Genomic DNA, 72,089 nt, shown 5'->3' with positions numbered 1-72,089 from the left:
AGGATAATTAATCACTAGACTATGACATCAGTATTGATGTTATGTTCGTTAATTTTGGCATTTTGGAGTTGATAAAACAAGACTTGGTTTTCTTGATGGAGAAGAAGTGCTTTTCTTCTAAGCTTCTCATTCTCTTCAATTATGCATTGGTTTTGCATGTACAACTTCAAGTTCTTCATTGCCATCTTCCTTTTCAGCATTACAAACAAGACCCTTGTTTTGTTTCGTGAATTCGTCATACCCATAACTCTTTTCCTGTTACATTAAACAAAAGAATATCACTAACCACCTAACATGAACGTTGAATATGACCTCAAAGTATCAACATATGGAATAAAAATTATGCTCGATTTGCTTGAGTAAATAATGCATATAGAGTGAAGTAAGAACCTTTGTAGATGGTGGAAGTGAAAGCTTGATGATCTCTTGAGTTGTTCTTGGTGAGTTGTGAGATATGAAAGACGATGAATGTTTTCTTTGGGGGTGCCAAGACACATCTTCTATTCACCTCTTGATTCCAATACGTGTGTGAGAAGAGAGTGAAAGATTTGGATATTCCCGAGAAAATGAGAAAACATGTAGTGACATATATATAGGGTACATGGGCCATGGTTATTTATTTGTGTGTATGAACGAGGGGTAAATTAGGAATTCCAAAAAAGAACGCTAATTCTATATCACTCATCACACATTTACATGTTTGACCACCACTTCTCTTGGACCAACCTAAAACATAATGATGAAAAGAAGACTCATAATTACAAGGACCAAATGATAAAGAGGATTAACCTCCCTCCCATTCTCATCTTCACAAGTTGTAGTAAAAAGAGAGAAAATGCAACACTCAATCACATAATAGAGTGTTCTTATTTGTACTTTTAGCCTTTCCTGATCAAAGTTTTCAATCCAAAGACCAAAAGACATGTAGTGGGACCCAAATAAAGATACACCCTTTTTAATATGGTTGATTTTTCAATCCAAAACAACGTCATGGATTTATTTGGAATCTAGAACAGTAATGTTATGGTAACTTGTACATCACACACTAAAAGTTGTATATTGCTTTGAATTTGTGAATTTTAACTCTATGTAAATAAGGCTAAGCCAATATAGTACTTTCTCTTTTTATACCTTTATTCATGTTTTGAATCCTAAAACCTTCCCTTTTTGTTCTTTAGTTACCATGAACAATCATGATGAGGGTTTCATTTTAGTCTTGTGTACTCAATTAGATGGAATCATGATGGTAGCTAAAGACAGCTCATCTCATTGTTGAATTCAAACTTGGGATGCTTGTTTATTAGTTACTTGGTGACCAAATTGTAGAATATGCCTAACTTATAAAAAGGGTTATCTTTGTCTTTTCAAACAAAATAAAATGATTTACATGTAACATAAAGACAATGCAATAAACAATTGAAAATTACATACATTATATGGGGTAAAACGGTAATTTAATCTTGAAAAAAAAATGTAACATGATTAACATTTATGCCATTGTTGTTGAAACAAAAACAAAATTACAAGGATTTGTAGGCATGTGAGCCATAAATATAACAATAGTTAGAGCACCTGGTTGGGGATGTGGTTGAGGGAGTCAATGAGGTTAGGTTTCTACTTTTGTCTCCTTTGTACATGTAATCGAGTACCCATGGCCTATTCTCAATTTCTCATTCAATTGGAAAATGAAATCTTTTTTGGCTTCATCTCAAAGCTAAATTTATAGTAATGATTATGATGATGGTGGTGGTGTAAGTTAGCATTTTGTGTACCTTCCTATAATCCATTTCACACGGTTTTCGTAATCATCCCATTAAATAATAAAACAAAAATGACTGGTTTTTCCAAGTTATATATTTATGAATATTCTCAATCTTATTCAAAAGTGGATACCATTTTTGAGATTGGGGTCTTCATAGATGAAATTTACGTGTTATCCCCCTGAATACAAATAAATATTGGAAGTAACAAACTAACAAACTATACGAGTGTACAAAGGCTTAGTTGACTTTTTCAACTTGCATTAGAATCTTGATGTGCATTTGTATAATGGTATTTATCACGTAAATAATATCCAAGACAAATAAGACCTTTAGAGTCGTCGAGCAACAACATAGATGGAATTGCTATGCTACTCACCGTTAGGATCAATTAAAAAAATAGGAAAAAAGAGGGTCTCTTTAATTGTCTTTTCAAGTCGTATAAAAATCTTGATGAACACTTTCGTTTGAAAGTGATATAATTAACTAATTCGTATGAGTTAAATGTTTATACTGTAAACAATATTTATAAACAAAAGAAAAAAAAACTTCTCGTCAACCAACAATATAGAAGAAGTTATTATACTCCCCCATAATCTAATTCAAAAGACATCTCAAACCAATGGTTTAAAAACCGGATGGACCGGGAATGGAAGAAAAAAAAAAGTATTTAACTAGCATCACTTTATGCTTATTTTTGGACCGGTTGGTTTTTACAAAAATTAGGTTGAACTTCTTAAACTTAACTGTTAAAATTCGGTTGAAACGGTTAAATTGAATAAAAACACTTGAAAATGAGACATTTTACATAATAAGTATTAGTGGTCTTTTTTACATATTTTTTTTTGGAACGGCTTACATGCACACATACTACTCTACTCTTAAATTTACACATTTCGTCCACAACGGGACATGAACTCTCAACATTGGCTAATAGACCCCTATCCATCCACTCACAATACTGGTAAACCAAGACCATGTGGTCTTTTTCACATCTATTTTGGACTTCTTTTATTATTGTGGACATCTTTTATTTGATAACCGGTAGTTCAAGATCCATCATTTTCGGTTCCAAAAAAATGAATATGAAAACTCTTTGAATATGAGATAATCAAATAACATATCACTTGATTTATAATGCTCATATTGACCAACTTATATTTTAGAGTCTCAAAATGGCAAAGAATCATTTGGAATGGATCTTTGATAAGTATTTTTCTATAACTCAAGTGATGTGATTTTGTTACTAAAAATGGTAAGTGTCATTAATTTTTTTGATGCATTTGTATTCATTTAAAGTTATCTTTGTTTTGTTTAGGTATTACACTTTATGTTTATTTTTATGTATATATGTATGTGTGAAAAAAAAAATTTGAAAAGAAAAAAAAAACATAAAAATTCTAAAAACAGGATTGACCCGGTGGCCTAACCGTTACGATACCTATTCAACTAAAAAACTAGTGTTTAAAACATTGTCTAAAACCCAAAATCAACGAATATTACCAAATAAAACGGCTTTACAGTTTATATTGTAATGTCGATTGCCATCATGTACAAAACCAGTGTCATTTACCAGTATGCTAAAAACACTAATCTTAAGACCACTATGATAACTTATAAATTAATTTTTTTTTAACTAACACAAACCTTAAGACCACTATGATAACTTATAAATTAATTTTCATTAACTAGTTGAGATGACTCATTGCCACGATGCTTTTTCCATAAGTTTCAATATATGCGGTTATATGTTAGTTTTTAATTACATAATTAAATGTACTTTAATATTATTTTATATTTGTCATTTGTCTTGTCAATTAGTTTGTTAAACATAATTGGTTTTTTAGTTATAAACTAATTTTTCAGTCACAAACTAGTTTTTCTGCTGATCTGGTAAACACGAAATAAATGGGTGGAAGTTGTAGATGAAATTACTCTTCTATCCCTATGATGAAGGATAAGAAGAGACTAAAAGTCTACAAGGAAGAAATGCAATTGAGTTATCATGATGGTCTTTTGAACTATTATAATGGGCTGAGCTAAATTGATAAGGACGAGGACTTGGATCAGGACCACTTAGTAAACCTTCACTCATTTCATTTTTTACTAACACCATTCTAAAATTATCAACGAGATAGAGCATGGTAGATATTAAAAGTCAACAATTCAATGAAAGGTTCGCCCCACAAATTGAAAATCATTGTCATGCCTCAAAATAAAAGCAAGGTTATCTAATTTGATATATTAAACCAGTTAAATCTGTATAATATGATACGTATTTTCTTTGTCTTTTTTGTTATATGTAAGAGGTATGAGATAATATACAACAAACTAATTATAAGTGATGGATATATGTATTACAATGTCATTCTCTAACAGAATATGTTAACACAATAAAGTTATTAAGCATTTTCTAATTTGAGCCTTGTTTGGCCCTTTAGCTAATTAATCTAATTAGCTTTGTTGTTTATTTTGTTTTTTCCGTAATTGTACTCTCTTTTGGTTCAATATTGAAACTCTAATATTATTATGTTCATTAGTTTACATGGTATTAGAGTCGTATCCGGTCCGTTGTTTATGATTGTTGGAGGTAGGTTGTACGTAAATTTGTGACATTCTGCGAATTTAAATTTTTGTCTAATCTATTTCTGTTTTAATTTGTTTGGATAGTTCGAGGGCTTCCGTTATTGATGGTATTTGTTTGAACTTTTGGTTTTTCGTCGCAATTCGCGCCACGATTTGGGTACCGCCGCCGCGATTTGAGGATTGTTCGAGATTTTCTGTTTGTTTTGTGGATATCTAATCGCGATTCTTTATTCGCGCCGCGATTTAGGATTGGTTGATGGTTTTGTTTGTTTCGTCGATATCTCGTAGTGATTCTATATTCACGCCTCGCTTTTTTCTCAGAGTAGAAATTTTGATAATTTTGTTTAGAGTTCAGTGTACAGATTTTCGTCGTTATCTCACCGCGGTTTTATATTTGCGCTGCGATTTTGTGGACATAAATATTGTTCGAAGTTTATTTTGTTTGGTTATTGTTGGTATTTGTCGTTTCGAGTAAATCATCCGGACTTTTAGTTTGTTTGGTTATTGTTGGTATTTAAGAGTAGATCACCCGGACTTTTGAGTCTTGATTAGGGCTATAAGACAAAGCATTTATGTATCTCTTAATGATGTCTATTATGTTCTCACACTTGCTTTAGATCTAACCATAGTTAGTCAATCAGTTGTGTACATCTGGTTATTGGGTTTTCATTTCTAATTCTATTTGTTGTGTTCTTGATTCTCACTCCTAGAGAGTGATTATGACCGGTCGTAAGTTAGGAGAACTATATATCTTGGATCAACTCAAAATGTCTGATATCGCTTCTAGTAATGTTGATTTGTCTGATGTTGCTTCCAATAATGATAATGTGTCCTCTTTTCGTTTGAGTGGTCCGTCTTCTGATTTTTATCTTTAGCATTCATGTTTAGGACATGTATCAACTTTTTTTTTTTTATAGTTATTAGTTGTTACTGGTTTTTTATGTCAATTAAATAGTCATGATATTTATTATTGTTGTGGTTGCAAATTGACAAAATTTCGGCTCTACCGTTCAATAAAAGCATCACTCACTATGTTGCTCCATTTGATCTTGTTGCATTCTGATGTATGGGGTCCTTCACCAGTTTCCTATAAAGGAGGATCTGTTTGCTATGTTTCCTTTATCGACGATTACACTTCTTATATGTAGGTTTATCTTATGAAGCACATATATGATTTTTTTCATCATATATAGCGAATTAAGAGCCCTAGTCAAGACTCAAAAGTCCGTGGTTATAAATGCTTCTGTTTTGAATTGGGAGGTGAATATACCTATAATGATTTTAGTCAGTTGCTTGCATCTCATGGCACTGTGCACCAATCATCATGTACCAATACTCATCAACAAAATGATATTGTGGAAAGAAAACATCATCACATTATTGAAATTGTACGATCCTTGCTTTTATCCTCTCAGGTCCCTAGTATCTTTTGGGGAGAAATCGTTCCTACCGCTACATATGTCATTAATCGTATTCCTACTTCACACAATTCATGGACGTCTCCCTATGGAAAACTATATGGAAAACTTTTTGATTATTCTTCATTGCGAGTATTTAGGTGTATATGCTTTGTTTTACAACTTCACGTAAAGAAAACCAAGTTGTCTTCAAAATCTTCTCTATATGTGTCCTTGGGGTACGATATTGGTCAAATAGGACATTGATGTTATGATCCGATAAGTAAAGAATTGTGTGTTTCTCGACATGTCACCTTTCTAGAATGCATTCCTTTCTATAGCATTCTTGTTCAGTCACACAACATAGCTCAGTTGGAACTTCGGGTTATTGATCCATTTAGCATTGAAAGTGATGACATTTCTTCAGATGCTTCTGCTACTTTAGATAGCCCTACAACATGGTCCCACTCCTATTATTGCTCAAGAACCCCCACCCACTGTTACTCAAGAACCCCCACCGTGAAGACCTACTCGTACGCGAAAGTCCACCAAGCTTCAAGAATTTTTATATTCCTTACTTACCATCTCTGATTGTAAGATCCCAATTTTTCAAACCAAATTTGTAACACCGTAAATTTTCAAACAAAATTTTCATTTAAAATCACATAATTATTATAAAACATTTCATTTATTTAATTTACAACTTGCAACTCCATGATTTTTTGATTAAAATCTAGGATCCTCAAAACATAACTCTTTCACTGGTGTGTACAATCAAACCGGTGCCTTCCCGCGATCCTAGGAAAACCTGGAAACACATAACACATAACACGATAAGCACGAAGCTTAGTGAGTTCCCTAAAATACCACACACATCTCATTAGCCACTCGAGTCTATAACATAGTAAGACCCTCTGGTCAATGTGTCTCAGTGGGACCCTCCGGTCCCATAACTCGAGTGGACCCTCTAGTCCTAACTCAGTAATCACAGAATAATACACAACACAAATCACATAGACATAATGCAGGATATCTTAGTACTCAATATAAACACATAAGATATCTCAGTTACACAAAGATACCACTCATGGTAAGTATAGTGAGAAAACTCACCTCAGATGATGAACATCCCTTATAAACGTTGCTGCTACACACCGACCTCTAACTCTGACCGAAACCCACAATTAACCCAATTAGGAACTAAGTCCAAACTCTTACTCATTAGGTCTAAAGGTAGTCTACTAACCAACCCATCCATAACCTAAAACCCATTGGGCCCACTAAGGCCCAATAATAAATGGGCTCTCCCGAGGCCCAACTCTCAAATCTAAGTGGCAAGCCTAACTTAAGGGCCCAAAGCACATATATAATCCTCGGGTCCAAAACTCTATTACAACAAGCCCAAAATCCAGGCCCAACACTCAAGGCCCAAAAATGAGACTTATCCCAAAAATAAGACTTAGCCCAAAAGTCCACAGTGAGGTTACGTGGGGTGTACCTCCCTTGGTACGCTCAGCGTACTCACGAATCCAGATTGGCCATCAAGGACACTGGGGCAGTACGCGGGGCGTACTGGAATTACGCTCAACGTACTCCCCATATTCACTCTTTCTACTCATTTGGTCTTAATTAGTTAAGACCTTGAATCAAATCACAGATCTGGATTCCATAATAGCGCTTACTCCATAAAGGCAGTGACTTTAAGCCTTTGCATGGTTGATATGGTCACAAACACCCAAAACACTCACTCTCTTAACTCAAAATGCTCATAACTCATGCATGGCTTGATTCCAACGTCCAAGGCTTGATTTTATGACACAACACCACTAAATACAGTCAAATGGGGTTGGTCATAGTCTATGGAGTTCAATAACTCATAAAGTCTCCAACTTTGGGACAAAACCCTAAAATACTCTAATATGACGCTCAAAACAAAAGAGTGAGAAAGCTTGGAGCCCTCATGATGAAGCTCCCAACTCAGATATGCTCAGATCTAAGGCCTAGACTTTCACTCCTTCTTCTCCAAAGCACCTTATTTACTCCAAAAATACATAAAATCACTTAAGGCTTTCAAATGGACACACACAAGCTCAAGAACAGGATTAGGGTTTAAGAGGGTTTATTGACTGAGGATGGTGGACAGGAATGAGGCCATATCATTCTTTATATAGGGACACCCCTTAATTAGGGTTTCTCATTCTGAGCCTAGTACGCCTAGCGTACTAGGTGGCTTCGCTTAAAATCCACGCACATGAGTACGTTAAGCGTACACACACGTACGCCCAACATACTCAGCTACCACCTTTCTCAAATGAGGGACTTATCTTGCCAAAACTTCAAACTTCCATAGCTTCCTCGATATAACTCCGATTCCAATGAAACTCATACTCGCAGAAAGGTGTCGATATGCCCTACGCTTCTAGCAACTCTTCACAACCCTAAGACTTCCTCATGCCTTGGTTGTAGCCTACAAACCCTAAGCTCAAACAATCCGAAACATGATGTTACAATTCTCCCCCACTTGAATTAGATTTTGCCCTCGAAATCGCTCCTTATCAACACATAGATCGAACCGAATAACACAAGAAGCACCATCGAAATGACCTCATATCATACAACAATCTCTTCCAAAGACACCTGATCCCAACAGGAACTCCCGACCCCGAAGAAGGACAGACCCATCTACCGCTGCGGTACTCGATTTGACTCTCACGAATTTGAAAACTCTAGCGGTCTGTCTCCCTGCCAGACCACCCTCGCAAAATATCATGTTAATCGCTCATCGATTTATAGACTCTAAGAACACTCTACCAACTCTGATTTTCTAATCAATCCCGGCCAAACTCAAGAGGAACGGAAAGGTCATAACCCACTAAGGACCCACCTCCTGAACAACTATCAGAACTCATCGGAAACAATGAACCCCAAAAATCTGACCTCAAACACAAGAAAAGACCATGCTCGCTTGGAAGTATCCTCTGACATCTATAGACATAAGACCCAGCTTCCTCTCAACTTTCCCCTTCAACACTGAGCACCAGGTCAGCTCCCGACCTAATAGATGAACCTCCAAATGTTACTCATTGCATACCAAAAATGTCTCACCGACTTCCTTCTCACAATAACTATCTCGGCTCATCGTGACACACAAGTCATGAAGTTTGCTTTACCCCAAGCGAATACTACAACCCCATCTGAAATTGTCTCATCTCCGACCTCTGTCGTCTGCCACTTACTAGTTCCACGTGTCTCGCGAGTATTCCCACACCAACAAAACTAGCCCACTCCGGTCTAAGACATCAGATGAAGATCAATACCACTCAAAATGAAACCCATCTACAAATCGATAACCTCACCTCGCTTACTCAATACATGAATTGACCCAAACTCAACTCGAGAGTCTGATTTAACAACAGAATTGGAACCACTCATTTCCAATCTGGTACTCAACCCAAACCCGCGATTAGCCAATTTATGCACACACCATCTCTCCAATTCCTTCCAATTATGATAATCCCTCCTCAATCCGGGATACAACAATCCTCGACCGACACTGAGACCCCAGTCTCGCCCCTGGTCCAGCAACTAGGTTCCTGAAGACTCAAGCGGTAAGGTTACCCCAGCCTAAGAACTCCTTTGCATCATACTCTGACTAGTGAATACTACAGCTCCCCGCAGAACAGTATTCACTATTATCGACTACTGAGTGCTACGGTTCCCCTCGTAGGCTTATGACACCCTCTCACTAACTAGTGAGTACTACGGCTCCTCATAATATCACAACACTCTCCTGATAACCAGTGAATACTATGGCTCCCCGCAGTATCACAACACTCTCTTGCTGTCCTGACTAGCGAATACTACAGCTCCTCGTAATACTAAGATACCCTTTTCCACTGACTCATGAATGCTACGGCTCCTCGTAGTCTTACAACACTCTCTCGTTCACCGACTCACCATGGGCTCACTCCATGGTTTCTCCTGATAATCCTAAGCGATTACTCCCACCCAGATCCACTTGCTCTCTTATCACCCCATAATCTCATCATCAAGACATCACTACACTAAGTTCACCAACTCATGCTCCGCAGCTCAACCTAGATTGGTGCTTACACCCACCCAGCTTATGCACCACCACTCCATGATGTAAATTATCAAAGGAAAGGCACTTTTCTCAACACAGATACACCCTTAGACAGTCCCACTCTGGTGACACATAACTGATGGGTTCCACTTGAACAAAATCTCTCGGTACTCCACTCGCCATCTCACACTCGAGTCTCAACATGACCAAAAATTAGGACATCATACTCGGGTACCTCGGTACACCATCACAGCATCTCACGCTGTGGTGCTTCAATCATTGGTCTTCCACTTACGCAACTCGAAACCTCGAAATACTCCCATCTCCTAAATGGAAATACGGAGGAATTGTCAACGACTGAATACACGTTGACAAAAATCTGAAGCTCCATCCTCTACTGATCACCACCCATAGGAAACTACTAATACCGACTCTGAAATTGGTTGAAAAATCAACTACTGCAAATCTTAGCTATTGCACCTTGAACTCAGTGACCCAACCACCTCGAACTCAAAATTTGCAAACCCGAAAAATTTCCTAGTCCCAATATTTCTCTGACCAACGGCCAGCTACCGTGGATTCATGTTGGATAAGGTGTCTAAGTCCATAACTATATTTAATATGTACTTCACCCAGTTTGGTATGGTCCATTTGGGTTGCATGGCATCTCAATAATTGGATAGACAAAATGAGAAAAAGGACATTTACGATTTGTTAATATGTTATAAGTTATATTATATTAATGTAACGCCCCGATTCTCAGGTATTGATTTAAATGAAAGTTTATTTGGTTTTAAGATCCACTCGACGAGTTGGTTGCCCTACTCGTCGAGTAGCAGCGGGGTGGGATCGTGTATTTAGTGCCCTACTCGCCGAGTCCATGAAGAACTCGACGTGGTGGATTCCCCGCTTGTGAGCTTGATTAGGGATGCTCAAGTTGAGGGTATGAGACCAGAGAGCTGGAAGTTGGAGTGGATTAAGGTCGATAGTGCCAGGTTTGTTCAGGATAGCCACAGATTATTAACCCGACACGGTCGGGTTTGGGTTCCAATGTCCGGAGGGGTCTGGCAGACAGTGATGGAGGAGGCTTATAATTCTCCCTTTTCTATACACCTGGGGCCCACTAAGATGTACCGCGGTATGAGTTTGAGTTACTGGTGGCCCAGTATGAAGCAAGAAATCACTTGGTTTGTTGAGAGGTGCCTGACCTGTAAGATGGTCAAGGCTGAGCATCAGAGGCCGCATGGTAAGCTGCAGACTCTGGAGATTCCCATGTGGAAATAGGAGCAGATCGCGATGGACTTCATTACAAAGTTGTCGAGTACGGGGAAGGGGTTCGATGCTATATGGGTCATCGTGGATCAGTTGACCAAGAGCGTCCATTTCTTGGCCATACGGGAGAGTTCGTCGGCTAAGAAATTGGCCGGTAATGTACGTCAGCGAGATTGTCTCTCGCCATGGAGTTCTGGTCTCCATTGTTTCCGATCAGGATGTCAGGTTTACTTCCCGTTTTTGGCAGAAGTTCCATGAGGAACTAGGTATGCGGCTGCACTTTAGTATATCGTTCCATCCGCAGACCGATGGACAGAGTGAGCGAACCATTCAGACCCTCGAAGATATGTTGAGGGCGTGCATCATTGACTTCGGTGGGAGTTGGGATTCCTACCTATCGCTTGCAGAGTTCTCCTTCAACAATAGATATCATTCCAGTATTGGCGCCTCGCCTTTTTAGCTATTATATGGTCGGAGATATAGAACCCCAATTTGTTGGGGTGAGGTAGGACACATAGTGATGGGTCGGACGGAGATAGTCTTACAGACTACCGAAAAGATCCAACAGATCAGCCAGCGGCTGCCGACCGCTCAGAGTCGGCAAAAGAGTTATGCTGATAGATGTCAATCAGATTTGGAGTTTCAAGTTGGTGACATGGTACTTCTGAAGGTCTCGCCCTGGAAGGGTGTGACCACTTCAGGAAGAGGGGAAAATTGGGTCCCCGTTATATCGGTCCATTCAAGATCATTGCCAAGGTTGGCAAAGTGGCTTATAGGCTAGAGCTACCGGAGGAGCTCAGCCGAATTCACAGCATGTTCCATGTTTCGCAATTGCGAAAGTGCATTATGGACCAGGAGGTGGTAGTATCGCTGGATGATATTTAGGTCGATGAGCACCTGAATTACGTGAAGAGGCCTGTGGCCATCTTGGAGAAGAAAAAGAAGATTTTACAGAACAAAGAAATACCTTTGGTGAAAGTGCAGTGGGAACATCAAATGGGATCCGAGTGGACATGAGAGCCGGAGGTGGAGATGCGCGAGCATTACCCGACATTGCTTACTCCAGCAGACTTCGAGGACAAAGTCTAGTTCAAGTGGGGGAGAATTGTAACGCCCCGATTCTCAGGTATTGATTTAAATGAAAGTTTATTTGGTTTTAAGATCTACTCGACGAGTTGGTTGCCCTATTCGTCGAATAGTAGCTGGGTGGGATCATGTATTTAGTGGCCGACTTTCCGAGTCCATGAAGAACTCGACGAGCAGGAGCTGGCAGAAGAAACCCTAAATCCGGAGGTTTTGCACCCTATTTAAGGAAGCATAAGCCTCCTTTGGCCTCCTTATAGTCCTTTGATAGCTAAGAAAACCCTAATTCGTGTGGTGCTTCATCCTTGTGTGTCTTAAGCTTTAGAAAGGAGGTTTTGGAAAGGAAGAACTTGGAGGGCAAGAGACTAGGAGCAAGGAAGGCGTGGGAATCAGAAATCTACCTCAGTTAGCATCATTTGGAGGTACCAAGTCATCACATTTACTTCATTTTCCTTGTAGACCTCATTTGGGTGAGATTTAGGGTTTTTTGGTTTGATTGAGATGATAGTGTGGGATATGAGATAGATCTGAAGTTGTAACTTCAGATCTGGACCCTTCTTGGGTTCTAGAGTCATAAAGCTCCGAGCTTGGTCATGTATTAAGCCTCCTTGAGAATGAAACCCCCATTATGAGCTTAGATTTGATATTAAGAGCCTTTTAGCCATGCATGCACATAAACTTTGCAACTTTATGTGAAATGCATGCCTTAGAAGCTTGGATCTGTAATTTGGAGCCATTGCATGGCTTAAAAGAGTCAGTATGGCTTAAGGACTGAAGGAACTCGGTGAGTCGCAAGGTCGGCTCGGCGAGTCATATGAATATAGGCCTAGACCCGACGAGTTGGATGAACAACTCGGCGAGTCCGATGAAGATTGCCATAGAACTCGACGAGTTGTATGAACAACTCGGCGAGTCGTTGAAGTTTCCCCAATTTATGTAGGCGTGTGTAACTGTCGAGTTGCAAGAAGGAAGCCGACGAGTGGCCTTAGGGTTTCGATTGTAAACCGAAGGACCTCGACGAGTCACTCCGGTGACTCGGCGAGTGGACAAGTACTTTAAGGAACTCGGCGAGTAGCCGAGGGTACTTGGCGAGTTATGGTCAACATGGACTGTTGGCCGTGACTGATGACTTTGAATTGGACCAGGGTTTGATTAATTGGATTTTAGGGTGCCTTGAAAGGTTGGGAACTTATGGGTAAGATTATATTATGTTAATAAGTGGTGGAGTTTTTGACAGTGATTCGAGGGTTGGGGTTCATCTACCGAGTTGACATATGCAAGGTGAGTTATCCTCACTATATCAATAGGGTCTACGGCACCAAGGTCGGACCTTAAGTTGTTATTTTTATGGTGTGCTACATGTGGTGATGATCTGTCAGATCGAAATCAGGATAGACAGTATATTATGCTCTTATGATCAGTAGGGATTAGTATGTTAGTGACCGGCTAGGTCGGTGCTCTAGTTACGAGAGATTTCTATGATTGATGATCAGTGAGATAGATATGTTTGATGTTTGTATATGCCAGTATATGATAGTTATGTGCACTTGGTTAATTGCTTATTGGTTGGGTTGAGGGGGTCCTGCTTTGTGCTAAAGGCCAACATACCCTATGAGCGATCCGGGGAGACTGTAGGCCCACGTGGCGGTCCAGTCATGCCGAAGGCTCGGGATAGGATAAGATAGACTGTAGGCCCTGCAGGGCGGTCCAGTCAGGCTGATGGCCCAGTATGTATGTTATTGATTGTCTGTTACTGATATGGTGTTATCAGGGTGGTATTGGTATGTTGGGGGTAGCTCACTAAGCCCTCGGGTTTACAGTTTTAGTTTATTGTTTTAGGTACTTCAGGAGATCATGGCAAGGCGAAGGCATAAGCGTACCGCTCCTCATCCTTTTGATCTAGTTATTGGGACACTCTGATGAATAATGATTTGAAAACATTTTGTAAACAAATACTATTTGGTTTTATTTATGATTGAAAAAGTTTAAATTTGGCGTAAGATTTTTGGATGTGACAATTAATATGAAATCATATTATTTAATTAGTATTGATCAAGAATTAATTTGGAATTAATTTTTTGTTAAAAAAGAGACTAATTAAATATATGAGGATTGATTTGTAAATCATTTATTCTTATGTAGTGGGCTTATGGTTCATGATTCACTAGATTGGGCTCGAACCCATTTGGTGCTCCATGGAGGTTAAAACCCATGGATCATGGAGGAAATAAAAAGTCATGCACATTAGGGTTTACATGGTGTAACCCTACATGTGGCACACTATCTAAAGAGCCCCATGACAAGCAGAATCGACACCAAGACTAAAAGGGTGAGGGCTAGCCGATTTTGTGATCTAGTGTTCTTCGATCAAGTTATTCCAAGAGTTGTGGTGTTGTGTGAAACATTTGAGGCATCACATTTGGGGTGCTAGGCTCACAAGGTCTGAAGGAATCCAAGCTACCAGAAAGGTATGTCATTCTACTAGTTTTTGATATTACAAGTACCCCATGCCATGCTAGTTGGGATGAAAACCTTGGAAAATAAAATTTGCATGAATATTAGAGAAAACATTGATCCAAGGTTTCTAGGGTTGCATGTACACCATAGGAGTGTTAGAATGTTCAAAAACCCATCAGTGGTATCAGAGCCTAGGCTTGCTTTCTTGATATTTGATGCAAAATGCTTGAAAAAAATTGAATTTTCTGCTGAATGTTCAATGGACTCGCCGAGTCCATGGGGGGACTCTACGATTTCGAGCGAAAATGCATCCTAATCGTCGAGTTTTGCTACTGGAAATGGACTAGAATCATTACCCTAAATGGTTTTAGACTTATAAAACCTATTTTTGATGGTGTAATGATTATGCTAATCCATTTTCAATGGCTATTATCAAAATTTCAAGTTTTATATGTGTTTATATGATTCTTGAAATTGTTGATATGAATATTCATGCTTATGAGTTTTAGTAAGATCATAGGAATTATGTGCAAATTGTTTGATGATGTAATTCTTGATCTAAATGTTAATGATGGAGTCCATAATTTGTTCTCAAGTTATGGATTACCAAAAGTCACTTCTTTAAAGAGTCATTAAAGAACCATAGGTTACATAAAATGAAGAGTCTTCATTTTAATAAACCATTAAACTCATAAGTTATGAATATGAAAGGTTTTGAATAGTTTCAAAACTTGCCCTCAAGTTTTGCAATTTGTAAAGTCACTTTAGAAAACTTTAATTCCATACCCTAGAGTTTTAAAAGTTAAAATTCAACCTTTATAGTTTATAATATTATAAATTAGTAATATATATATATATATATATATATATATATATATATATGTGTGTGTGTGTGTGTGTGTGTGTGTAAAAGCAAGTCAGTTTTACCGTTAGTAGGGCTCATTCACGAAGTTGATCTATAAGGGGGGTATAAGGTTGTTGCCTATAAAATGACAGCTTAATGGGTGTCAACTCTCACCCACCGTTTCCTTGACTGGTGGAGGGTTGTTAGCCGAACGGGTAGGACAAGGAATATAAGTCTCATTAAAAGTATAATGAAAAATATAAAGTAACTAAACCTTTTATAAATTTCCAATCTTATTTACTTTAGGAAAATGTGAAATTGGTTCTATCCCATGAAATTACACTTTATACCTTACCAAGTCGTTAGTGGAGCATGTATGGGTAACCGGTACACTGACATGGACTATTAAGAGTGGAAAAGGGTGACTTAATCTTTATCATAGATCGGTGGAGCACGTGTGGGTAACTAACACATTGATTAGGTTATAAAGATTAAGGGTACCAAGTTAATTTTCATGGTTATTCACACCTTGTTTGTGATCCTCGACATCCTACTGACAAACTTGAGAGGGCACAATCGAGATTTAAACATGCCATTGAAAATTTCAATGAATCTCAATAGAATCTAGTTGTTTCAATCCAATTAAAACCTAATAATTTATTTCGTTTTTCATGGTGGAAATTGGTGAATCGACATACGCCTACCTTCAAATATTTTATAGCTTAGATTACGGCATCTCTCTTCCAAGTTATATAGTATTGTGTTGGGTCCTAGCCTTAATATTACATTTGGGTGTCTTATTAAGGATCCTATATCTAATCTAAACTTGTCTTTCTTATTTTTAGATGTCTTCTAACAATGCTACTTATGGCTCAAACCCTACCAGCTCTCTCTCTCATGAACCTTTATGGGAAAGTCATATTTGATGGTTCAAACATTAATGATTGGGCTAGGAACATCAGGATAGATACGCGTTATGAGGACAAGGAATATGTCCTCGACAAGGAGCTAAAAGAAATTGATGAGTCTACTACTACTCCAGAGGAGATCGTTGACTTTAGGGCACATGAGAGAGATGCTACCAAAGTGGCATGTATCATGTTGGCCATAATGACAGCTGAAATCCAGAAGTCCTATGAGGAGTTTTACCCTTTTGAGATGTACATGGACTTGATGGACCACTACTATCAAAGTGCTCGTCAAGAGAGGTATGAAATCATCTCTTCCAAGATAACAACCCGAATGAAGGATGGTGAATCCATCATGAACCACATGCAGAAGATGCACAGATTTGTGGACCGTCTACTGAAGTTGAATGTGAACTTCCCCGAGGAGTTGGCTATTGATATCATATTGCACTCCTTACCTACTTGTTATGATCAGTTCCGAGTGACCTATCACATGAACAAGGAGGAGGTGACACTCAAAAAACTTCAAGGACTTTTGAAGACCGCCGAAACCGGTCTCAAGGGTAAATCGGTTATTACTACTCCTACTCCTAACACCGCCCCTGTTTTGGAAATCGGGCAAAGTAGAGGGGAGAAGAGGAAGACCCCTTCGAAGGGTACCAAGGGAAAGTATCTTGATGGCTCCTCTTCAAGTGGAACCAAAGGTGGTTCTGTCACTCCTTTTTCCAACCCAAAGGAAGCTCAATTCTTCTATTGTCAGGAAAAGGGGCACTGGAAATGAAACTGCTCCAAGTGCCTGCACGATGTTAAGGATGGGAAGGTCAAGCCTACCCAAGTAGGTATTTACACTATAATGTGTTGTATATAGTGTCTAAGTCCATAACTTTATTTGGTATGTACTTGATCCGACCCGACATGGTCCATTTGGGTTGCATGGCATTGCAATACTTGGATAGACTAAATGAGAGAATATGGCACTTATGATTATTAATATATTATAAGTTCTAATATATTAATAATAATGTTATTTAATTAGCATTGATCAAGTATTAATCTAGTATTAATTTGGTGATCAAAGTGAGACTAATTAAATATATAGGGTTGATTATGACAATCATCAATTCTTTTATGGTGGATTAATGATCCATGGTTTACGGGTTATGGATGTAACCATTTGGAGCTCCATGGATAGTCCATGGGAGTTACAAACCCATGGGTCATGAGAAATGAAGAGTCATGACAATTATGGGTCTTCTTAATGAAACCCTAATTGTGACACCACTATAAAAGGAACTCTTTGGCTAGCAAAATCGTGACCTAGTGTTACTAGAGAGGGCATAACCGATTTTGAGTGCTAGAAGTATTCTCTCAAGTTATTCCAGGTTTTGTGGTGTTGTGTGAAGAATTTGAGGCACAACATTTGGGGTGATAGGCTCACAAAGTCTTGAAGGAATCCAAGCAACATCAAGGTATGTATTTCTACTAGTTTTATATTTTATTTATTCCCCATGCCACGCTAGTTAGGAAATAACCTTGAAAAAGAAATTTGCACGTATATAGAGAAAACATAGATTCAAGGTTACTAGGGTTGCATGTACACTTAGGAAGTGTTAAAATGCTCAAACCAATCAGTGGTATCAGAGCCTAGGATTGTTTTCTGTATACTTGATACAAAACTGCTTGAAAATCAAAAAAAATTTCTCACTGTCGACTGGACTCGCCGAGTTCATGGGGAGGACTTGCCGAGTCCATGAACAAATTCATCCTACTCGTCGAGTAGAATCATGCACTCGACGAATAGGTGCGTGCTGGGCAGTCTTTTCGTGTTTTGTTGCTAGAAATGGATTAAAATCATTATCCCAATCTGTTTTGGACTTGTAAAATTTGTTTTTCAAAATGATAATGATTATATTAACCCATTTTGCATGGCTTTTATCAATTTTCAAATATTTTATATGTTAATATGATTCTTGAAATTGCTTGATATGAATTTGTGTTCTTATTAGTTTTTAGAAGATCATAGGAATTATGTGTAACCTCCATGTGTGTTTAATTCATTATCTTAATGACAATGATGGTGTTCATAGCTTGTCCTCAAGTTATGGATAACCAAAACTCACTTCCTTAAATTGTGATTAAAGAACTAAAGAGGTTTCATAAAATGAAGAGTCTTCATTTTTATGAACCATTAAAACTCATAAGTTACGAATTGAAGAGACTTGGAATAGTTTCAATTCTTGCCCTCAAGTTTTGGAATTTGAAAAGTCTTACACTCTAATAATTTAATTCCAAATTAAACCTTAGATTTTTAAAAAGTGTAAAAATCAACACTTGTACTATTATTATAATTTTATTATATAGATATGTATAAGAATATATCATTCTTACCGTTAGTAGGCCTCATTCACGAAGCCGGTCTATAAGGGGGGGGGGGGGGGTATAATGTTGTTGCCTATAAAATGGTGACTTAATGGGTGTCCACTCTCACCCACCGCTTCCTTGATCGGTGGAGGGTTGTTAGCCGAACGGGTAGGATACGACTTTAAATTCTCATTAAAAGTATAATGAATTATAAAGTAACTATACATTATAAATTCCCAATCTTAGTTACTTTAGGAAAATGTGAATTTGGTGCTAGCCCATAAAATTACACTTTGTACCTTACCAAGTCATTAGTGGAGCGTGTGTGGTTAACCGGCACACTAACATGGACTAGTAAGAGTGGCAAAGGGTAACTTGACTTTATTATAGATCAGTGGAGCGTGTGTGGTTAACCGGCACATCGATTAGGTAATATTGTTAAGGGTACCAAGTCAATTTGTATGGTTATTCACACCTTGTTTGTGATCCTCGACATCCCAGTCACAAACTTGAGAGGGCACATTCGAGATTCAAACATGCCATTGAAAAGTTCAATGTATCTCAAAAGATCTAGGAGTTTCAAAACCAATAAAACCTAATAATAAAATATTTCGTTCTTATGGTGGAAATTGGTAAATTGTCATTTACCTACCTTCAAATATTTTAAAGTATGGATTACGGCATCCCTCTTCCACTTATAAATAGTTTGTTGGATCCTAGCCTTAATATTTCATTTGGGTGACTTATTAAGGACTCTTAATCTAATGAAACTTATCTTCCTTTTATTCCAGATGTCTTCCAATAACGTTGATGGCTCAAACCCTACAGGCTCCTTTTCCCTAATGAACTTGTGTGGTAAGGTCATCTTTGATGGATCCAACTTTAATGAGTGGATCAGAAACATCAGGATGATTACCCGCTATGAGGACAAAGAATATGTCCTTGACAGGGAGCTTAAGGTTGTTAATGAAGCCATTGCTACTCCAGAAGAGCTTGCGGAGTTCATTGCACATGAAAAGGATGCCACCAAGGTGTCCTGCATCATGATGGCTACAATGACTCCGGAACTCCAAAAATCTTATGAAGATTTCTACCCCTATGAGATGCACCTAGATCTGATGGAAAGGTACCATCAGAATGTGCGTCAAGAGAGGTATGAAATCATTTCCTCCATGATAACCGCAAGGATGAAGGATGGTGAACCCATCACCGGTCACTTGCAGAAGATGCAGAGGTTCGTTGACTGGTTGTTGAAGCTCAATGTTGACTTCCCTGAGGAATTGGCGATTGACATCATTCTCCATTCCTTACCTCCAAGTTATGATCAGTTTCGTATGACTTGTCATATGAACAAGGAGGAAGTCACACTTAGCAAACTTCAAGGACTCTTAAGGACAGCTGAAAATGGCCTTAAGGGTAAAGCGGTTGCTACTTCTACTCCTTTAACAGCCCCTGTTCTTTCAATTGGGCAAGGGAAGGGTGAGAAGAGGAAAAGCCCTTCGAAGGGTACCAAGGGTAAGACTCTTGATGGTTCCTCTTCGAGTGGGACAAAGAAAGGTCCCATTACTCCTTCTTCAACCCTAAAGGAAGCACATTGCTTCTATTGCCAGGATAAGGGACACTTCAAGTGAAGCTGCGCCAAATATCTGCAAGATGTAAAGGATGGGAAGGTTGAACCCACCCATGCAGGTATTTACACAATATTGTCTAACAACTCATCTAATGCTAATTCTTGGGTGCTTGATACAGGGTATGGTATTCACATTTGTACTGATTTGTAGGCACTAAGAAGAAGTGAGCAAGTGGAGCACAGGAAGATAAACTTAGTCATGGGTAACAGGAAAGCATCACCTTTTACCAAGATAGGAGTTTATTCTTTATTGCTTAATAATGGGTTAATGTTACGTTTGAATAAGTGTTGTTACTCGACCGAAATGGCGAGAAATATTATTTCTTTTCATGGCTTGTACAAACAAGGTTTTACATTTTCATTTGATAATAAAAATGGTGCTATTAATGTTTATTACAATGATGTATTTTACTTTAAAGAAATACCTTGTGATGGTGTATATGAAGCTGTGAATGTTGTAGACAATTTAGGAAATAATGTGTTGTATATTGATTCTTCTGATAGCTTGGACAAAGCATCCTTGTGGCAGTGTCGTCTTGGACATGTTAACAAGAAGCGCATAGGCCAACTCCAAAAGGCTGGAGTCTTGGAATCATTTGACCTCAAGTCAGATGATAGTTGTGAGTCTTGTTTACTTGGAAAAATGACAAAGTCACCCTTCACCGGTACTTGTGATAGGGGTGAAGGTTTGTTGGACCTTGTACACACGGATGTGTGTGGGCCCTTAGAGATGCTACAAGGGATGCTAATCGTTATTATGTGACTTTTACTGATGATTACAGTAGATATGGATATATTTACTTAATCAAGCATAAGTCAGAATCAATTGGGCAGGAACATCAAGATGCTCCGATCCGATCGGGGAGGAGAGTATCTTAGCATTGAGTTCCTTGACTATCTTAAGGAATGTAGGATTGTCTCACAATTGACACCTCCCAGGACACCACAGTTGAATGGTGTAGCTGAGAGGCGCAATCGAACCCTGTTGGATATGGTTCGTTCCATGATAGGTCGAGCTTCGTTACCAATCTCTTTCTGGGGTATGCCTTAGAGACTGCCGCCCATATCCTTAATCTAGTCCCTACTAAAAAGGTTGCCAAAACACCTCACGAGATGTGGACTGGAAAAGTGCCCAATTTGGACCACAACAAGATTTGGGGTTGTGAAGCTTTTGTGAGGCGTGAGACTCATGACAAGCTTGAGCCCCGAAGCGAGAGGTGTATTTTCATCGGATACCCACAGAGATCCATTGGTTACCTCTTCTACAGACCCAGTGATAATGTGGTCTTTGTAGCAAGAAGAGGAGTCTTTCGTGAGAGAGAATTCATAAGCCAAGGGGACAGTGGGAGGCAAGTTGACCTTGAAGAGCTTCAAGAGTCAAGTGGTGAAGGAACCTCAAATGCTGTCAGCCAACCTGAGGAGGAAACTCCTGTTGAGCCGATAGATGCGTCTGTACCTCCAAGACGTTCCACTAGGGTGAGGAACACACCTGAACTTTATTAAGGTTATCACATCACCACTGAAGGTGATACATGTTGGGTTTTGAGCATTCTAACACTCCTAAGTGTATATGCAACCCTAAATACCTTGGATCTATGTTTTCTCTATTATACATGCAAATAAGAACTTCCAAGGTATTATCCTAATCTAGCATACAAAAACAATGAATGTAACAAGATAGAATACATACCTCTTGATGTAGAAAGTCTTCATGAAGCTTGAGTGCCTAGCCCTAATAGTGTGGAACCCTCAAATGGAATCACAATCACCAAAACACTTAGAATAACTTGAGAGAATTCTACAACTCATGAAATCGGCTAGCCCTTTTACTTCACACTCTAGTGCCGATTTTGGTCAAGAATAAGATGCTTATATAGTTAGGGTTACACCATGTAAGCCCTAATTGACATGGCATTTCATTTCCATGATCCATGGGTACAAATACACCATGGAGCATCCATGGACCATCCTATGGGTTTTAGCCCAACTTGATTATCCATGGAGCATTAGCCCACTATACAAGTATGGATGATTTACACAATCAACCCATATATTTAATTAGTCTTCTTTTGATCACTTAATTAATCCTAGATTACTTCTTGATCAATACTAATTAAATAATCTTATTATTCTTATTATTAATATACTAGAACTTATAATATATTAATAACCATAAGTGTCTTATTTCTCTCATTATAGTCTATCCAAGTGCATGATGGTATGCAACCCAAATGGACCATGCCGGGTCGGGTCAAGTCTTACCAATTATAGTTATGGACTTAGACATTAATCCAACAGTCTCCCACTTGGATAAGTCTAAAACTATTATTGCGTATGACTTCAGGAACCAACTGGCAATCGTAGCTCTCAATAGCTTCTGTCGAACTCTGACCTTGTAGATGAACTCTGACCTTTGTCAATGACTTGTCCATTAGATAAGGGATCATATATTCCTCCATTCTAGATATCATATGGACTGAGACATGGATTATAATCATTCTCTCTGTCCATTTGTTGTTTCCCGATGTCCGATTTATGACGACCGACTAATTGAACAAATCAAATCAGTCGTGGCCCGGCCGAGCACTTCCATTTGTCATCATCAAATCATCGAGGGGCCCACAAATATCGCTTTTATCCCGAAGGTAAAAGGAACGGATAAACTTCGACTCATATGGCTTGTTCTACTACTTGTTGAATCATACACAAAGGCACGTTTTATAGCACCGAGTTACCAAATGCGTTTTCGTGCAATCAATGTACTATCAACTCATAGTAACAACTCATATCTCTAGGTTTGAAGAATATAAGATATTATCGTCTCATGATCACTCGTGATAAAATCCATGAAGTGATTCCAATGAGCGCGGGTTGAATCCAATACTCAGAACTTATGAGCACTCATGAGTGTTGTAGCCCTTTGTCCAACACCTTAGACCTCTACAAGCCAACTCATGACAGTCTTAATTCATATCTACTTCCAACATATGACCGACTGTGGATGGTTTGAATAACTTAGTCATTCCGGAAGAATAACCCAGTTTATTTGGGAAGTCAAAACATGCAAAATGAAACACAATAATAATTGAATCCAATATGGTATCAACCCTTTGAACATAAATAAAAGACCTTTTATTTATCACCATATGATTACACATTATTCATTGTATACTGTTTCAGCTATCAACTTTATTCTTGAATTTAAAACAATAGTTGTCCCATGCTCCAAGCATGTACACTATGTTTTCTAAACACTAGTCATGCCATACACCAAGTATGCATACTATGTTTGTCTATGACCTTTACTTTGTGAACTAGATCAATTGAACATAACTTCAATGATTCTCTTTTCACACTCCCAAATCCTTACCGCAAATGCAAGAATTCCAAATTCATGCCATTTACTGAAATCTGTTAGATTCTAAACTTATATGCATTGATCTTCTTGTAATGATTATGTACAAAATCAGAAAGACTTGACAACAATCATTACAGAGCATTCCAAAGGAGATCAACTCCTTGGAAACATCCTTCTTGCATTAAGTTTCCTAATCTTAAACAGATTGAAAATTCTAACTTTGAAACATTTCCAGATTCCATTTTGACTATCACTTCTGAACAAGAATTGCCTCCTTCCAGATTATGTCAATATGGTCCTTCCAGAATTATCACTATACTTCCAACTATCCTTGAGCAACCAATCTTTGGTAAACCTTAGATTGTTCTCGACAATTGTTTAATCCTTTTAGTCATATCCAGTTCTAAACCTTTTCCCTTCTTAATGCCCCAGGCATTTGGAAAATTTTAGAAAGGATGAATATAGCACATGTAATCGATCCTATATCCGAAGCATATGGGACACAATTCATGATGTCTCACATAAAGACTAAACCAGTCTTTTGCTATAACATTTCCATTTCTATTTGCCAAGTTCTCATAATTCAGATTATGAAAAGGGATGTCGTAATCATAATCGAATTTTAAGAACGCAAATAATGGACTCATATACAAAATTTCCTTATGTTGAGCCATTCCAACATGAAATTCATATATATCCTTGACTAAATGATTAAAACTTCACGATCTAAGCTTATAGATTTGAGATGAAGTATAATTTTCTCTCCCTTAATTATAGCAAAACAACTTTTCCCAATTGAAACCTTTTGTTTTCTATAATTAACATTGCTAATCTTGCAATACTTATCATAATTATCATGCTCCCACTAACATGATGATTATTAGCATAACACTTATGCTCCCACTAGCTCTGACATGTATTCAGAAATCAGCTGACTTTCTTCCAAAGTTCAGATTTCTGATACTAGATTGTTTTGATAAGACTTTATCAAAAACATACACCTTCCCTTAGATATCACCCTTGTGTGTCTAAACAATTATGAAGAGGTATGCCGTAATCATAATGGTTAGACCTTTTTGCCACTTCTCACAAGTCCAGGTTAGTGTGCCGGTAAACCACACACGCTCCACTAACGACTTTGAGAATGCAAATATCACAATTGCTATCTAGCTAAAATCTACTTAGTGAAAGTGTTTCCTCACCATCATTTTCATGAATCGGAGAGAAACCTTATGACACTTAGATTTACTGGTGTATGTGTTCTTATCCATGTGAATGGTCAAAATCATAGCCACAAGACAAGGATAATGACAAACCCAAACTCATATGGACTGAACTCAATCTTAATTTCTTGCCACCTGGCAGCTCAAGGGCCTACCATTGCTTCCAAGTTGTTGTGCAACCAATGGAGAACTCTAAGAACTCATGTGCAAATCCAACTTTAACTGGAATGGGCACAGAATATGTCAACACGATAGGTTGTAAACCTCAAGTCGTGTGCTAGTGAAGAACTTCAGGTTTTATTCTTGATTAGTTCTTGAAACTTTCAAGACCTTTAAGACTCCCACTGTCCTCTTGACCTATAAGACTCCCTTGTCAAATATCCAAGAGATAGTGTGGATTCTAATCAAGACAAACACTTTACACAATTGGCCTAAGTTGGTCTTTGTTTTATCCAAAACATCACAACTTACCAATTTCAAATGTACAAGAGTAGAAAACTTTTACTCTTACATTTGACAAGTGTTTTAAACCTTCTTTTGAGACATGTCACTCAAGTTACAATCTTGGAGTATGACTCTAAGACTTGTATTGGTACGAAGTATGACTCATCTTCTTGATTTAACCATTTCAACAATTCAAGTTCCTTTTCTTAGTCTTTAAAATGCACTAAGATTTTCCTTAGAGAACTAATTTTGATATGGTTTCTTAATCATTAAGATGATCACAAAACTGATACTAAAGTACTCTCCCATCTTTTCATATTTGAGAAACTTTTATCCTTCTGCCATTTTGATTCTTTTTATTCGCTCTGCCATACATTGGAACCTTTTCCAATGTCTCAGAGTTACACTTAAGCTTGTAAGTATAATCATATTTACTGAGCTGTAGTAAACTATGACGAATAGTCTTATCAACCTTTTGTGGTGGACTAAATCAGTGCACAAGAATGTGTACTTGATCCCTTAGTCCTTTACTTGACTCACACATCCATGTGACCAAGTAATTAGTCTTAATTTTTCCAATACTTGAAAGTTCTCATTCATCATGCTATACAACTTGCATGATTCCAAGTTCCGGTCCAACTGAAACTTGGGTGATGAGAATCTTTTCTTTTTTTTTTTGGTAAATTTAGACATTACCACAAATGAAAGAATCAATTTCATATTTCCACTCTTGCTATTAATGGAATCATATAAGCAACAATTTTTCCTCAAATGCCATTCTAAGGATATTTTAAAATAAATAAAATCAAAAATTTTCTATTATTTTAAAACTTTGCGAAAAAACTTATCCTTACAATCCATATGAAAACTTGTTGTTATCTATTCCTAAGCAATATCTCATAACTCCTAAGAAGTAGCTCAAGAATCCGATCTTCAAGCTACGCGATAGAAATCCATCTATTCGATCAGATTCAACATATTCTTTCTTTAAGTTTCTTCACTTTTCTTTGATTCTTAAAACATCACCATGTGACCCAGTCACATCATGTATCAAGAATCTCATAATAGAAACTTAGCAGAGTTAGATAGTGGACTTTACCTGAAGTAGAGTCAAACTTATTGACTTTAACATCCTTAGGTAAATTTGGCAGCTTCGCAACCAATGCCCCTTTCTTTGGCAATATAAACATATGGACCCTTTGATAATGGGACTATCACAGACTTAGCTTTTCTCTTTACCATTTGGTAAACCGAGTTGACTATGGCCGATCCCTTTCCTTTGGGAAGAGAATGCTTTTCTGGATTTCCTGTGTCACTATTGTCAATGTCCATCAAGTTTTAAGGAAGTTGATCTTAACAAATAGATAAGATCATTAAGGGTCTTGTCATAGTCTGTTTCATAGGTGTCCCAAAGGAACTCACTATGTGACTTAGAAAGTGATTGAACCACTAACTTTCTCAAGACTTTGACACCCAACTCTCCCGGCTTGTCAATATGTGACTACATCTCCAAGATGTGACCACACCTAGACCTTGCCTTGCCAATAGGGCTTGAGTGACCTTAAACTTTTCAAGAACTTGTGGGTTAGGGAGAATAATTGGAGGAGGTGAAAGAAGTATGATATCCATGGGACATCATCTTCATTAGGAAACCTTGTTTCAAGAGATTTGGGAAGATCATAGGTGTCTAAACCAGACATCTTTTGGGAGATATTCAAGATAGTTGATTTAAAGTCCTTAATATGACACCCAATATGAAATATTAAGGCTAGGACCCAACAAACTATTTTATAACTTAGAAGAGTTATGCCGTAATCCAAGCTATAAAATATTTGAAGGTAGGTGAATGACGATTCACCAATTTCCACCAAGATAAACGAAATGTATTATTAGGTTTTAATTGGTTTTGAAACTCCTAGATCTTTGAGATTCATTGAACTTTTCAAAGGCATGTTTCAATCTCAAGTGTACCCTCCAAGTTTTGTGACTGGGATGCCGAGGATCACAAAACGAGGTGTGAAGTAACCATGAAAATCACTTGGTACCCTTAATAAATTACCCCTCAATCGATGTGTCGGTTAACCACACACGTTCCATCGATACTATGATAAATATTAAGTCACCCTTTACCTACCTTGTTAAGTCCAAGTTAGTGTGCCGGTTAACCACACACGCTCCACTAACGAATTTGACAAAGTGTAAAGTGTAATTTCATGGATTAGCACCTTATTCACATTTTTCCTAAGTAACTAAGATTGGGAATTATTAAGAGTTTAGTTACTTAGTATTTATCATTAATACTTTTAATGAAAGGAAAATTATAGTCCTGTCAAACCCGTTCGGCTAACGACCCTCCACCAGTCAAGCAAGCAGTGGGTGAGAGTGGACACCCATTAAGTTGCCATTTTATAGGCAACAACCTTATACCCACCTTATAGACCGGCTTCGTGAATGAGGCGTACTAGCGGTAAGACTGACTTTACTCTTATACATATATATATATATATATATATATATATATATATATTATTAACTTATAATATTATAAAGTATAAGGGTTGAATTTTAACTTTTAAAATTCTAAGGGCTAACTTGGAATTAAAGTATTCATAAGTGAAAACTTTTCAAATTCCAAAACTTGAGGGCAAGTTTTGAAACTATTCAAAACTAATTAATTCCATAACTTATGTGTTTAAAGTAGTTTTAATCCAAAAACTCTTCAAGGTCCGTAACTTGAGGACAAGTTATGGAAGACTTTAAACTAATAAAAGAATTAACTTCTCTTTATTTTATAACTTATGAAATTAATTAAGGTTACACTTTATTTATTTATTTATTAATGAAGTGACTCTTGAACCTCCATAACTTAAGGACAAGACTCTTCATCTTTTGTAACCATTGCCAACTTTTATGAGTTTTATGAAACTTAAATGTGACTTTTCATATAACTTGAGGACAAGTTACAAAAACACATTTTAGAATCAACTCTTAGATTAATTTGGATTGAAAACAACTATTTCACTCAACTTTTCTTTTAATCTAAGCAACTCATAAGAACAAGATAATTCAAATCAAACTTTTTCATGTAATTAGTCTAAACCTTAAACTAATACAAAACATGAATCTATTGACAATTATCTTTGAAATTGGATTAGCATGAACATTACCACATCAAAAACAAGTTTATAAGTTCAAAAACAACTTAGGGTAATGTTCCTAGTCCATTTCTAGCCAAAAAATTCGAATATATGCTGTCTGGGGCTCCTACTCGTCGAGTGCATGAACCTACTCGACGAGTAGGATGATTTTACTCATGGACTCGGCGAGTTCATCAGTGGACTCGGCGAGTCCAGTGCCCAGAAAGCCAGAAAATCGAGCTTTTCAGCATTTTTCAGCAATTTGCATCAAGTATAATAGAAAACAAGCCTAGGCTCTGATACCACTGTTGGGTTTTGAGCATTCTAACACTCCTAAGTGTACATGCAACCCTAAATACCTTGGATCTATGTTTTCTCTATTATACATGCAAATAAGAACTTCCAAGGTATTATCCTAATCTAGCATACAAAAACAATGAATGTAACAAGATAGAATACATACCTCTTGATGTAGAAAGTCTTCATGAAGCTTGAGTGCCTAGCCCCAATAGTGTGGAAGCCTCAAATGGAATCACAATCACCAAAACACTTAGAATAACTTGAGAGAATTCTACAACTCATGAAATCGGCTAGCCCTTTTACTTCACACTCTAGTGCCGATTTTGGTCAAGAATAAGATGCTTATATAGTTAGGGTTACACCATGTAAGCCCTAATTGACATGGCCTTTCATTTCCATGATCCATGGGTACAAATACACCATGGAACATCCATGGACCATCCTATGGGTTTTAGCCCAACTTGATTATCCATGGAGCATTAGCCCACTATACAAGTATGGATGATTTACACAATCAACCCATATATTTAATTAGTCTTCTTTTGATCACTTAATTAATCCTAGATTAATTCTTGATCAATACTAATTAAATAATCTTATTATTCTTATTATTAATATACTAGAACTTATAATATATTAATAACCATAAGTGTCTTATTTCTCTCATTATAGTCTATCCAAGTGCATGATGGTATGCAACCCAAATGGACCATGCCGGGTCGGGTCAAGTCTTACCAATTATAGTTATGGACTTAGACATTAATCCAACAATACATTTATCAATGATAGTACACTGATAGATTTGGATGAACCTAATAATTATAAAAAAGCCATGGCAGGCCTTGAGTCTGCGAAATGGAAGGAGGCTATGGACAGCGAGATTCAGTCCATGTATGACAATCAAGTTTGGAACTTGGTTGACAATGTACCAGGTCGTAAGACAGTTGGGTGCAAGTGGATCTTCAAGAAGAAGAACGACATGGATGGGAAAGCACACACTTATAAAGCGCGACTGGTTGCGAAGGGCTTTACTCAAACTTCGGGAGTTGACTATGATGAGACCTTCTTACCAGTAGCTAAGATTAAGTCTATTAGAGTGTTGTTAGCCATAGCTGCATTTCATGACTATGAAATATGGCAAATGGATGTCAAAACCACTTTCCTTAATGGGAAGTTGGCTGAGGATGTTTAAATGGCTCAGCCAAAGGGTTTTGTCGATCCAAAATACCCTAATAGAGTGTGTAAGCTTGAAAAATCCATTTATGGATTGAAACAAGCATCTCGTAGGTGGAATATTTGCTTTGATGAGAAAGTCAAAGATTTTGGCTTTTCTAGGAGTGAGGATGAGTCTTGTGTGTATGTCAGGGCTAGTGGGAGCATAGTTAGCTTCTTGGTGTTGTATGTGGATGACATACTTCTCATAGGAAACGACATCCCAACTTCGCAGGAGGTTAAGGCCTGGCTTGGGAAGTGTTTTGCTATGAAAGACCTTGGGGAAGCTGCCTATATCCTAGGGATAAGGATATTGAGAGATAGGAGTAAGATACTAATTGGACTTAGTCAAAGTACTTATGTGGATAAGGTACTGAAGAGGTTCAGTATGCAAGATTCCAGGAAAGGAGAGTTACCAATCCAGAGTAATGCCAAGCTAAGTAAGACTCAGAGTCCGAGTACAGAGGCTGAGATAGCTGAGATAAGTCAGATACCATATGCTTCCGCTGTGGGCTCGATCATGTATGCTATGACTTGTACTCACCCTGATGTGGCCTTTGATTTGAGCATGGTCAGTAGATATCAAGGGAACCCTGGCAAGGCACACTGGACAGCAGTAAAGAACATTCTCAAGTATTTGCGGAGGACTAAGGACTGGGTCCTTACCCTCGGAGGCAGTGATGACTTGAGAGTGGAAGGATATAGTGATGCTAGCTTTCAAACTGATAGGGATAATTTCCGCTCTCAGTCAGGCTGGGTTTTATCCTAAATGGAGGAGCAATTACTTGGAAAAGTTCCAAGCAGGAGATAGTAGCTGATTCAACTTGTGAATCAGAGTACATAGCAGCAAGCGAAGCAGCAAAAGAGGCGATATGGCTAAAGAACTTCATCGGAGACCTTGGAGTTGTACCAACTATAAAGGAGCCAATGGAAATTTTCTATGACAGTGAAAGTGCGGTTGCTATGGCGAAAGAACCAAGAGATCACGGGAGATCTAGGCACATTGACAGAAAATACCATTTCATCAGACATAGAATAGAAGAAGGACTCCTCGTAGCAAAGAGGGTATCATCAGATGAGAACCCGACAGATCCCCTCATGAAGGGACTGAGCAGGGTTAAGCATTTACAGCGTGCAAGGCGCATTGGGCTGAAGGATGATATTAGTTTCAATAATTAGATTCCTGAAACTTGTAAAATGTAATTGACATTTGATGATAAATAAAAGTTGTTATTTATTTATGAGTAAGGTGTTACTATCTTGTGTTGATTGTTTACTATGTTTCAATTTTGCATGTTTTTACTTCCAGAATAATCATGTTATTATTCAAACCATCCACAGTTGGACGTTGGAAGTAAGTATTGATTTAAGACTGTCATGAATTTGGCTTGTTTGATTTGTCTAAAGTGCTTTAGACAATGTACTGGTTGCTACAACATTCATGAGTACTCATAAGGGCTGAGTATTGGATTCAACCCACGCTCACTTGCATCACTTCATGGAATTTATCTCGAGTGATCGTGAGACGGTAATATCATATAAATCTTCAAACCTAGAGATATGAGTTGTTGACTATGAGTTGGTTATTCATTGATTATACAAAAACGCATTGGTAACTTGATGTTATAAAACGTGCCTTTGTGAGTAATTCAACAAGTAGTTAGTACAAGCATATCATTCGAAGTTTATCTGTTCCTTCTAGAAATAGAAGCGATATCTGGGCCCCTCGATGATTTGGTTTTGACCTATGTACCGGGCCCGATCAAAACCTAATTGATGTGTTCAATTTAGTTCTATGTCTAAACAAATCGGAGATCGAGAAACAAATGTTGGACAATAAGTAAGACCATGTTCCATGTGTTTGTCCGGCTGATATCATGAGAGTAGAGGATTATATGATCACTTATCTTAAATGGCGTATCATCATCATCTTAGTTCCGAGAGACTTTGAAAGAGCTACGATTGCTAGTCGGATTTTGAAGTCATATTTGCAAATATAGTTATTAGACTTATCCAAGTGGGAGACTGTTGGATATAGTGTCTAAGTCTATAATTTTATTTGGTATGTACTTGATCCGACCCGGCATGGTCCATTTGGGTTGCATGGCATTGCAATACTTGGATAGACTAAATGAGAGAATATGGCACTTATGATTATTAATATATTATAAGTTCTAATATATTAATAATAGTGTTATTTAATTAGTATTGATCAAGTATTAATCTAGTATTAATTTGGTGATCAAAGTGAGACTAATTAAATATATAGGGTTGATTATGACAATCATCAATTCTTTTATGGTGTATTAATGATCCATGGTTTATGGGTTATGGATGTAACCATTTGGAGCTCCATGGATAGTCCATGGGAGTTACAAACCCATGGGTCATGAGAAATGAAGAGTCATGACAATTATGGGTCTTCTTAATGAAACCCTAATTGTGACACCACTATAAAAGGAACCCTTTGGCTAGCAAAATCGTGACCTAGTGTTACTAGAGACGGCATAACCGATTTTGAGTGCTAGAAGTATTCTCTCAAGTTATTCTAGGTTTTGTGGTGTTGTGTGAAGAATTTGAGGCACAACATTTGGGGTGATAGGCTCACAAAGTCTTGAAGGAATCCAAGCAACATCAAGGTATGTATTTCTACTAGTTTTATATTTTATTTATTCCCCATGCCATGCTAGTTAGGAAATAACCTTGAAAAAGAAATTTGCATGTATATAGATAAAACATAGATTCAAGGTTATTAGGGTTGCATGTACACTTAGGAAGTGTTAGAATGCTCAAAACCCATCATATTGTCTAATAACTCATTACATTATACTTCTTGGGTTCTTGATACAGGTTGCGGTATTCATATATGTTCTGATTTGCAGGGCCTAAGAAGCAGTGAGGATGTGGAGCCCGGATAAATAAACTTGATAATGGGGAATAGGAAAGCTTCACCTATCACCAAGATTGTAGTTTATTCTTTGTTGCTAAGTAGTGGGTTAGTGTTAGATTTGAATAAGTGTTGTTACTCGTCTGAAATGGTGAGAAATATTATTTCCTTTCATGGTTTGTACAAACAAGGATTTACTTTTTCATTTGATAATGAAGTTGGTGGTATTAAGGCTTTTTATAATAATGTTCTTTATTTTAAAGCATTACCTTATGATGGTGTACATGAAACTGTGTCGGTTATAGGCAACTTAGGAAATAATGTATTACATATTGATTCTTCCACTAGTTTGGATAAAGCATCCTTGTGGCATTATCGTCTTGGACATGTTAACAAGAAGTGCATAGGCCAACTCGAGAAGGATGGAGTCTTGGAGTCATTTGACTTAAGGTCAGATGATAGTTGCGAGTCTTGTTTGCTTGGAAAAATAAAAAAGTCACCCTTCACTGGTACTTGTGCTAGGGGTGAAGGTTTGTTGGACCTTGTACACACAGATGTGTGTGGACCCTTCAGAACCGCCACAAGGGATACTAACCGCTTCTATGTGACTTTTGTTGATGATTACAGTAGATATGGTTATGTCTACTTAATCAATCATAAGTCAGAAACCTTTGAAAAGTTCAATGAGTTTAAATAGCAAGTGTAGAATCAGCTGGGCAGGAACATTAGGATGCTCCGATCTGATCGAGGAGGAGAGTATCTAAGTACATAGTTCCTTGACTATCTTAAGGAATGTGGAATTGTTTCACAATTGACACCTCCAAGGACACCACATCTTGATGGTGTGGCTGAGAGGCGTAATCGAACCTTGTTAGACATGGTTCATTCCATGATGAGTCAAGCTTCGTTACCAATCTCATTCTGGGGGTATGCCTTAGAGACTGCCGTCCATATCCTAAATCTAGTCCCTACCAAGAAGGTTGCCAAAACACCTCACGAGATGTGGAGTGGGAAAGTTCCCAATTTAGACCACATCAAGATTTGGGGTTGCGAGGCTTTCATGAGATGTGAGACTCAGTACAAGCTCGAACCTCGTAGTGAGCAGTGTATTTCCATCGTCTACCCACATAAATCCTTTGGTTATCTCTTCGATAGACCCAGTGAGAGTGTGGTCTTTGTGGAAAGAAGAGGGGTCTTTCGAGAGAGAGAGAATTTATAAGCCAAGGAAACAGTGGAAGGAAAATTGACCTTGAAGAACTTCAAGAGTCAAGCGGTGAAGGAACCTCAAACCCTAGCAATCAACCCTGAGGAGGAAACTCATGTTGATGAGTCCGTACCCCTGAGGTGTTCCACAAGAGTTAGGAATCCACCTGAGCATTACTATGGTTTTCATATTACTGTGAAAGGTGATGCATTTATCAGTGAAAGTACACTGATAAAGATGGACGAGCCTAACAGCTTTAAGGAATCCATGGCAGGCCTTGAGTCCGCCAAATGGAAAGAGGCCATGGACATCGAGATTCATTCCATGTATGACAATCAAATTTGGAACTTGTTTGACAAGATGACCGACATGTATGGGAATGTACACACTTATAAAGCACGACTGGTTGCAAAGGGCTTACTCAAACTCCGGGAATTGACTATGATGAGACCTTCTCACTAGTAGCGAAGATTGAGTCTATTAAGGTCTTGCTAGCCATAGCTGCATTTCATGATTATGAAATATGGCAAATGGATGTCAAAACCACTTTCCTTAATGGAAAGTTGGGTGAGGATGTTTACATGAGTCAGCCAGAGGTTTTTTCGATGCAAAGCACCCTAATAGAGTGTGTAAGCTTGAGAAATCCATCTATGGATTGAAACAAGCATCTCGCAGATGGAATCTTTGTTTCGATGAGAAAGTCAAAGAGTTTCATTTTTGAAGGAGTGAAGATGAGTCATGTGTATATGTTAAGGCTAGTGGGAGTGTAGCTAGCTTTTTGGTACTGTATGTGGATGACATACTACTCATAGGAAATGACATCCCAACCTTGTAGGAGGTTAAATCCTGGCTTGGGAGGTGTTTCGCTATGAAAGACCTTGGAGAGCCTGCCTATGTCCTAGGGATAAGGATTTTGAGAAAAAGGAGTAAGAGACTAATTAGACTTAGTCAAAGTACCTACTTGGATAAGGTGCTGAAGAGGTTCAACATGCAGGATTCCAAAAAAAGGTGACTTACCAATCTAGTGTAATGCCAAACTGAGTAAGACTCAGAGCTCGAGTACAGATGTTGAGATAGCTGAGATGAGTCGAGTACAATATGCTTCCGCAGTAGGCTCGATCATGTATGCTATGACTTGTAGTCACCCTGATGTGGCCTTTGCTTTGAGCATGGTCAGCATATATCAAGGGAATCCTGGCAAGGCTCACTGGACTGTGGTAAAGAATATTCTCTAGTACCTACGGAGGACTAAGGAATGGGTCCTTACCCTTGGTGGGAGTGATGACTTGAGAGTTGTGGGGTATAGTGATGCTGGCTTGCAGACTGATAAGGATAATTTCCGCTCTCAGTCGGGCTGGGTCTTTACCCTAAATGGAGGAGCAATTACTTGGAAAAGTTCCAAGCAAGAAATGGTAGTTGATTCAACTTGCGAATCAGAGTACATAGCAGTAAGTGAGGCGGAACAGGAGGCTATATGGCTAAAGAACTTCATTGGAGACCTTGGATTGTACCAACTATTAAGGAGCCTATGGATATTTTTTGTGACAATGAGGGTGCAGTTGCCTTAGCTAAGGAACCAAGGGATCACGGCAAATCCAGGCACATCGAAAGAAACTACCACTTCATTAGACATAGGATAGAAGGATTCCTCGTGGTAAAGAGGGTATCATCAGATGAGAACCCAACAGATCCCCTCATGAAGGGACTGTGTAGGGTTAAGCATTTGCAGCATGCGAGGCGCATCACGCTGAAGGATGATATTAGTTCTAGAGATTAGATAGTTATTTCTAAAACTTGTAAAATGTAAATTGACATTTGATGATTAAATAAAAGTTGTTGTTTATTTATAAGTAAAGTGTTGCTATCTTGTGTCAATTATTTACTATTCTTTCGATTTTGCATGTTTTGACTTACAGAATAATAACTTTATTCAAACTCTCCACAGTCAGTCATATGTTGGAAGTAGATATGAATCAAGACTGTCATGAATTGGGCTTGTAGATGTCTAAGATGTTAGACATAGCAAAAGTTGCTACAACATTCATGAGTGCTCATAAGTTCTGAGTATTGGACTCAACCCATGCTCACTTGTATCACTTCATGGAATTTATCTTGAGTGATTGTGAGACGCTAATATCATATAAGTCTTCAAACCTAGAGATATGAGTTGTTGATTATGAGTTGGTTGTGCAATGATTGTATGAAAACACATCGGTAACTCGATGCTATAAAACGTGCTTTTGTGTATGATTCAATAAGTAGTTAGTATAAGCATATGAGTCAAAGTTTATCTTTTCCTTCTGGTCCTTGGAGGATTAGAAGCGATATCTAGGCCGCTCAATGATTTTGTTTTGACATATGTATCTGGCCCGGTCGGAACCAAATTGATATGTTGAATTTAGTTCTATGTCAAACAAATCAGAAATCGGGAAAAAAACTGTTGGGCAATAAGTACGACATTGTTCTGTATTTGTCCGGCTGATATATAGAACAGAGGATTATATGATCACTTATCTTAAATGGCGCGTCATCATCTTAGTTCCACGAGACTTTGAAAGAGCTATGATTGCTGGTCGGTTCCTAAAGTCACACCTATAATTATAGTTATTAGACTTATCCAAGTGGGAGACTGTTGGATAAGGTGTCTAAGTCCATAACTATATTTAGTATGTACTTGACTCGGTTTGGCATGGTCCATTTGGGTTGCATGGAATCTCAACAATTGGATAGAAAAAATGAGAAAAAGGATACTTACGATTTGTTAATATATTATAAGTTATAATATATTAATATGATATCCTGTTATTTAATTAGTATTGATCAGGAACTAATTTGGAATTAACTTTTTGATCAAAAAAAGACTAATTAAATATATGGGGATTGATTTGTAAATCATTCATTCTTATGTAATGGGCTTATGGTTCATCATTCACTAGATTAGGCTAGGACCCATTAGGTGCTCCATGCTCCATGGAGGTTAAAACCCATGGATCATGGAGGAAATGAAAAGCCATGCACATTAGGGTTTACATGGTGTAACCCTACATGTGGCAAACTATATAAAGAGCCCCATGGCAAGAAAAATTGGCACTAATACTAAAAGGGTGAGGGCTAGCCGATTTTGTGATCAAGTGCTCTTATCTTAAGTTATTCCAAGAGTTGTGGTGTTGTGTGAAACATTTGAGGCATCACATTTGGGGTGCTAGGCTCACAAGGTATTAAGGAATCTAAGCTACAAGAAAGGTATGTCATTCTACTAGTTTTTTTATATTACAAGTTCCCCATGCCATGCTAGTTAGGATGAAAACATTGGAAAATCAAATTTGTATGAATATTAGAGAAAACATAGATCCAAGGTTTCTAGGGTTGCATGTACACCATAGGAGTGTTAGAATGCTCAAAAACCCGTTATTTCACTCATCCTTTCTTAACTAGTTCTCTACCTGCACTTGAACGAATCACTAATCCTCCTAGTAGAATACCCAGTTTTCCCTAACTCAGGGTTCGAACCATCACCAATGGGCATACCAACAATCTACTCCAGACTGTTTTACCAGGTACATCACACTTGACTCTTGGAACGTACCATATAATCACTCAATGATCTTCCCAATGGAAACCAACCAGCTCTAATTATCTCGCAACTCAGACAAAAATCTCGGAATCCTCCTAACGTGACTGCCTATAGTCATCTTGAAGGCTCAGACTGACACACCGAGCCCAGTGACATCCACAAACGAAGTGGGCCAGTTGGAAGAGCAATCGCCAAACATAAGTCTAACGAACAGATTAAGAAATGGGAAAAGGCTCTTGAAAGTGCAGGCAATCTGGTTGGGTGGGATCTGAAAAACATTGCTAATGGGTATAAATTCCTTCATCATATCTCTGCAAAATTGTTCTTTCATTTTTAGTATCTGTAATCTAGGTTTGTGGGGATGTAGAAGGCTCTTTCATTGTACAATTGTTATATTGTAAATTTTTAACTCAAATTTGAGTCTTCTATGTGATGATTGAACCTCCTTAAACTCATCAACAAATTAAAATATATTTTTTCCATCACTTCACCGGATCTGACTTTTTTTTTTGGTATACACCAGTCCGCCCTTGATTTATCAAGCATGACTTTGATTTGTAGATAGTACTTTTGTACTTCAATTTGGGCTTTTAAGTATTGCCTATTTCCTTGCTTTGTTTTGCAATACATTGTAACCGTTTCCTTTAGTTTTGAGAGTAATATTTGTCTTTATTGCAATAGCTCCTCAAGCCCTTCTTTTTTCTGTTTTCCATGTTTCCACAACAGCAAAAAATCACAATTTTCCTCAATTTAACATGAAAACACCACCGCATACATTGATCTTCTAATTTCCAACACTCTCGACATAGGAAATATGTGTATGTAATTACTTTGCAAATGGTTGTATGGTATAGTGCTGAAACTAATTGACCGTGTGGAATATTCTTGATCAAACCACATGAATCTTGTTTGATCTGCAGGCATGAAACTGAAGCCATCAAAAAAATTGGTGAAGAGATTTCACTCAAGTTACGTTCCATTCATTTGAGCAATGATGAAAATCTGATAGGCATGGACCGCAGGATGCAAGAGCTGGAGTCGTCTTTGGGGATCGGTTTGAACGATAAAGCACGCATGATAGGGATCAAGGCTATGGGAGGCATTGGGAAGACAACATTGGCTAGATCTATATTTAATAAAGTGTCTTCCCTTTTTGAAGGTAGTTGCTTTCCTAATGATGTAAGGGAAGTTTCAAAAAAGAAGGGTTTGCGGTCATTGCAAAAACGAGTCCTTTCAGATGTCCTGAACATTGAACACAGAGGAAGTGTTTTAGATGGGGAAAAATCATGAGAATGAGGCTATGCTATATAAAGGTTCTTCTTGTTCTAGACGATGTGGATAATCCAAAGCAGCTTGAGGTGTTAGCTGGTGATTGGTTTAAGGACAGAAGTAGAATCATCATTAAAACAAGAGACGAGAAAGTGATGCTAGCACATGGATTGAATGCGAAGTGGATTCATGATGTCGATTTCTTGTCGGATGAGGAAGCAATGAGGCTGTTTAGTAGGTATGCATTTAAGAGATATATTCCAGATCAAGGGTTTGAAAAGTTGTCATCAAAAGTAGTACGTTATTCTGCTGGTCTGCCCTTAACGATCAAAGTTTTGTGTTCACATCTTTGTAGTGAAGAAGTGGTTGTATGGATAGATGCACTAAAAAGACTAGAAACAATTCCATCACTGGAAACTCTAGAGGTATTTCAAATAAGCTATGACGGCCTGGAGGATGATCTCAAGGAAATATTCCTAGATGTTGCATGCTTCATGGTTGGTTTTCCTAAAGATGATGCAATTAGAGCATTTGATAGCCGTGGATTTCGTGGTATCTACGGTTTAAGAGTTCTTGAGAAAAATCTCTCATAACAATTTTCCATAATGGATTGGGTATGCATGATAGAATAGAAGAATTGGGCAAGAATATTGTTCGACAGTCGCACCCTCTTGAGCCAAACAAACATAGCCGACTCTAGATTCGTGAGGAAATTGAAGAATTATTCACAGATAATATGGTAAGGATCAACTTTACTAAAACTAACTATTTTTCATCAGCTATGACACAAGTTTCATGGTGACTGCTTTTGGATTGTAGGGTACCGAAGCGTCAACATGTACTGGACTGGAGCTGGAACTGACCGAAGTGAGTCCTGAAATTATTATAAAAGGCCTTGGAAACCTGATGAAACCTAGATATCTTTTTCTTACTGGGAGTGACGATGACCGCTTCCCTAGCGACTGGAAGTTTGATCAGGAAATACAGTGCTTTCCAAATTCGTTGCAGTTATTGAAATGGAATGGTTACCCTAGTCACTTCAATTTCCTGACAGCGGAATCGTGCAACTTTGGGAAAGCAGAGAAAGAAAGGTTCAATGGTTGATTCATTGTAATGCTTTTAATCTATTTGTTAGTTGATACACCAATACTCATCTAGCTTTTGTTCTTTTTGCATATTATTGGTTCTGAAGAAGCTCAGGTTCCTTGACATTAGTTGTTCCAAGGTGAGGACCCTTGACTTTGGGATGACTCCGAATCTTGAGAGGTTAGAGCTTAGAGGATGTCATGATATCAGTTTGAAAGAACTTCATGTTCCCTGTAGTCACATAAGAACATGGTTTGGCATGTGGAATTAAAGTTTGCACAATGAACATGGTAATTTGGGTGCTAAAAGATATATTTGATCATAGTAAATGAGTACAAAAGGGATCTTGTCTAGAACTTCATAAATATCTCACTCACTAATCACTATGACTACATCTCTCAAGCACACCTCTACAAGTGGTATGAACCCACCTTATATAGAGGTGTTTACATGTCTCTCTCTCACTCTTTAATACTCATTAGTCATAAGGCTAATGCACCACATGCAAGTGGGTCTACAAAAGTCAAACCATTTACAAAGTCATACATGAAGAACTTTGCACCCCCAACATTCTCCCCCTCAAAGTTAGGAATTGATGACCCACTTCAAATCTTCCAAAGTCGAGCAACTACGTCGTTCGAGCCTCAAAGGTGACACATGTCGAAACAAGCTTTAATCTTCAATTCTTCCATGATTCTTCAATTTGGGCTCTAGGATGTGAGACCATACAATCCGAGCATCAACGAATGATTAAGAGTATCCCAAACTCCAAATAATCACCCTATAGTTGAGCATAAAAACACACCCCAAAAATCATCAATAATTCCAAACCCATTTCGAAAATAAATCATTTCCGAACTTTCAATTGCATCATTTCGTAAGCTTCAAAACTTCAAGATCACTTATGTTTTCAAACCCGTGTAATATGAAAATTCAAGTTCGAATTTCCATATAAATTTCTCCCCCTTTTTATAATCGAAATTTGTTTATAAAATCTTCAAGGAAAGAGAACGTGCTCTATTAGGAATTTTTCGTGTCAAAACTTCCCCTTAACATGTGACATAAACTTTGTGTTTCAATCCGGAAAACCCAAAAAAATATGCAATTTTTAGCTTCATTCGCAGATCGCCTTAGACAAAATTTCTTGAAAATGGGTAGAAATTGCCAATTTCAAAATTCGGCGGTGACCCATTGTGCCCAAAACAACAAAATATGCAAAACTCTCCCTCTTTTTCAAATCTGGGTAAAAAGTGTCAATTTGCACAAACTGCATGGGCTTAAAATGCACTTTCTTCAATTTTCAGCAAAAACATTCCTTTTTCGAATTTGGGTACGAACTGCCAAACATTCGAAACCTTAGGGACTATTTTCGAAAATTGTACCCTTTGTCTTCAAATCATACGAAGACTAACCCAAACATACGAAGCCTCAAACTATTTTCGAAATTGGGTGAAAAGTGTCAAACATTCGAAACTGCAATTAATTTTTGAAATGCCAAATATTCGAAGGTTCAAGGACTGTTTTCGAAACATTTGCTTTTCTTCTTCAATTTATACGAAACATATGCCATTTTCGAAACTTTGTTAAACTGTCGAAAATATAAGGATCATTTTCGAAACTTTGTTACAGCCTTCGTACAAATCATTAACCACCCCCTTCGTATGATTTGTCAATACTCGAAACAATACACCATTTTAACAAATGCTTGTTATTCTTCGGTAATTTTGACCAAGTGACCCTTCCACTGATTCATACGCACCAAAATTTCTTCGTTTCTTAAACCTTCGTATCTTAATCATCAACCCAAAACCAAGGTCAAATTCGTATCCTTCATTTCTCGTTCTTAAACCCAGTTATTCATTAACCATTCGAACATTCATTCACAACCTAAGATTCGTTCATCCCCAAACCAAAAACATTCCATTCATTCAAACCGATTTTGAATTTGGAGGGTTGACCTTATGCGATTCATCTTCGTGATGCAAAATTCAACAGTTCGTCATCCATACATATCCCAAATCGACTCAATAAACAATCAATCGATCATCAATACAACATTGACATCAACAATTTTAATTTTCGATCATTCTTCCAATTATATCTGTGATTAACAAATCATCCACCCAAGCCTTCACTTGTTTATTCAACATTCAATCAAAATCCATCCCTGTGTACAAACCCAATACCCAATCGACTTCATAAATTCAGTTCCAAAACCTTCGTTTTCCATGACTTGTTCGTTATCAAGAAAGTCGATCCCAAGGTTCCAACGATTCCTAATATTCCAATTTCAAATCAACAACTATTGAAATCAAAGAATACCAGTCGAAATTGACTCTTGATAATCTAAGATTCACAAACGACTGTCGAATTTTAACTCTAAACATCTTGAATCAAAATATGACTTCATCAATCTCGATTTCAAAATAATCGACTCAACCATATGTTCACAAATCAAAACCTACTTCTATGGATTCGAATCGAATATCATGAAAATACATTTTTGATTCAAACACTCAATTTTGACTTTCGTAATTTGACCTTAGATTCAACTTCAAGAACAGATTGAGATTCAACTTCAAGAATAGATTGCTTCACAGATTAAGTGATCACAAAAAAAATGCGAATGAGCGATTCTGAAGGAATGTATCGAACAAATATTGAATATGGGGCTCCATCTTGGATTGAGTGAACAGTAACAGTAATGGATCGAAATGAATTGGCCTTTGAATGATTTTCAAATGATTTAATTCTTTTGGACTTAGAAAGGATTAAATGAACAGTGTAGCATCGGACATTTGGGCTTCTATTTGGACTCAATGAACAGTAGATTTTGAAAAAAAATGAGTTTTCATCTGATATCATAAAATTGATTTGAACAATTGCTATTTGAAACTCATATCGAACACCAAATAAGATTGGATTTGGACAAGATCAACGAACAAAAAATTGGATCAGAACAAATGGGTTTTTCAAAGAAAATTTGATCCAACGAGTCAAAACGATCACAATTCAAAAACAAAACGTACGATTCAATGAAATTAAGAGAGATCATAGAGAGACTCACCAAAAATTACTTTAATTGTGACAAAAGTTGCCAAACCAAGAATCATTCTTCAAAAATCACTTTGACCATTGAAGACCCGCTCTGATACCAATTGTAGTGACATAAGAAAATGGTTTGACATGCGGAATTAAAGTTTGTACAATGAACATGGTGATTTGGGTGATAAAAGATATATTCGATCATAGTAAATGATTCCAAAAAGGGATCTAGTCTGGAACTTCATAAATACTTCACTCACTAATCACTATGGCTACATCTCTCAAGCACACCTCTACAAGTGGTATGAACCCACCTTATATAGAGGTGTTTACATGCCTCTCTCTCTCTCTCACTCTCTAATACTCATTAGTCATAAGGCTAATGCACCACATGCAAGTGGGTCTACAAAAGTCAAGCCATTTACAAAGTTATACATGAAGAACTATGCACCCCAACATTCCCATTGGATGTCTAAAAATGCTTGTCTACTTAGATTTACTTTGGTGCTCTTTGTCTGTATCTTTTTCGTTTATCAAACAATTGGAATCACTTGAGCTTCTTAGTTTACCTGACTTATTGGTGTCTGCGGTGTGCTTGGAGGAATTCCCAAGGTACTCCCGCAAAAATCTGCCAAAGTTATGGTTCATATTTCATTATTCTAAAGACCAATCCATATCAAATGGAACTAGTCTCGAGTATGTCTTACTAGATCTCCAGCCTTGCACACAGCTTGAGAGTGTTTCAAAAAGCATTTGTGGTTTACAACACATAAGGCGCCTTACATTGGATGGTTGTATTCTAGAGGTGCCCAAGGACATTGACCAGTTGAAATGCTTAGAAGAGCTAACTTTGTACTCTACAAACGTCATATGTCATCCGGATAGTGTTTGTATGTTAAAACATCTAAAATCTCTCAAACTTAAAGATGTCGGTATCTTGAAGAGTTACCAGAGAATCTTGGTTTGTTAGAACATTTAGAGGAACTGATTTTGTCGTCTACAAGTATTAGACGTCTTCTAGATAGCATATGCATGTTGAAACAACTATTATCTCTCAAACTTAAATCATGTCTACTTCTTCAAGAGTTACCTAATGATCTTGGTCAGTTAGATTGTTTGGAGAAGCTGAATTTTTTGTCTACATGTATTAGAAGTCTTCCAGATAGCATTTGCATGCTAAAATATCTGCAATTTGTTAACCTTGAATCTTGTCAGCTTCTTGAGAAGTTACCCGAGGATATTAGGCAATTAGAATGTTTAGAGGAGCTGAACCTGAAAAAATGTGCATCTTTAGGAGATATTCCAAACAGCATATGTAAGATGAAATGTTTGAGATATTTCTATCTCCCTTTTTGTAGTCGAGTCCAGAAATTGCCAGAGGAATTTGGAAGTTTAGAGCGTTTACAAGAGTTGGATATAAACTGTACAGGAATAAGTCATCTTCCACATAGCATTTACTTGTTGAAAGATTTGTGTATTGTTGGGTTTGAGTCACTTCTTCAGTCGTGTGCTTTAGCAACTTCTACTGAGATACAGACCTCAGATACTAAAACCTTCACACAAGCCTTGGATAACACAGGCGCCGAGACCAAGATGGGTCTAAGGAATCAATTCACTCAGAACTATTGCAACAAGTATTTCCTATGTTTTTCATAAATTGTCTTTTTTTAATCAAAATTTTCAGTTAACACAAGAATAGTTACATCATAAAATACTAGACATAATGCAACAATAATCAGTCTTAAAATTATATAAGACTGAAACAAAATTTTGCATCTAAAGCCAAGGAAGACAAGGCATTCTCTTAGGAGTTTACATTGTACATGATACAATTCAGAGTAAAATACATAAATCATCTCTGTGGTTTGACTCTGCTTATGGATCTAGTTTAGTTTTTTTGTTTTTTACTCGTACCATCGTTCAACTTTTTATCTGTGTCTCTCATCATGTATCTCATATGCAATGACTCCTTTACCCGTTATCTTGTATTTTTATTAATTGTTTTATATTAATACAAAAATTCATATTGTCCAATCAGCCACCCCACCCTCTCCCTCCTACTATACCCGTGCTTTTAAAATAACTATACATAATGACAATGCATTTGTGTGGATCAGTTAACCATTTTCTGTGGAGGGGAGTATAAGGATATTTTAAAATATTTCAATGGACAGTATGTATAGTTATTTTAAAAGCACATCAAGATCCATGTATGTATATGTGTGAGAAATGCATAGCATGACACATTCCATTATCTTATAATATGCTTAAATGATTTATCAAGACTTGTTGAACATAAATACTTTTGTAAAGCATTTGTGGAGCCTGTAATTGTAAAGAAATTGTTGTAAGCCCCAATGCATATAATATTGATTTGTAAAATGGTTAATTTGTGATTCTAGCTACAGCGAAGACAGGTGGACACAGTATGTTTTCGCATTTAATAACAACTGTACATACTTCAACATCTAAAAGAACCTTTTTTATGCAAAAGGAAAAGTATCAAAACCATGGAATTCATCATATCTTTTTGTGAAGCCTAAAAGTGTATTTGAAATGATTTTAGCCTGCAAACATTGTAACCATTAAGCGTTTGACTTATCCATTTAGCATTTTAATTATTCAGGTGGTGTTGGTCAGTGGTGATGGTGTTGGTGGTGGCGTTGTTGGTAATGCTAGTGGTGGTACAAGTAAGAGTTTGAAAGAAAAAGGTAAAGTTTTTAAACTTCAGACAACTAGAAAGTACCGAAAGAAGCCGTATAGCCCATTTCACACTTTGGTATAGTATATGGGAATGAACGTTTTGTTGGATGTTGACATGTTCTAGAACTTGTATCCATGTAAGGCCATACGAAATGCTTGGTTTTGTGACGTGTAATATGTAACGCCTGTGTTTCCGGGCTTGCCATTTTTAGCAATGTAATAATCTAGGTTAACCTTTGTAACCCGTTTTGAAATAATAGAAGTGTATTATTTGAGTATTATGTGTTTTTGTGCTTAATTGCTTAATTATGTGGTTTGATTAATTAAAAATAAAAATAAGCGTCAAAATTCAAGTGTAAGATAAACTTGATATCTTTGAATAATTTTGTAGTAGTTGAAACGAGGTTTCCGAATATATATAGAACGCCCAAATCTGACATCGTATGAGGAAGTTATGATTTATCGAAGTTTCGACTTAGCGGTATGCAGCCTGAAATACTCGATTTGAGATCGAGCGATTTTTAGCCGAAGCAATCTAAACGAGGATCGAAGGTCTCGTTGTTGGTATCGAAGCGATAAAAAGTTGGGCGAGAACGGACGTCAAACGAAGAAGTTATGAATTTATAACGAAGTTTTTCTGTCGCGACCTATTAAAAATAAATAATATAAATAAATTCAAAATTAGCCGACGGAGTCTAAACAAAAGTCGTAGAGCGTAGTCTCACCTACGCGTGGATATAAAGAACGTCGAAAACGGAGTTCGTATGAAGAAGATATAAATTTCCGAAGTTTATTAATTATTTTGTATTTAAATTAAATCTTTAAATCCGCCATTATCCAAAGGGGAGTCAGCAGTCCGATCCGAAGTACGCCCCGCGTACTCCGAAGAGTGTCGACACTTCGGATGACGCATGCAGTGACGATTTCAGAGGCCTGTACGCCCCGCGTACTCCGAGGCTCCAGCCTCCTATAAATAGGATGCGAGGGCAACCGACCCAATTGCCAATTTTCTCTCTTCTCTCTCCCGTTTTGCATCGTTTTGCGTGCCAGAAATACCCCGAAGCCCCGGTATTATTCTCGAGCCCCGAGGCAAGTCCCGAGATCCCGAAGATCCCGAGAAGTGCGGTTCCCGAGTCGAAGCTCTGCCCGCGAGAAGTTTGATTTTTGTGGAGATCTTCCAGATCTGTTGAGGATTACTACTTCTGCAAGTCGTAGTGCTATCCGATCATCTTCTGATCAAGTGAGTGTATACTACTTTTCATAAACACGATAATAATACAAGTATGGTTTGAGTGTATTAAGTAAATTGTGGTTTATATGTGTGAGTGTGTAGTTACTTTCTTCTAAAAAGCATAACTATGAAGTATTTTATACGATATACTTGTTATGTGTATATTTTGTTGTTATATGAGTTAATGTATATTCAATTTATCCTATCTCATAGATCTGATTTGTTTCTATGAAATACGTGTTATGTGGGTATGCCTCATATGTTATGTGGAATATATATTGAATGAGAATGCTATATAGGTTTTAAACTATGTATGAAAATATATATTTTTATCTACTAATATGTTGGGTAGAACATGGGTAGATAGTTGGTGTGTAATAAACAGATGAGAGGCCTCGATGTTGTTGTTGTTGTTGATCTAGTTATTCAGCGGAGTATGGATAACGACCACGGACTCTTTCTAGACAGTCCTGTGGAACGCTAGCAGGTTCATAACCTGTAGGTGTTGTGAACGATGTGTTCACCGGTGTACTCTATCCCCCTCATGGTTGCCTTTAGGATATTTATTGTTGAGGAAACCCCTTAGCAGTAATGTCCGTCCCGATGAAAATCCTAGATTAGGTCCCTTGAGATAGATGTTGTTTTAGGGACGTAAAGTGAGGATAACGGGAACGGGTAATCGGGATAGTGTTGGTTGGTGAAATTAAATATAATTCATTTATTGTAGGTTAAAAACCCTATATGCTCACCAGGCTCCCAAGCCTGACCCACTCAGTTTTATTTGTATTACAGGAAGTGGCGCAAGGGCGTAAGATGGATGGATCATCTTGTTGTTTTGTTTACAAGTGTGTATATGTATATATTTGTTAAATGACTTGTAATGTTTATCGTTTATGCTTTATGGTCTGTATCGGAACATGACATCCCGAGTTTTGATTATAATGACAATGCATCTCTTGATGACATGCTTTGATAAATATTGTTTTATCATGTTTTGTTTTGGGAACAAATTCCACAACTCTTTCAAATCAAAAGGATTTACTCTGAAATGATTTTAAAAGCATAAATGAAAATCGGTCTTTTTTGGCCGTAATTTTGGGGATGTCACAGTTGGTATCAGAGCACTAGTTTAAGCGAACTAGGAATTTGTAGGATTTCTAGACTTAAACTTAGAATGCTAAGTGGAATTTTGAGATGTGTGTCTGTTGGATTTTAGACACGAGCACTAGTTTATTTTAGGAAAGTTGCCTAAAATGCTTTTATGTGCTAAATGTTATATGTTGCCATATATGATATTATTTGTTCGGATCTACGGTCTGTTGCCGACCGGATCTGGAAACCTTATGTGTGTAGGATTCTAAGCGTATGCCTACGTTATTAGAACTAGCATGTAAACGTTTCGAAGTAATAAGGATGATTTGAATATCTATCGTGAATGAGGATCTAATTTCACCTTATTCGATGTGTAGATCAAAAAATGGTGAGAACAAGGAGTGGCGTTGGAAACGCGGATGAAAACAGGAATCAACCGCCAGTGATTGAGCAAATACTTGTTGTAGCAGCAGCACCAGAACCAATAACAATGGCTGGGGTGCAAGCCATGATTCGGGCTATGTTAGCCGAACAAAGGGATGAGATGCGACGGATGTTGGATAATAGGGATGAACCTATCATACCTGTTGAGGAACCCGAATTGATTCCCGAGCAATCGGAGGAAGGGAACAATAGTCGCATGATGAGTCAAGTTGGGACTCAAGGGGAACGAAGGAATGATCCAGAAAGGAGAAACAACAAGGATGGGCGAATGTACAAGAACTTCTTGGGGGCCAAGCCGCCAAGTCTTTCTGGAAGCCCAAAGCCTGTTGAGATAATGGATTGGATCTCCGAAATGGAGATGGTATTTGAAAGTTGCGACTATAGCAACAAACAGAAGACCGCCTTTGCGGTTAGACAACTGAAGACTGGAGTCTTGAGTTGGTGGAAGTTGTTGGCAGATACTTTGCCAAGAGGAGAAGCCCTGAAAATGTCATGGGAGGAGTTCTTGGAACAACTAAGGGTGCAGTATTGTTCAGAGATAGATCTGATTGATCTGAACAACGAGTTCCAAAACTTGAAGAAGGGGAAAATGAGCATAGATGATTATGCTACTGCATTCACTGAGAAAATGAAGTTATTTCCATACCTAGTGCGAACGGAACTCTCCAAGATTGAGAGGTTTGCTAATGGACTGCCTGCCGACTTTGGTCCGACAGTCAAGATGGCAACTACTCTGAAAACGGATGTTCGTGCAGCTAAGAATGTGGAGGCCCAGCAGAAGGAAAAGGGTCTGGAAAGGATAGATGTTGGCGAAAACAGGAAGTTCGATGGAACTTCAGGGTCCAACAAGAAAAGCAAGTTCTCGAAGTCTGGTTCGAGGGGAAGTGGAGGCGAAGCAAAATGGTGCAACAAATGTAAGAAGAAGCATCATGGAAAATGTGAGGTGGCGAACACATGATACAAATGTGGAAAGCCAGGGCACTATGCCAATGAATGTACCCTCACTAAGAAAGTTTGCTATGGTTGTGGTGAGGAGGGACACATGCCGAGGGACTGCCCGAAGAAGAAGGAGGCAGCTAGACCCAACATTCCGCCAAAGCCAAAGGCGAGAGCATTCCAGATGACACTGAAAGCTACTAAAGATGAAGCTGATGTCGCTTCAGGTACCTTTCTCGTTAACAATTTGCCTGCCCAAATTTTATTTGATTCTGGAGCCAACTACTCCTTTATATCGCATGAATTTGGTAGAAAACTAGCTTTGCATGTTGATAGACTAGATAATGCCTTATTAGTCGAAGTTGCTAGTGGCAAGTTTGTACCTGTTAGCCATCGAATGAAAAACATCTTAATTGATCTGAATGGGAATAAGTTCCACGAGGAATTATTGCCTATCGAACTTAATGGTTTCGACATCGTATTGGGAATGGATTGGCTTAGCGCCAACGATGCTGAGATTTTGTGCAAGAAGAAGATAGTGAAAGTAAACCCGCCTGGAAAAGATTCGTTTTATGGTGTATGGAGATAAACGTAGAGTAAATTTTGGAATCATTTCTCTAATCAAAGCCAGAAAATGTTTGACCAAGGGGTGTACATCATATTTAGCATTCGTGATCGATGCTAAGAAGGAAAAGAAGGTGATGCAGAATATTCCAGTTGTGTGTGATTATTCGGAAGTCTTTCCCGAAGATCTTCCTGGATTGCCGCCTGATCAGCAAGTGGAATTCCGTATTGACTTGTTGCCAGGGACAACGCCGATAGCAAAAGCACCTTATCGATTAGCACCGACGGAGATGAAGGAGCTAATGATGCAACTTCAGGAGTTATTGGACAAAGGTTTCATTAGACCTAGTTCATCACCCTGGGGAGCTCCGGTGTTATTTGTGAAGAAGAAAGATGGAAGTATGAGAATGTGCATTGATTATAGAGAGCTGAACAAGGCAACAATAAAGAATAGATATACGTTGCCGAGGATTGATGACATGTTTCATCAATTGCAAGGTTCGAGCTATTTCTCGAAGATCGATCTTAGGTCAGGATATCACCAGTTGAAAGTAAGGGAGCAGGATATAGAGAAGACTGCATTCAGGACGCGATATGGACACTATGAGTTCTTGGTTATGTCGTTTGGATTGACCAATGCTCCAGCAGCATTCAAGGATTTAATGAACAGGGTTTGTAATCCGTTCCTAGATAAATCTGTGATCGTGTTCATAGATGACATTCTGATTTACTCAAAAAGCCAAGAGGAGCATGGCAGACACTTGCGAGAAGTGTTAGAAGTCTTGAAGAAGGAGAAATTGTATGCGAAGTTCTCCAAATGTGATTTTTGGATTCGTGAAGTCCAATTCTTGGGTCACGTGGTCAACCAAGAAGGGATAATGGTTGATCCAGCGAAGATCGAAGCTGTGATGAAGTGGGAACAACCGAAAAGTCCCACGGAGATTTGAAGCTTTTTGGGATTAGCCGGATATTACCGAAGGTTTATCCAAGGTTTTTCTTCGATTGCTACTCCATTAACAGCTTTGACCCACAAAAGAGCTACTTATGCTTGGAGTGAGAAGCATAAAGAAGCATTCGAGAAGCTAAAGAAGAAGCTATGCGAGGCACCGATACTTTCTCTACCCGATGGAGTCGAAGACTTCGCTGTTTATAGCGATGCGTCTGGGGTTGGATTGGGTTGTGTTTTGACCCAAAGAGAAAAGGTGATAGCATATGCGTCTCGACAGCTGAAGGAGCATGAAAAGAACTACCCGACTCATGATTTGGAGTTGGCAGCGGTAGTTTTCGCTCTGAAAATATGGAGGCATTACCTCTATGGCACGAAGTGCAAACTTTTCACTGATCATAAGAGTCTCCAATATCTCTTTAATCAGAAGGAATTGAATATGAGGCAACGACGCTGGCTAGAATTACTTAAAGACTACGACTGTGAGATACTTTACCACCCCAGTAAGGCTAATGTTGTTGCTGATGCTCTCAGTCGGAAAGTCAATCTTGAAAGGAAAAGGCCAAGAGCGTTGAGAATTGAAGTTGTCTCGACTATTTTGGAAAGTATAAAGAAAGCTCAGAGCGAAGCTTCTGAGAAGAACGACCGAAAGGAAGAACGTTTGGGCAAAACGTTGGTGTTCGGTGTAAACAGTCATGGACTGAAGGTGTTCCAAGATCGGATTTGGATACCTAAGACAGGAGGAGTCAGAGATCTTCTGATGGAAGAAGCTCACAAAACCATGTACTCGATTCATCCTGGTAGCACTAAAATGTATAGGGACCTAAAACCCTACTACTAGTGGCCGACGATGAAGCTTGATGTTGCAAAGTATGTGGCTGACTGTGTGACTTGCGCGAGAGTCAAGACACAACATCAGAAACCGTACGGGAGATTAGAACCTCTTCCTGTGCCTATGGGTAAGTGGGAAGACATTGCTATGGATTTTGTCACTAAACTGCACAGAACAAAGAATGGTCACAACATGATTTGGGTGGTCGTTGATCGATTCACTAAGAGTGCGCATTTCATAGCAGCCAAGGAGAAATGGTCTATGGAAAAGCTTGCGAATTCTTATGTAAAAGAAATTGTGAGGCTTCACGGTGTTCCGTTAACAATTGTATCGGATCGTGATAGCCGTTTCACCTCGAGGTTTTGGAAAAGTCTACAAGAGGAATTGGGTACCAAGTTGTGTTTAAGTACAGCTTACCATCCGCAGACTGATGGTCAGAGCGAACGAATGATACAAATGCTTGAAGATATGCTGAGAGCATGTACTCTAGAATTCCTAGGTAATTGGGATGAACATTTACCTTTGGTAGAATTTTCCTATAATAATAGTTTCCACTCGAGCATTAAGATGGCACCTTACCAAGCTTTGTATGGACAAAAGTGTCATACGCCGTCTTGTTGGCTTGAGGCTGGGGAAAAGCAGTTTATGGGACCGGAGATGGTTCATCAAACTGCTGAAAAGTTGAAAATAATTAGGGAAAGAATGTTAGCAGCTCAAGATCGTCAAAAGAGCTATGCTGACAAGAAGCGAAGACCGATAACTTTTGAGGTTGGAGATTCGGTTTTGCTTAAAGTCTCGCCGTGGAAGGGACTTATAAGATTTGGTAAAAGGGGAAAGTTGAGTCCAAGGTTTATTGGACTTTTTAAAGTTCTTCAGATGATTGGAACCAAGCTTACAAGCTCGAACTACCAGAAGAACTGAATGGAATTCATAACACTTTTCATGTGTGTTATTTGAGGAAGTTCACGGGAGAAGTTCCCAACATGATTCCACTTTCGGAGTTGAGAATCGATGAGAACAAAAGGTTGATTGAAGAACCAGAGGCAATTGTTGACCGAAAGACTAAGAAATTGCGACGCAAGATGGTTGGATTAGTGCTTGTCCGATGGAAACACACGAATGGGCCGAATCTCACCTGGGAGACAGAGAGTGACATGATGGGTCGCTATCCGCATTTGTTTGTTGATGTGTGATTCCGGGGACGGAATCATTCTAAGGTGGAGAGAATTGTAACGCCTGTGTTTCCGGGCTTGCCATTTTTAGCAATGTAATAATCTAGGTTAACCTTTGTAACCCGTTTTGAAATAATAGAAGTGTATTATTTGAGTATTATGTGTTTTTGTGCTTAATTGCTTAATTATGTGGTTTGATTAATTAAGAATAAAAATAAGCGTCAAAATTCAAGTGTAAGATAAACTTGATATCTTTGAATAATGTTGTAGTAGTTGAAACGAGGTTTCCGAATATATATAGAACGCCCAAATCTGACTTCGTATGAGGAAGTTACGATTTATCGAAGTTTCGACTTAGCGGTATGCAGCCTGAAATACTCGATTTGAGATCGAGCGATTTTTAGCCGAAGCAATCTAAACGAGGATCGAAGGTCTCGTTGTTGGTATCGAAGCGATAAAAAGTTGGGCGAGAACGGACGTCAAACGAAGAAGTTATGAATTTATAACGAAGTTTTTCTGTCGCGGCCTATTAAAAATAAATAATAAAAATAAATTCAAAATTAGCCAACGGAGTCTAAACGAAAGTCGTAGAGCGTAGTCTCACTTACACGTGGATATAAAGAAAGTCGAAAACGGAGTTCGTATGAAGAAGATATGAATTTCCGAAGTTTATTAATTATTTTGTATTTAAATTAAATCTTTAAATCCGCCATTATCCGAAGGGGAGTCAGCAGTCCGATCCGAAGTACGCCCCGCGTACTACGAAGAGTGTCGACACTTCAGATGACGCTTGCAGTGACGATTTCGGAGGCCTGTACGCCCCGCGTACTCCGAGGCTCCAGCCTCCTATAAATAGGATGCGAGGGCAGCCGACCCAATTGCCAATTTTCTCTCTTCTCACTCCCGTTTTGCATCGTTTTGCGTGCCAAAAATACCCTGAAGCCCCGGTATTATTCTCGAGCCCCGAGGCAAGTCCCGAGATCCCGAAGATCCCGAGAAGTGCGGTTCCCGAGTCGAAGCTCTGCCCGCGCGAAGTTCGATTTTTGTGGAGATCTTCCAGATCTGCTGAGGATTACTACTTCTGCAAGTCGTAGTGCTGTCCGATCATCTTCTGATCAAGTGAGTGTATACTACTTTTCATAAACACGATAATAATACAAGTATGGTTTGAGTGTATTAAGTAAATTGTGGTTTATATGTGTGAGTGTGTAGTTACTTTCTTCTAAAACATAACTATGAAGTATTTTATACGATATACTTGTTATGTGTATATTTTGTTGTTATATGAGTTAATGTATATTCAATTTATCCTATCTCATAGATCTGATTTGTTTCTATGAAATACGTGTTATGTGGGTATGCCTCATCTATTATGTGGAATATATATTGAATGAGAATGCTATACAGGTTTTAAACTATGTATGAAAATATATTTTTTTATCTACTAGTATGTTGGGTAGAACATGGGTAGATAGTTGGTGTGTAATAAATAGATGAGAGGCCTCGATGTTGTTGTTGTTGTTGTTGATCTAGTTATTCAGCGGAATATGGATAACGACCACGGACTCTTTCTAGACAGTCCTGTGGAACGCTAGCAGGTTCATAACCTGTAGGTGTTGTGAACGATGTGTTCACCGGTGTACTCTATCCCCCTCATGGTTGCCTTTAGGATATTTATTGTTGAGGAAACCCCTTAGCAGTAATGTCTGTCCCGATGAAAATCCTAGATTAGGTCCCTTGAGATAGATGTTGTTTTAGGGACGTAAAGTGAGGATAACGGGAACGGGTAATCGGGATAGTGTTGGTTGGTGAAATTAAATATAATTCATTTATTGTGGGTTGAAAACTGTATATGCTCACCAGGCTCCCAAGCCTGACCCACTCAGTTTTATTTGTATTACAGGAAGTGGCGCAAGGGCGTAAGATGGATGGATCATCTTGTTGTTTTGTTTACAAGTCTATATATGTATATATTTGTTAAATGACTTGTAATGTTTATCGTTTATACTTTATGGTCTATATCGGAACATGACATCCCGAGTTTTGTTTATAAGGACAATGCATCTCTTGATGAAATGCTTTGATAAATATTGTTTTATCATGTTTTGTTTTGGGAACAAATTCCACAACTCTTTCAAATCAAAAGGATTTACTCTGAAATTATTTTAAAAGCATAAATGAAAATCGGTCTTTTCTGGCCGTAATTTTGGGGATGTCACATAATACGACTTGTCAAGGCCAAGTTTCATGGGAGATGTTTTGGCCAGAGGAAAAATCCAACAACTTTGGAAATACAATGTTTCTTCTATCGGAGATCACCCACAAATGGGAAAATTAAGCTACATCATCCATCTATTTCGAGGCATGATTCACCTTCATGACAGAACTTTGGTCGGATATAAACCTCTCGGCAAAAGTAGCATCTCAACTCAAAATCAATTTCCCCTCAGATGGATCGAGACCAAACGTAATACCTATATCACTTCATAGTAGTCACAAGTGATGGGTTCACCTCATTCTTGTCCCGTCTAGTTTATATTTCATTAACATGCTAATATGAAACACAACAAAAAGAGCCATATAATCGTTGGTGTTAGTTTATAGTATACATTACTTTTATATGTTTGTATAGTATAAGGACCCCAATGTAACTTTATCATATATAAATATACTGCATACACAACCTCCAATTAATGGGGCTTTTACCCTAATTAACATGGTATCAAGCTAGGATTATTCACCTAAAATACTAAACAAATTAATGGCTCAAAAGATTACTTTTATTGAATAAAAGAGATGGTATATATACACCAGAAAAATGTGCACAACATGGATATCAATCCTTATCAAAAATAAACTCTAAACAAAAGCCTATAAACAGTAAAAGATAAAAGGAAACAAATCATAGCAATCTGCTATGATATGATTACATCGATTTCTTTACTCCACCTCAGGATGGAGCGTATAAGTCACAAACGCTCAACTTGCACAGTAAGGACTATAGTCGTGGTGCCCCTAAAGCTTTTATAAGCAAACCAACCACTTGGTGAGTCGTATGAATCCAAAGAGGCAAAGTTTCTTTGGACATAACTCGTACATGGACAAAATAACAGTCCATTTCCACGTGCTTCGTGCGCTCATGGTACACAATATTGTTGGCAATATGACATGCATCTTGATTATCGCAAAACAAAGACGTAGGCCCATTTGCATGCACACCAAGATCTTTACGCAACCAAGGCAACCACAAGAATTCACTCACAATTGTTGCCATGGCTCCATACTCTGCTTCAGCAGAAGACTGAGAAACAACCGATTGTTTCTTTGTCTTCCAAGGGATGGGGGCTCCTCCTAGTAGTACCAAGTACCCGGTCCTTGAACATTTTGTAACAAGACAGCTAAGCCAGTTAGCATCACAATATGAAACAATATTCATTCCTCTATCTTTAGGAAGAAGTATACATTAACATGGTCAAGAATTCAAATAATGTAAGACACATAAAGTTGCATCCAAGTGTATTTGATGTTGATATAACACAAAATGGCTTAATATATTCATTAAGTAAGTTATATATGGCTTTGTAGCTTGAAGATAGATAAACCTTCCCATGAGTCGCCTATATTGATAAACATTGGAACTGTTTTCACCTTGATCAAGCTTCAGATTTTGTTTCATGGATAGCATGCTAGGATGATAGCCAATCATCCCAGAACCTTCAAGAATATCCAATGTGTATTTTTGTTGACTCAACGCTTTCTTGCAACTTCTATGCCAATAAAATTTTTCAATGGTCCAAGATCCTTGATACTAAACTCCTTGGTCAGACAACTTTTCATCTTCTAAATATTTTTAAAATCATTGCCAACTGTCACTACATCATCAACATAAATAACAGAATCAATGAAGCTCTCTTATTGCTTGTAAACGAAAAGGGAATGACGTAGTGAACTTTTGATACTAGTTTCTTGAAGCTTATTGTAAACCATAGAGAGACTTCCATAATTTGCATACTTTTGTCTCTCCTTCCTTGGCGAAACCTTGTGGGGTCTACATAAAGATGTCTTCATCTAAGTCTCCATGTACAAATGTGTTACTGACATCCCACTGATCCAATCTTTCATGACAATAACTACGAGCAAGGTACGAACCATGACATGTTTTGCCACCGGTGCAAAAGTATCATGATAGTCCACCCCTTCTTGTTGCATACAACCTTTGGCCAAAAAACACGCCTTCAACCTTTGAACCTCTCCAGTTGGCTTGTACTTGACCTTGTAGATCCACTTCGAGTCAATAAAATATTTTCCTTTAGGTAGATCTTCAATAGACCAAGTTCCATTTTGTTCAAGGGCTCATATTTCTATTTGCATTTCTTCTCTCCTCTTGACGTATTACATATCCTGCTTGAAAATTTTGGGTTCTTCGTACGACCCAATGGCTACTAGAAAAGCTTCGTGCGGATTTGTAAAGTTATCATAACAAACCAAATTAGCAAGATCAAGTCCTGTCGAAGCCTATTGGCCGTGTGTCGATAATGCATGGTCAACCTAAGGGGGAAATTTTACTTATAAGTTTCTAGGTCGTGTCTTGTTTCTCTTTTCTCTTTGATTTGTAATCAGTTGCATATTAACAAGAACCAGTGGTATTGAGTGCTCAATGGGCTGCTCATTTTCGGGTACAATCGTTTCATCTATGGTTATTTCATTAGTCGTCTGATATGTGGTTGGAATGACTCTAACTGTTGTATTGTAATCATTGATCACTTCACACTGGACAGGTTCTTCATCTATGTGTACATTTTTTAACGAAATCTGATTCATCATGTTGTTTATTCCTTCATTGAGGTTTTATGAATTAAACGGGAACTCATTTTGAACAAACCTGACAGCTCTCGACACAACAAATTTTCTATCTTTAATGTCATAAACACGATACGCTTTCTGTACTTGAGGGTACCTAATGAAAATACCTAGTCTCCACTTTACTTTAAAATTGTCTCCTTTAGTATCCATATTCCTTGTGTAGACCAAACATTTAAAAACTTTCATGTGGTTGTTATTAGGGTATTGCCAAAATATGATCTCAAAAGGTGTTTTGTGCCCAATCACATTAGAAGGAAACTTGTGTATAATATATGTCGTTGCTAAGACACAAACCCCCCATAACTAAATAGGAACCTTTACTTCAAACCTTAAGGCATGTGCTATCTCTAGAAAATGTGTATGATGGTGTTCCACAACACCATTTTATTGCGCGGTGTATGGACACGTGGTTTCAAGCATGATCCCTTGCTTAGCATAATACTCCTTCATTGTTAGTGATACAAACTCACCATCATTATTAGTCCTTATTATTTTGATATTCTTGTCAAATTGCATTTTGACCATATTATAAAAGTTTATTAAACTATTGCATGCCTCACTCTTGTATTTCTGTAATTATACCCACAAAACTCTACTATAATCATCAACTATAATTAGAAAATAACTAGCCCCTAAATGTGTAGGTGTACGATCCTTTCCCTAAACATCATATTGTATCAAATCAAATCAATTATTACTTTTTATTGAACTCTTTGGAAAAGACAGTCTAGTGTCTTTTGCTTTTACACATGAATCACAAGTTCTATTGTAACATCCCGACCCTCAGGTATAATATTAATATATTTATTTATGAGTTGATTGAGCAACTCAAGGAGTTGGATGCCCCAACTCGTCGAGTAGAGATGGATTTGGCCACGTGGGTTTTACGACCAACTCGACGAGTCGGAGGGACCAACTCGACGAGTGGGCGCTGTGAGAGGAAACCCTAATTTTCCGGGGTTGGGGTCCTATTTAAAGGACCTTAAGCCCTCAATTTCGCCTCACCAGCAACCTTACTCCCCTATGTGAAACCCTAATCGTCTAGAGTGGATTGAGAGAGAGAGAGAGAGAAGAGCTAACTTGAGCATTCTAGTGTACTTTTGGAAGAGAATAGAAGAGTATTAATGCTTGGAAACGAGAAGGGACTGTTGGATCTGGTATTATTTCATCTATAGCTTATGTTAAAGGTAAAAAGTCTCCACCTTGCTCATTATTTTGATTAGATCTCTTTTTTATGGATTTTTAGGGCTTTTTCTATCTATCCTTGAAACTTTGAGTCTGTTGGGCTTATCTAGAGATTGAGACTTTACATCTGGACTTTGTGAGGTCCCTAGAGTTCAAAGGTCCCAGCTTTATCCAACTATAGAAGAGCTTTTATGCTTAAGACCTTAAATGGAACTTGTTTTGGCATTTCAAACCCTAAGTGCCATGCATGGACGTAAAGTTTGTAGCTTTACGTGGTATCTCAACCTTGGGTGGCTAGATCTAGAGTTTGCGGTTGTAAATCTACCTTAAAACCTCTAAATGAGAAAAGAGTCTTAAAGGACTCAATGAGTCGATGAGCCGACTCGACAAGTCGGCTAGGGTTTTCCCCAACGAGTCTAGGCATGAGTAACTCAGCGAGTTGATGAGACAACTCGACGAGTTAAGTTGGATCTTCATGACATTTCTGAAGAAACGAGGGGACTTGACGAGTCGGGTCAACATGGACTGTTGACTCATGTGTTGACTTATGTTGACTTCAGGGTTTGGTCAAGACAAGAATTATGGGGACCATAGAGGGGTAAAATGGTCTTTTACCCATCCCAAGAGTTAGAGAGAAAATAGCTTGGTTTATTTAGAGTTTTGATTGAAGTGTTAATTAGAGATAATTATCGTATGTGTTAGGCACATGCTAGATCGGTGATTCGTGTACGAGGTTTATTTGCTTGCTTATGAGGTGAGTCTTCTCACTATACTTACATTGAGTGGTAATTTTGTGTGACCGGAGGGTCTTGTATGCCTTATTGAGTATTGTGATATCCTGCATTATGTCTTTGTGATTTATGTTGTGTATTATTCTGAGCTTACTGAGTAGGGACCGGAGGGTCCACCCGAGTTGTGGGACCGGAGTTTTGGGGAACTCACTAAGTTTTGTGCTTTCCGTGTTATGTGTTATGTGTTTCAGGTACTTCTCAGGATCACGGGAAGGCGCCGACTTGATTGTACATACGAGACGGAGTAATGTTTTTGAGGATCCTGGATTTTGTTAAACAATTATGAATATGTGTTTTTGATAAATTGTCATTTTGGGGATTTGTGAATTGTATTAATGAGATTCATGTAAATTTAAAAATGAAAATTATGTTTGAAAATTTACAGTGTTACAAGTTGGTATGAGAGCCTTGGTTTGAGAGATTCGGATGTACCTTCGGGTGTGTCTTGACTCAAACTGAGGATTTGAGAAAGATTTTCAAAAGAAATGATTTTTCCTAAAATGAGGAAGAGTTTAAGGAGAAAAACGAGTTGGAGCAGTGTGTACAATCAGCCAGAGCCCTAACGGTGATTTCCCAAAATACCCTTACTTATTTGTGTTATGAGCCATGTTTTGAAAACCGGACCGGACCGGCCGGTTCGACCGGTGCAACCGGGAACCGGTTGCGGATCCGATTCTTTAATGCTAAAAAACCGGTATTCATGTGAACCAGTGAAAACCGGTAAAAACCGGTCCGGTTGAACCGGTAAAACCGGTCAAAACCGGAAATTTTAAAAAATATTTTTTTTTTCATTTTTTGTATTTTTTATATAATTAAATATATAATTATGACATCATCCGGTTTTTCCGGTTTTTGAGACCGGTCCGACCAGTTGAACCACCTGAACCATCAAACCGGTAAGACAACCGGTTCGGTCTCCGGTCCGGTTTTCAAAACCTTGGTTATGAGATATTTATGAGATGTTAAGGATTCATGCTAGAGGATAGGATAGGCATTTCATATTTAGGGCTAGAGTTGCCTGATTTGTGATGCCTTAGCCTAGGAGTTGCTGCTATCTGTTATTTTCCTTGAGTATATGCTGAGTAGGAGTATCTAGTAGGAATCACTTAGAAAGAGTTCTGAGTGGAGGGATAATCTAGGAGAGTACCAAGATGAGCATATGAGGGGTCAACTGAGAGAGTAGTTTGTTATTTGTGAGAAATAGAGTACTTGTGAATTGGGATCCTAGGAGGAGGACTTGGGGTGACTATAGGTTGGTGTGGAAGGTAGTATTGGGCACATACTACTGAAAGCACTGGATCTGTATGCAACCCAATTAAGAATCCTTAGGGTGCTAAGGAGCATGTAGGGATGGGGAATCGAGTGTGATTATCCTCGAGCTAGTCTCTGATGATTTTCGTGTTGTGTTTTAGAGACCATCATGGTGGGTACACGCCACAACCTCGAGAACAGTGGGACCAGTGATGAGGAGATCCGCAGGATCATTGTGGAGGAAGTGGCCGTAGCTATTCGAGAGGCGATATCAGAGATGTTTGGGTCTATTAAGACCATACTGATTGAAACATTTGACGAGCGATATGTCGTTGTTACTAGGGCTGATGCTGATGTAGCCACTGTAGCCGTAGCTGCTGCTAGGCCACAGGGAGTTGACTCGTTGTTGTTCCGAGAGTTCAGCAACACGAAGCCACCAGAGTCCAATGGTACAAAGGATCCGACTTCTTCCATGAGATGGATCTCTGACATTGATGGAACGTTTGGCACAGGAGTTTCTGTCTCTCAAACAGAAGACAGAGTCAGTGATTGAGATTACGAGGATGTTCCACGAGCTGGCATTGTTTTGCCCTGAGCACGTGTCTACTGAGTAGGCATGTGTGAGCCAATATCTGAACATATTGAGCAGGGATATACGGGAGTTCGAGGCGAACTCATCATACCTGTCACACCCCCAAACCGAAACGGCGGAAATGTTCGGGGGTGGAGGACATTATGTGTAGTATCACAACAATTGCATCATAGTAATCAAAGTAAACACAACCATTACATTAAGATATGAATATTTACATCTGTTAAATTCATTGTTTGTATACATCAAAAGTAGAAAAAATATAAAGATGAGACTCTGAACGCTCCGTCTTCTCAAAAGCCGGCGAGAGTACCTGTCTACTGACGTCTTGAGAATACAAGCGATTTTGAAAACGTATCAGCATAAAGCTGGTGAGTTCATAAGCATGTTTTTGTAGTGAAAACCTGTTAATGAATCTGTAAAATGTATGTATGTTTACAAAGAAAATCCAATAATTTATAAGATATATGCTCATTACTGTATTCTGTTTCGAAAATCCTGGTTACAACCAGTATGTATTGTATGTCTCGTTTGAAAACCTTGGCTACCACCAGTATGTATAATATGTTCTGTTGAAAACCCTGGCTACCACTAGTATGTATGGTAGTTTTATTAATTAAAATAAAACCGAGTAATGTATCCATGGAATCCTCCAGCGTAATGTATGGTAGTTTTATGAATTAAAAATAAAACTAATGAAGAATGAAATCCCGTAAGAAAAGGTTAGTTTATACTATTGTGAGTTCGTATAACCATGCTTGATATGACTAGTGACGTCAGCGACGTTTCTTCAAGCATCGTACGGTATGATATTTGTCACCCCAAGCATGCCTGCCGAACTGTAGCTAGTAGTTTAGGTGTGAGATTTTTAGTCCCGAATAGATCTATTCACAAATCTCACACTTTCCCACCAGGAGACTCTGGCTATACTAAATGTTGAGGATTTTACCAGTACCCTGAAGGGTACAAATGAAGAGATGTCTCACAATCCTGTTTTAACAAATTTACGTGTTGTTTTGTATCATGTTCTCGTAATTGAAATCGTTTGTATACTTGGTAGAGTATAAATAATTATTTAGTGTTATACTCTTGTTATCTAACAGTAGTAATGAATATCATAAACTAAATATGTCATAGTTTATATGATTGACCAAGTAAGTAGTTTGTATTGGTAAAACTAGTAATGAATTCCCCAAACTATACCTATTATAGTTTGACTGAAATGTTATGTTCGTGAATTGTTCTAAAAACTATGCAATTACATTTAGAAAACATCCCTTATGCTCTGCATAATACAAAAGGGTTAAAATATCTATATATTTTTTGAAACTCGTTGGACTGTTTTAATTGCATAAGTTTTTAACCTTGTTGAAATCCTTTTTGTTTTAGTTCACAAAAATATTTGTGTCTGGCTTGTATTCCCCCCTGAAAACGTGAAAAATCATAAAAGCATAGGGGTATGAACTCACTGTTTGTTGTGGGAAAGTGTCGTACTGGAAACGAAGATCCTCGAGTTGTTGTATGTGACACTTGATGGAATCCTAATATCAAATAAATACATATATGTATCTAAATTAGCGATTTTTGTTAGATAAAGTGTTAGAAAAACACTTGTATTCGGTTAAGGAATGTTACCGGGACTTGATCAAATCAAGGAAACGGGTTTTTCACCACTTAAGAGGTGTGTACGAGCGTGAAAAGTGGTTTACGACCGAACAGGCAGTTTACGGTCGAGAAGAGTTTACGGCCGTAAACTCCTCTTTGAAGGATATATGGCCCTTGCAGATTTGAAGGGTGTACGGACGTACACTCAAGAACAAGGGTGATTGATTTCGAAGAAAACGTGTTCCAAATGCTCCAAATCGACCCCAAATTACAATTTTTGATGATTTTCGGGAGAATAAGGGTGTTTTTGGGAGTTTACGGTCAAGAGTCTAGAGAGAGAAAGAGAGAGTTTTCAGCCAAGAAGCTTAAAATGAAGGTGGGGGTCCCGTATTTATAGGTTGGGGGTATGGTTGGTGGTGGCGTCCACCTGACACCAACCGCAAACGGGTTTACGACCATAAACAGGTGTACAACCGTAAACAGGTATACGGCTGTACACAGGTGTATGACCGTACACCCACTTAGGTCGAAAACTATTAGTTTTTTGAGACATTTTGGGTTTTTCGTGCGATTTTGGTTGCGACTCATACATAATTTTAATTATATCAAACATAATGATTTTTCCAAACCAAGGAATTTGACGGAAATTCAGTTAAATTCAAATTTTATTAACGGAAATCGGTTAAAGATAACGAAAAAAAAATTCGAGTTGTCACATCATCCCCTCGTTAGAGGGAATTTCTTCCCGATATTCAAACATAGAATACAAATCATGGTCTCGGAAAGAGATGCGGATATTTATGTTTCATCTGATCTTCGCGATCCCAAGTGAATTCAGGTCCCCGCTTGGCATTCCAGCGAACCTTCACTATTGGTATGCGACTTTGTTTCGTTCGTTTGATTTCCTGATCCATGATTTCGACTGGTAAACGATTAAGTAAATGATCAAACATTTGAATAAAACAACTGAGACATAAATTTAGACGTGCTAAATTAAAAAATACGTTTTCCAAAACAAATATTTTTTTACATCACAAGTAATTTATGTTCTAATCATAAATAATAAACTAAACTCCTAGAGTGTAGTTCCAACTTGATTGTGCTCAGCTTGGTTGCTCTTTAATAAATATTTGCAAGCCATTTACAAATATTAGATTAACATTTAAGTACCAAGTACCTAAGTGTTATATGAAAAGTATGAGTTCTATCTAGTAGATATAAGAAATACTAGTATCTTCCAGACTTTCATTCCTAATAAGAGGAGTAAATCCTCTACCAGTGTCCAGTTTCTTCACAAAAGAAACAAGATCCATCTATGTGGGCTTTATTAGGTTTCTTGGGCTTAAAGGTGTTTAGTCCATAAAACATGGGCCTCCTGGATCACACAAGGTGATTCTTTTAGCCTTTCATTATTCCAATGTTTAAACTAGCTTTAAATAAAATATCAATGTATTTATTGGAATATTGCTTGACCTGTTATATCATGATATATATATATATATATATATATATATATATATATATATATATATATATATATATATATGTGTGTGTGTGTGTGTGTGTGTGTGTGTTTAAATTATCCAAGACTTCCTAGAAGTTATGAATAACTATTCCTAGCTTGATGTTAGAAATATCTTTAACATCACGGTGATGCCTTTACTAGGTATCATGTTCAGGCTCATTGCTCAAAGAAAATAGTTTAGGACTAGGACCTTTAGGTGTAAAAAATTTCATATCTCTCACAAGATTGTCTCTTAAGACATGAATCCATTCATTGAAGTTGTATCTATTGAATGTTATTGTTTCATTTAGTCATTAAAGAAAATGACAATTCATGATAATGAGAATGGATTATTTAACTACAAAATATCAATAAAATTCATTTAGTATTTTCAATATTTAATCTTCAATATTTAATACCCTCTTAGTCTCCAAAATCATTAATTATCAAAGTCTAGGATCCAAGTTGCAAAACAAATAGATGGTTAGGTATCCTTTATCCCATCCATTTGAATTCAACTCGGTCAATATCGATTATCAGTTGTATCTCACTATATAATTCCTATATTTATGGGATCGCTAATAACAAATTTAATTAAACATGTTTGATCCATTTATACCTCGCAACTCTCTTGCTTAGGTATTCTTTATCACAAAAGATTATCGATTAAATCGTCCAATTAAAACACATGTGTAATTGGCCTATAACTTGGTTATAGAAATCGCATAGACACTCCGTCCATCAAAAGATAACATTAAGCGGTCAGGTATCATTTATCCCACTAGTGCATACAAGAGACGTACGGATGTTTTTCAAAAAGATTGCATAAATTTGAGGTTTGTTAAAAGGGTCTTCATATGTTTTATAATTCTAGTTTAAAAACATATGATATCATGGTTATTACATGCATATAATAAACCATGGTATCAATTTTCAAAAGAAAATCACTTTTAAAGGTTCTATATAAAAGATAATTTTTATATAATTAGACGCATATCAATTTTAATAACCGGTATTAAGTTTGAATGCATTTTAAGCTTTTATATCTTTAATAAAACTTCATTTTATTACTTATATATTTAGATTTTTTATAAGTTATAAAAATCACCATTTAAAAACTTATAATGGAGTATTTCAAAATTTGTCGTTATTAACTATTTTATAAAACCGGGTTTTATTTTAAAATAATAACTTGTTACATATTATGTCCAATTTTGAAAAACCCAAACTCCATGTGATGTTTATTTTGTCAAAAATTATTTTAGTATGTGAAAAACTAATTTTATCAACCACAAAAAATAATGCATTAAATAAACAACACAAAACATGCATAAAAAGACATGTGCATAAACATAATCAATTAATGAAATTTTTATGAGCCAACAAAAAAAATGCCAAGTCCATTCCTAAAAGGACATTTAAGGGGACCAAATACTTCTTGTAATGTTGTTGAAGAAGCACCCACTTGAGTAAACACTCATTGCTTACAAAAGATTTGAAGGGCTTCTTTAAAGGAAAAACTGCAGCTTTCATGACACTTTTCAGAAAGTGTCATCTTTCTGTTCAGACCTTTTCAGCATATGTGTAGCATTCATGACACTTTCCAACACATGTTGAACTCGAAATTTTTTTTCTTTTGTCTTGAAAAACTGTTTCAAACTTCATTTCTTGTTACATCACTGTACAAATAAATTATTTCTAAAACCTAATATATTACTTTACAAAAATAAACAAGAAAACTAATATATTAAATTTATTACATACCATATGAATAAATAAATTATTAAAACCATTTTATAAAAAAAAATAACCAACACAACAACATAGCAACACATTGGTCCTTGGCTAGTTTATGCATATCATATACATCAATATATACATCAAACAACCTTTGTTTTTCTAAGTCAACTTTAAATGACAAAAGATGCATGAAACTTTTGTCACATAAAATTAACAAAAAAGTTGTCATAAAAAATATGTATGAACTTACTTTTATACAAAAACAAGTTATCCATATTCTCCAAAAACTAAGATTTCCAAAAAAAAAAAAAAAAAAAAAAAAAAAAACGAACTTATAAGATGGATCTAATACCAATTGTTTGGTTTTAGTTCAAAAATAGTTTTATAAACTTCAAAGATATGGCAATGGAAGAATTTGATTTTTGAAATAACATAAACATTTTATACCTACCAAGGATCTTCTTGAAAGTTAGAGAAAGATTAAAAACCAACCAAAGGAAGGATGAATAAATAACAACCTTTGTAGTTCTTTGGGTCCTCTTGGGAGGCTTGGAAGTTGATGAAGAATATGGAACCTTTGAGACACCAACAATGACTCAACTTGATATAGAATGCTAGTTCTTTGTATAAAACTCTTAAGTTTCGAACCAAACCTAATTTTGGTTCAAAGAGAGCAAAATGCAAGCATCAAATCTTCAAATGTTCAAAGCAAGAGAAAAGAAGAAGAGAGGGAAGATGCTCTTGGCTACAAGCAAGAAGAAAGGGCAAGAACTTCATGATTGGAAGGCTCATATTTATAGTGCCTTAAAGTGAAGTCTTTACCCATTAGTTTTTTCAACTTTTGAAAAATATGTCCCCTTGTCATAATCATGTCTCCCATGCCTTTAAAGTAGGATTAGACAAGTCATACACTTCTTCTTTTTATGCATATCTCGAAAATTGCATAAAGAAGAAGAAAGAAAGTCAAACTTTTATAAACTCTTTTATAAAATATAAACATTGTTTTTTAGGAAAAAGACAAAAGGATTCAACTAGTCAAAAAGTTTGTACATGACTTATAAATCATACAATATGATATATTATGTTACTTGCTAATGAAAATTATTATTTCCATGAATTAAATAATTTACAATTTAATTATAAGAGTTTTATTGAATATTTATTAAAATAAATTTCTAATAAATAATCAATTGTATCAAGTTGTTCATCGTGTGACCCATTAGTATCATATGTTATTTAGCAATATCACTTTAATATGACTCTTGAGCATACTAGATCTTTCAAAGATGGGTAACGAATCTATCACATTCGGTGACAAATTCACCAAAAATTTGTATATGTAACCTTTGTTACGAATTTTTCATGTAGTGCAAGGTTTATGAACTCCACTACATTATGTTATGGATATTATTTATACCCAAATAATATATAATTGAATTATCGATTCGTTACGTTACTAAGCCTAATTAGGGTTTGTATTCGATAATTAGAAACTAAAGAGATACTTTCTATTATAGCTTGTCAATAGTACACTAGAAATATTAGGGAATATCACATTTATCCTAAAATTCTAATACGATTTGAGTTGATTTGGTTGACTTTGTTTGACCAAAATTGACGGTCGTCATACATCATCCAAATGATAATCTTTGAGTAATTGTTTGATGAATATGGTTTGATGTATGACCATGCCATGGTTAAATTCATCAAATTCTATCCCAAGAAAGAAGTGTAAAAGACCTAAGTCTTTAATTTTTGAACTCATGATGTAAGAACTCTTTTAAGCTTTGTATTTCTCCAATGTCATCACTAGTGACAAGAATGTCATCAACGTAAGTTGTAACAATAGTAATTGATGATTTTGATTTCTTTAAGAAAAGAGAATAATCATTTGGGGAATGAAAGTGTCCTTTAGATCTCAATGTAGTGGACAGTTTAGCATACCACAGCCTTGATGCTTTTCTTAACCCATAAAGATTCTTTTTTAGTCTACAAACAGGAGAAGAGGAAGAAGAAGCTTCATGACCATGTGGTAATCATATATACACTTCTTCATGTAATTTGCCATGTAAAAAGGAGTTGTTTACATCAAACTGATGTATGTCCGATTTTCGTTTGACCGCAATAGCAACAACACATCTAATAGTGGTGAATTTGACCACATGAGAAAAAGTCTCATGAAAATCTATCCAATGTCTTTGAGTAAATCCTTTGGCTACCAAATGAGCCTTATATCTTTCTATAGATCTGTCTCATCATTACTTAATTTTGTAGAGCCACCGACAAGCAACTGCCTTTTTTCCTTTAGGAAGCTTAACAATGTCCTATGTCTCATTTTCTTTTAGAATAGCTAATTCATGTTGCATAGCTTGTTCCCATTCAGGTATGCCCTTGACTTGATGATAAAAAGTTGGTTCAGTTATATTATTTTCCACATGAAAAGCATACGAATCATGGAGAACCAAATTACAAGTTACATAACTTGGGGAATTGTTAATGCAGAAATTTGTAAAGGTGTGAGGGAAATTCAGATCAAAAGATATTCCAGCATTACACACATAATCATGGAGATGTGTAGGAGGTTTATGATTCCTTAAAGATCTTATGAGTTGTACGGGTGGGACAGGGGTATATTGGGAATTTGATGGAAATGAAGGATTTAATAGTTGAATTGGGACCGAATGGGAAGGAAATTCATTTGAAATATGATCTTCTGGTGAAATGTTTGGAATGTATGAAGTGTCGAGGACAAAATTTTCAATAGATTTTAGAGCGTGTAAAGGAAAAAGATGTTCAAAAAACTTAACATCTCATGAAATATGTACTTTTTGAGTGACAATATTCAGAAATCTGTAAGCTTTTTATTTGAATGGATATCCAAGGAATATGCATGTATGAGCTCTATAAATGAACTTATCCTTAACAATTGTTGTTGAAGAAACAAAACATAAGCATCCAAAGGCTTTTAACATAAGCATATCGGGTTTAGCACCATACAGAGCTTTAAATGGAGGTTTATTTTGAAGAACTTTAGAAGATGTCCTATTGATGATACGAACAACAGTTTTAGCACACTCTCCCCAATATTGTACTCCTATTGCTGATTGAAAAAATAATGCTCTAGCCACTTCCAAAATGTGCCTATGCTTCCTTTCAACAAGCCCATTTTGTTGAGGTGTATGTGGTGTTGACTTTTGATGAATAATACCTTGCTCTTTGAAATAAGCAACCCATCATGTCTAGAACCAAGTTCTTTAGCATTATCACTTCGAATGCACTTGATTGTTTTATGAAACTGAGTTTTAACAAAATTGACAAATTCTTGGATTATAGAAAAGGCTTAACTCTTGTTGTTTAATAAATGAATCCAAGTGTGTCTTGTGAAATCATCAATAATGGTGATAAAGTATTTGTAACCAACATATGTGTTATGTTTATGTGGACCCCACACATCAACATGAATAAGATCAAAGGAATCCTTGGAAACTAAAGTACTATCAAGAGATGACAATCGTGTTTGTTTAGCTTGAGCACAAGTTAAACAAGATGCAATATCATATTTAGTGTATTTCCAAGGAAAATTCAAGAACTGCTTAAGTTTATCTATAGCAATGTGTCAGAAATATTTATGTCACAACATAACATTTGAATCAGACTGATTATCAATTACATGAGAAACAGATGATAAAGGGGAACTGAAAATAGAAAATTTGTAAGATAGATGTTGTTTGAGTTCTTGATACTTAATCACATAGAGATTGTTTATTCATTTGCCAATGACTCCAAGAGCTAATCTATTCTTCAATTATGGGTCATGCATGAGACATGTCTCATAAATAAATAAGACAAAAGTTTTTGATTTTCAAGTTAACTTGGAGATTGATACAAGATTGTATATGAAGGATGGAACATACAATACATTTTTAAGAATGATTGATGCATGAATTTGAATATCACCATAATGTGTGATGAACAAGGAATGGCCATTAGGAATCCCAAACGAATGTGGTTGTATCAGAGGAGTTAGATTCAACAAAAGTTGAGGATTCGAACACATATGGTCAATTGCATCTGTGTCTATGATAAATGAAAGATGTGGTTTAAGAAATGTAGAAGACTTGTATACATTTGCAACAAAATTAGTGTAAGAGAAATCATTACCATCAGATGCCATTGCTTCTTAAAGAATAGAATAAGTTGCTTGGTTGGATGATAGCAGATTATGTTGATTGAGAAGTTGCAAGAGTTGATGATACTGTTCTTGAGATATAGTAGGAGAAGGATTGGTGGTAGCAAATTGAGCAGTATATTTTGGCTCATCTTTCTTTGCTTTTGTGATCTTGAAATTAGATGGAAATCCAATTAATCGGTAACACTGAGTGTCATGTCTTCAAACAATGAGTGCAAGTTAAAGAATTCTTAGAAAAATTGGAAGCAGAATCATGTGAAACATTCATAACAATCATCTTATGATTAATAGTTGAAAGAGTATTCATTTCTCTTTGTCGTTCCTCTTCAATAATCATAGAATAAATAGTGGAAAAGATTGGAAGTGGTTTCATCATCAATATTTGACCATGAAGTATTTTAAAAGTATCATTCAATCCCATGAGGAGTTGAATCAATCGTTGATCATCAAGGTATTTAGCAATACCTGAAGCAACAACACATGAACAGTCAGGAATGCTTTGAACAATTCGAAGTTCATCCTAAATTTTGCTTAATTTCATGAAATATGTGGATAAATCATCTGATCGTTGTGATAGAGAATACAGTCGTTGAATTTGATAGTTGAGAACTCCATCTGCTTACTCATAACGATGATTGAGTTCTTTCCAAATGTCAGCAGTTGTTAGAAGGAAAATTAAGCTTTCAACAATATTGCGATGAAGTGAATTGAGTATCCAGCTAATCACCATGGAGTTTACTCTGACCAGTTCACAAATAATGATGAATCAGCAAGAGGTTTTGGTGTTGTTCCATTAACAAAAGTTAATCTTTTCTTCGTAGAGAGATCAATAGTCATGGAACGATTCCAGGCAGAAAAACCAGTTCCATTAAACACATTAGTAATAAGAGCAGTGCTTGGATTGTAAGATGATCCAACATAAAAGGACTTGAAATATCAATGATAGTGGATTGAATTGATGCGTTACCAGATTGAGACATCGTTTCAAAAAAAATCCCCAAATTGAATCGATGAAACCGAGTAACAATTGAAGAAGATAAGAATTGATTGAAGAATCAAGAACGAATGATTGATTGAAAAACGAATGCAGAAAAACAGATCAATAAATCTGATACCATGTTAGAGATGAGAGAGAGAGAGAGAGAGAGAAAGAGAGAGAGAGAAAGAGAGAGAAAGAGAGATTCATGACTTCCTGTTCTTATTTCTTCAACTGAATCAATACAGACTACAAGCTATGATATATATATACAGAAGAAACAAATCTAACTGAATAATGAACAAAATTACAAAAATGCCCTTTCTAACATAAAAAGCTCTAACTAACTCTA

General features: G+C 37.2%; 2 protein-coding genes across 2 annotated transcripts; both read left to right on the top strand.

The window, feature by feature from the left end:
- Positions 1 to 37,876: 37,876 nt before the first annotated feature.
- LOC128133823 (TMV resistance protein N-like) lies at positions 37,877 to 39,229 on the top strand. Its single transcript, XM_052771346.1, has 2 exons — positions 37,877 to 38,009; positions 38,642 to 39,229. The coding sequence occupies exon 2, from the start codon at positions 38,733 to 38,735 to the stop codon at positions 39,009 to 39,011; it is 279 nt and encodes a 92-aa protein (XP_052627306.1). The 5' UTR covers positions 37,877 to 38,009; positions 38,642 to 38,732; the 3' UTR covers positions 39,012 to 39,229.
- On the top strand, positions 39,014 to 39,583 carry LOC111878577 (disease resistance protein Roq1-like). The gene has a single exon (XM_023875098.2). The coding sequence runs from the start codon at positions 39,014 to 39,016 to the stop codon at positions 39,581 to 39,583; it is 570 nt and encodes a 189-aa protein (XP_023730866.2).
- The last annotated feature ends 32,506 nt before the right edge of the window (positions 39,584 to 72,089 follow it).

Source organism: Lactuca sativa, chromosome 4 (genome assembly GCF_002870075.4).
Source record: "Lactuca sativa cultivar Salinas chromosome 4, Lsat_Salinas_v11, whole genome shotgun sequence".
Taxonomy (NCBI): domain Eukaryota; kingdom Viridiplantae; phylum Streptophyta; class Magnoliopsida; order Asterales; family Asteraceae; genus Lactuca; species Lactuca sativa.
This window is presented reverse-complemented; position numbering and strand designations above follow the sequence as displayed.

Coding starts and splice junctions, on each gene's coding strand:
- LOC128133823 (XM_052771346.1), top strand. CDS start 38,733: ATGGACCGCAGGATGCAAGAGCTGGAGTCGTCTTTGGGGATCGGTTTG.
- LOC111878577 (XM_023875098.2), top strand. CDS start 39,014: ATGAGGCTATGCTATATAAAGGTTCTTCTTGTTCTAGACGATGTGGAT.